Source organism: Pinus tabuliformis, chromosome 7 (genome assembly GCF_031772625.1).
Source record: "Pinus tabuliformis cultivar Carrire ecotype Pingquan chromosome 7, CPIR1, whole genome shotgun sequence".
Lineage (NCBI taxonomy): Eukaryota > Viridiplantae > Streptophyta > Pinopsida > Pinales > Pinaceae > Pinus > Pinus tabuliformis.
In genome coordinates, this window is record NC_142293.1 from 496560312 (window position 1) to 496632400 (window position 72089).

Here is a 72089-nt window from a genome sequence, read left to right on the forward strand (position 1 = left end):
CCAGGCAATGCAAGAATGGCCTCAACCTAAGACCTTGAAAAGCTTGAGAGGATTTTTGGGTCTCACAGGCTATTATCGTAAATTTGTCCGCAACTATGGCCGCATAGCGAAGCCCCTGACGCAACTTCTCAAGAAAAATTCCTTCTTCTGGAACGAAGAAGCACAACAGGCATTTACCGCTCTCAAAACCGCCATGTGTTCCACTCCGGTCTTAGCACTACCGGACTTCACCAAAACATTTGTCATTGAATCTGATGCTTCGGGAACAGGTATTGGAGCAGTCTTAATGCAGGAAGGGCGACCATTGGCCTTCACCAGCCAATAACTAAGTGGGAAGAACTTGGGCCAATCTACCTATGAGAAGGAAATGATGGCCATCTTACATGCAGTTGAGACCTGGCGACCTTACTTGTTGGGGCGACGTTTCCAAATCCGCACAGATCATCACAGTCTTAAATATTTTTTGGAGCAACGCCTATCTTCCCCCCAACAAAATAAATGGTTAGCCAAAATGCTGGGTTATGATTATGAGATCATTTACAAGAAAGGGAAAGACAACAGGGTAGCAGATGCATTGTCACGCCAATTTGAGGAGGAAAGTACTCTGCTCGCAATATCCCTCCCCATTCCAGACTGGATTGAAGAGGCTCGCGGGGAATGGTTTTCACATCCTGAGCTCTCCCAACTCATTTCTCAATTACAGGCAGATCCTAATTCCAGCAAGGGCTACTCGTGGCAGAATGATATTCTTCGCTACAAGGACAGAGTCGTCATATCACCAACATCCACCCTCAAAAGTCGCATTTTGGCAGAATTGCACTCATCTCCCATTGCAGGACATTCGGGCTTTCAGAAGACACACGCTCGCACCAGAAGATCATTTTTTTGGACCGGCATGAAACAGGACATCCTTACTTTTGTAGCAGAATGCGACGTCTGTCAACGCCACAAGGGGGAAACCGTCAACACACTAGGCACATTACAACCATTGCCCATTCCGGCGTCAATTTGGATGGAGGTCTCCATGGATTTCATTATAGGTCTTCCAAAGTCTGGGAACAAATCAGTCATCATGGTGGTTGTGGACCGACTATCGAAGTATGCTCATTTCTGCGCTCTACCCCAACCATTCACACCTACTTTGGTTGCTCAAACTTTCATGGATCAAATCTTCAAATTGCATGGCATGCCCACTTCGATTGTGTCCGACTGCGACCCAATCTTCACCAGTAATTTTTGGCAGGAGCTCTTCAGAATACAAGGCACTCAACTCAAACTCAGTACTTCATATCATCCGCAAACAGATGGTCAAACCGAAGCCGTCAACAAATGTCTAGAAACCTACCTTAGGTGTTTCACTTCAGAAAAACAACACCTTTGGGCACAGTGGTTACCTCTGGCAGAATGGTGGTATAACACCAACTATCATGCCACCACCAAAATGACTCCCTATGAAGCAGTCTATGGACAACTTCCGCCGTCCCCTACTTCTTATCTCACGGGGTGCTCCAAAGTACAAGCAGTGGATCAACTCTTACAACACCGTGCAACCATGTTGGCCCACTTGCGCGAGAATCTTCATCAAGCTCAGAACCGTATGAAGCAACAGGCTGACCAACATCGCTCAGAGCGCCAATTTCAAGAAGGGGATCAGGTCTTTTTGAAGCTGCAACCATATAAGCAAACATCACTCAAAGACAAGGGCTGTCAAAAGCTCTCTCCAAAATTATACAGACCATATCAAGTACTTCAGCGCATTGGAGAAGTGGCTTACAAGCTGGCTTTGCCACCTATAGCAAAAATCCACCCAGTTTTCCATGTATCGTGCCTCAAGAAAGTGATTGGGAACAATTGCCGAGTTCAAACCAGTCTACCTGAATTGGATGAAGAAGGATCAATCTGGCTTCAACCTGAACAGGTTCTAGACACACGAGACAAGCACCTGCGTGGCCGTGTGATTAAGGAGGTCCTAGTCAAATGGAAAGACACCTCGCCGGAAGATGCAACTTGGGAACCAGCCGCTATTCTTCAGCAGTTTCCGCAGCTTCAGCCTTGAGGACAAGGCTAGTCTTAAGGGGGAGGGCATGTTAGGGTCCCACCCTAACCCCCTTATTTATGTCATGGGATCACGTCATAGTCAAGAGTCAATAAAGCCCATATTAATAATTGTAAGTGGTTAACCCGCAATTAATGACAGGACCACAGTTAGTTGCAAATGGGCGGTAGTATTAGTTAGATGGTAAATGGGCGGTAGTATTAGATAGATGGTATTAATAAAATCCACGATATTGGCTCGTGGTATTGCATGTATGAGTCATATATAAAGGATAGAGACTCCCTGCGAGGAGTATTGTGTCTTGTTTTGTAATCGAGCTCTGCTCTATTGGAGGTTGCCCCCTCGAAGAGGCCTGTGAACATTTCTCTCTGGATAATAAAATCATTGCTATTCTGTGCTCTGGGTATATTTTCTTCGCATATTTTGTGTTCTCGGTATCTTTTCTTCGCAAATTCTATGTTTGGGTATCGCTTTGCAGGTTAAGAGCATAACAGGCTGTAAGGAGAAAACAAAACTTCATCTAACTAGGCTCAGGAATATTACTCTTCCTAAAAAGTTGGGGGGTTGGAGAATTTTGGATATTAGAACTTTTCGTAAGGCTCTACTGTGTAAAAATCTATGAGGGGCATCAGGGGGGACAACTTTTGGAGCTCTTCAATAAGAAAGAAATACATGGGGAACAGGGTTCTAACTTTTTGGTACAGAAAAGGAACGATAGGCCTCTCAAAAGGATCTGCTATTTGGCTAAGTTTCAAGAAAATAGAGTCAGTTTTCCTCAAAAATCTCTCTTGGATATTCGAAAATGGAAAAAATGTTTATATTGGTTTTGATCATATAATAGGCACTGAGGAAAATCTTGTCATTCCCCAAGAGATCATATTGGTACTCCATAGAAGAGGTTTTTTTCCTTGGGACCAGATTATAGCAGGTTGGCAAGGGGTTATCCCTATTTGGAAGCAACCATCGGTTTTGGTTCTAAGAGGTGAACAAATTCAACTATGGAACAACATAATGATGCACTTGAATCTTTCTGGAATATGTTGTTGGGAGGGTAAGGACTCACTTACCTGGAGGGGGAAAATGAAGGGGATGGAAGTACAAGTAAAAGATATTTACTCTAAATTAGTTACCGACTCCTCCTCTCCTAATAGTATGATTTTTTCGTTACAAATGTGGAAAACGGGGGCTCCCAACAAAATGATTCACTTTTCCTGGCTGGTGTATCATAACAAAAATCTTACATGGCAGAATCTTCATAAGAGAAACTGGGCTGGCCCAGGTTTTTGTCTACTATGTAGAAAGGAGGAAGAAACAAACTCACATTTATTCCTAAATTGTACCTTCACAAGACAGTTATGGATGGAAATTTCTCATTATTTTGGGCTCAGTTTGATGACACATCCTTCTGTGCAAGAAGCTTTGACATGGTGGAGCTCTCAGGAAAAAAGGTTTAGATCTATCCCACAACTTCTTCTATGGTATGTATGGAAGTGGAGGAATGGTTTAGTTTTTCAAGAAGGGAAGGAAAACAAGTGGACTGTGCTAGACAAGATCATATCTTTTTATTTCACACTCCCTATTAAGAAGGATGTTCAAAATAAAAATAAAAACAAAACCTCAAGAAACAATACAGTTTTACAGTTGGGTTTCCCTCGGGCCTATTTTGATGGGGCTTCTCAGCAGGGTACATGTGCATGTGGTGTTTACATTGAAATGAATGAGGAGCAAAAAATTGCCATTTTTTGGAATGGAGGAAAAGGAACGAACAATAAAGCTAAAGCAATGGCTTTGACTGGTCTCCTTCACTTGAGCACCTTTTTTAATATTCAGAACCTTCATATTTTGGGTGACTCAAAAATCATCATTGATCATGTGAAAAGGAAATCGATCATAAAGCTCCCTATATTATCAGGGTGGATGAACAGGATAGAGACTCTATGGAACAGGAAAAAGGACTACAACATTAATCATGTAGACAAAGTACAGAACCAGAAAGCTGATAGTCTGTCTAAGAAGGGATTAGCGAGCCCTAACCAGGGGCTGAGGGGCTTTCACGCTGTTGGAGCAGAAAAATGCACTATTTCCTTAAGTCACACTTGAGATCTTTACCTATCTTCTTATAACAGTTAGTTAAAACAGATGCCTTGTATTATATTTACTTATTCAACACATTCATATGAGTTCGCGCAGTGAATAAACAATAAACTTGCAATTCATACCCAATAATACATAAAACAGGAAAATATACATAGAATTATGGTAAAACTTCTCTTTTATTAATTCTTCCCATGGTTACAAACTTGACCTACCCTGCGCATTCAGTTGCAGAGCCTTCTCCTACTCTACGACCCAAAGACATGATTTACACTCAACTCAATCCTTCCTTAATTTCTTAGACTCATCATGCTTCCTTAGATTGGTCCCTTTCTTACACTTAGAGCCTCGCTCTATTTATACAATCCCATGGTCTGTGGACCATGGGTAGATTTTTCAAACTGACCTTACATTACAAAAACAAGGGTGGACAACCCTATGACTCTATTATGACTTCGCGCTCCGCGCCCACAATTTGTGGAGTCTTTACAATGGACTTAGTCAAAACTTGGGCTTTAAGCCCCAAAACATGCCTTGTGGGGGTTCCACCCCCAACAGGCCCCTAACACAAACATCGTGACTTGCCCTTGAGTCACTCTATCAGTGCAGAGATATTTGTGTGGAGACCCTCTAACTCTGCTCAAACGGCTGCGAGGTCAGCAGTGCACTGGGCAGCTACCTGTTGGATCTCCTGTACACGTTGTTCGGAGACCATGGTGTTGGAACTGCTTCCCTGGATCGGTTCTTGCGTCCCCTCCATCTATTTTTAGTCCCGTGCCTTCTTCCGGCTACTTGGAGCGCGAAGATTGTGCTTCTGTTAGCTATTCAGATAGCCAAGCCACTCATGTATGGCTTCAATCGACCGCCATTCACTTTGCCTGGGAAAGGTTCTCCATTTAGCTTTACCAGTTGCACCGCGCCTCCATCTGTGACCTCCTTAACAACATATAGTCCCAGCCAATGCATTCTGAACTTTCCCAGGAATTTATCAAACTTACTGTCATACAGTAACACTAAATCGTTTACCTTGAAGGTGCGCAACTTAATATGGCGATCATGCTAGGCCTTTTCGCGATGCTTTTGTACCTATTAATGGAAGCCAAGTAGGAACCATTCCTCTTCAAGTTCTTCCAACTGCGTGAGCCTCTCTTCCAGGGCTCCACGGTCCATCATACCTGTCATCGCTGTTATGCGTAGACTAGGCACAATATACTCTATTAGCATGACAACTTCCACACCATAGACCAACCGGAAAAGTGTCTGTCCCGTCAGTTTCTTGCACGTTGTCCTATAAGCCCATAGTACTATAGGTACATGTAGGTCCCAATCACTCCGCTGTGCATTGCATACTTTGGTCAACGCAGTCAGGGAAAATTTTAAGAACCCCCCCTAAATTTATAAATATAATAAATGGGCGAATCTCCATGGTATATAGGAAAAATGGAAGGCGATTTTATCAATAATATAATATGTATATATAATTTTTTGGCGAATCTCTCACCAGGCATGGCGAATATTTTACTCAATTATAAAATCTTGTAAGATCTTGGCGAGTCTTTCACTAAATAATATAACTTTGTAAAGTCCTAGTGAATCTTAGCATAGGCTACATGCTGGTTTAATTCCCCCATTTAAATAGGCTACATTCCATGTGAATACCATGGGTGAATACCATGTGCCATTTTGGTGAATACCATGGGTGAATATCATGTGCCATTTTGGTGAATACCATGGGTCAATACCATGTGCCATTTTTATTTTTATTAATTCTAATATTAAGGTTAATAATGGTTTTCTGCATGGTATTAATAACAATCTAGTCCATGGTATTTGTCCCAGAGTATTTTGGCCATAGGTTTCACCTAAATATAACCCATTGACTTATGGAGAAAATATAAAAAAATGTTTTATTTGTTTACCATAAAACATTGCTCTCATTTATTTATATTTTTACTAATTTACCATACCTCTTTTACAAATATGGTATTTGGCCCATAGGATTCACTTAAATAAAACCTCTTTCTTGAGCCTTCATAAATAGAACGAGGGTTATGGACTAAATATAAAAAGAGGTTTTATTTATTTACGATACGTCTAGTTTATTTATATTTTTTTTTATTTACCATACCGTTTGAGTAAGTATAAAAAGACGTTTTATTTATTTACCATACCTCCACTTTACTTATATTTTTATTTGTTTACACCGTTACATGTATATAAGGTGACTTATGGAGTAAATATAAAAAATGTTTTATCTATTTACCATACCTCTCATTTATTTATATTTTTATTAATTTACCATACCTCTTTTATAAATATGGTATTTGGCCCATACGATTCACTTAAATAAAACCTATTCTTGAAAATGGGCGAATGGATTCACTTAAATAAAACTTATTCTTGAAAATGGGCGAATAGAAGGTTGTAAGTCCTAATTTCAAGGGCTAAATTTACCTTTTTTACCCTCTCCCTTAAAATAAGGTGGGCTATTTGAGGTGATTTGTAAAAATGTACCATGATACAAAATATTCGCCCACGAAAAATTTAAAACCCCTTAATTTCACCAAAGGGCGAACATTCGCCCCTAAAATTATCCTTGAACGCAGTCTCTAGTATTTTGTTAAATGCTTCTACTGTCCCATTGGCTTGGGGGTGATACAATGTTCTTTTTTGATGATACACCTAAAACTCTTCTGTCAGTGTGCTGATTGTTTCGTTAAGGAAATGTGTACCACAATCGCTCATCAAGATCTTTGGACATCCAAATCATGTCAATACGTGTTCAAACAAAAACTTCGTGGCTGTGGTGGCCGTGCAATCTTTTACCGGTTGCGCTTCTACCCAATGAGTTAGGTACTCTGTCGCAGTGATAATGTATCGCACGCTCATCTTTCCCTGAGGTTTGATAGGGCCTACAAAGTCGATCGCCCACTTTTTGAAGGGCTGCAATGTCATTTGCAGATTCAAAGACATCTCGTCCCTTCATGATGGCTTACCCATTCTTTGACATACATCACAGGCCTTGCAGTGTGCTTTTGAATCTTGATGAAGGGTTGGCCACCACAACCCTGCAGGGAGGATCTTTTGCGCGGTTACTCGCCCTGCATAGTGTTCTCTTGCAGCGCCCCCATGCGCATCCATGAGGATATGACTTCGTTCAAATTTAGGTACATACCTTCACAGTATCTCATCATTGCCCATCTTATATAGGTGCCCTGCAATGACAGAAAAATCTGACGCGCGCACCAACAATTCCTTCTTCTGCTGGACAGAGTAATCTTTCTATCCAGTTCCAGTCATGAGAAAGTGGATTATGTCTTCAAAGTGTCCATCCACTACGTGCACAACAACAAAGTGTGCGTCAAGTAATCCTTCCTCCAATCTTGTAGGTTCCTCTCCCGTCTCAATTTGTGACAAGTGATCTAGTCCCACGTTCAGGTGCCTAGGCTTCACAACGAACTCAAAATCATATTCTTGGAACAATAAGAGCCACCTGCATATTCGCCCCCCCAACACAGGCTTATTGACCAAGTATTTCAATGCAGAGTGATCTATATACATCTTGAAGTGTCCCCTTAGCAAATAGTGCCGATATTTTTGGAGCGCGTGCACCATAACCAATCCCTTGCGTTCAGTTGTGGAATAGTTCTTTTTTGCTTTAGACAATCTGTGAATCGCAAATGTGATAGGGTGATCCAAGACCTCTCCACCCTCCTGTGTTAGTACCGCTCCCAGCGCTATACACGATGCGTCAATGTGGACATGAAACTCCTTGTCCCATTTCGGGAAGACCAGGATCGACACAGAGGCCAATTTTTCTTTTAGTACATCCAAACTTTTCATGCAGTCATCGTTCCAACAGAACATGACATATTTTTTCAACAGCTTCTCCATCGGCGTGGTCATCTGGGCATAGATTTTGATGAACTTCCTGTAATACCCCTTATGTTCGAGGGTAGCGCGCAACTATTTGACACTTCGCAACACTTCCAAATTCAGAATCACTGCAATCTTCACGGGGTCTACCATCAGTCCTTGTTTGCAAACCACATGTCCCAACAGGTTCCCAAAGGGAACGAGGAATGTACACTTCTTGAGGTTCAGTGCGATTTGGTGTCATCGGTAGGTATCCAGCATCAAGTGTAAGCTTGCTACATGGTGCTTAACCAATCCAAATACAGTCCAATCATCCAGATAAACCTCCAGGAACTTGTGGATATATTCCTTGAATGCTGCAACCACTATGCGTGAAAACATGACTGGCGCATTCTTCAACCCAGATGGCATAACAATGTATTGAAAGCAGCCCCACTCAGTCGTGAAGGTGGTCTTTCTCCTATCTTCCAATGCGATTTTGATCTGGTGGTACCTTGAGAACCCATCAGTAAAAGAATATGCTTCTTTCCCGCTGACATTTTCCAATACTTCATCTATGAACAGAGTTGGGAATGGGTCGTGTACACATGCATCATTCAACTTTCTAAGATCCACACATATTATCTCGCCTTTACACTTCTTTTCCTGCACCACCATAGGGATTACCCAATCAGATTCTCCCACCGGCTCAATGATTCCTGCGACGAGTATCTTGTCTAGTTCTATGTGGACCTTCTCATTGTACTTCAGATTCAAGTGGTAAGGCCTCTACTTAACTGGCTTTGCATCGGGCTTTAATGTGATCCGCATCATTCCTAAATCTCCAATAATCCCTTTTAAGTCTGTGATCTTAGTCAGGAATAGGTCCTGGTACTTGCGGAGTAGCTCAGTGACCTTATCCACCGTTGCATCATCTTAGTAGTCACCGAGCATTGCGTACTTGGGTTCAGCTTCCATACCAATGTTCACTAGCTTTGTTTTTATCGCTGCGGTTATGTCAGGGTCTTAAATTAGCAGCCCTTGAACCTTGCAATAGCCTTCAATTTCTAGAATGTTAAATTTTTGCGGATCCTCATCGCCTTCTTTAGTTTTTACATTATAACACTCCAAAGGGCATCTCAGCTGGGTCGTCCATTCCAGCTAAATTAATTCTATTGGTTCCTGTGGTGTTTTAAAGATAGCTGCTTTTACTACTTGCAACGCGTCATCAACAGTATCCCACCAACGATCCTCAAACATGAAGGTTAATAGGAACCCTTCGCACAAGATATCCCATTCACTCATCCCATGGCAGAGCTCCGTCTCTATGTACCAGTTCATGGGTATAACATCTAGGGTATGACAGAATAGGTGCACCCACTCAGGTTGCGGCTCTTCCCCATAGACCTTTGTCCATTTGGCGAGGTGAGTGCATGGATCATCCTGTCCATCATACTTGTCTTTTAATCACGTCTGAGGCTTCCCAAATTGTATGTGCATCATTCTCTTGCATTTGCACTAGTCCTCAAGGCTTCCTTGGTGCATGCCTCACCACCTCACAGGCATAGCGTGCAATACCCATTTCAAAGCCTCGAAACGTTGCTATTCTGGCACCTCCCTTTCGAATCTGTTCAGGAAGTCATCTACCTCGCTCAACCCATCATACGTAGGCAGATCCCTTACCTCCGTTGATATGCAGCACAACGATCTTGTCATCAAGTTGCAGTTCAGCGTGGTTACCTCATGTAACTGGTTCTTCCATCGCTCTATCTCTTCATCCAAATCCGACGTACAAGAGCTTTCACGCTCCCATGCGATTCATCCATCCGCGGTGGGATTTACCCATTATTTCTCTCGTGCAGTTATCTTGTAGATGCAGTCCAAGTTGTCGTTGCTTTCATAGTCATGCGCGTATTGGCTCTGTGTAGCACGATCCTTCTGCAGGGTCCAAAGGTACGACTACACGCAGGGACTTTTTCTGAAAAATCATCTTGCGCTTCTTTAGGTTTATCACCCCATTCATGTCAGTGGCCCAATCTATCCCTAATAGTGCAGGGTAGGTATTGTTATCATCAACAATCTCTATCACTTCAAAATCTTCCAGCACGCTTGCTCCTTCAATATCTACGGTGATTCCCTACATTCTTCCCATAGGTAGGATCTTTTTCTAGTTCGCCATTCGCAGTTGGATAGGATACCATTGCAGCGTAGGCCTTCCCATGTGCTCCCATGTCTGCTTCGGCAGAACGTTCACATCCGATCCTAGGTCCAGACTCACTTGGTCCATCTCATATTCCCCAATCTGTGTGGTCAACCTCATTTCTCTTTCCATCCTTGTCGCGTGCTTTCTAACCTTCCAGACTACGCGCAGTTCTCCTGGCGCGATCCTAAAACATCTATTTATGAGTTCCTACAGTCCCTTCACAACCTTGTTATTGCACAGCAGCTTCATGCATGTTTCTAGGAACGTCATGAGCATTGATGGATCCATTTCCGGCTCCGGTCTGTCTTTACTTCCTAAAGTGGAGGCATCAGCGAAGCTCTTCCTTGCTTCCATGAAGGTTTCCTTACCGCACTCCAAATCAAACTCTGGTTCTTTCGTCGGAGCCTTGCGAACCCAAGTACAATATTCAGGCTGCTCGCCTTTGTCATCCCATGTTGTAATTCCACTTCGGAGCACAATGTTCACATTAGGATCTTCCTCGCATGGCTCAAACCTCATCATTTTCAGGTTTTGAGTCAGGGGAGGTTGGAGTGCTCCCTTGTCGCGTAGCCTCGCTATCAGTGTGGGACAATCGTTCGTCTCATGGTCAAACAATGTACAATACAAGCATGATGGATGAATTGGATTCATACAATCACGGGCATAATGTCTTGGACCTCCGCAATTGTAACATATGAGTTGTCCATGACCTCTTCTAGGTCCTCCTCCACCTCGGCCTCATCCATGCCCCTGAAATCCGGTTCACACCATCCCTACATTCTGGTCAAGGGGCCGTGTTTCAGCCTGAACTCTGTAGGTGGGAGTCCTATCCATCATCAGTTCATAACTTCTACAGGTGCACTCATCATGTCCCATTGATCTATAGAAATTACATAACAATTGTTGGGAATTCTGCGTATACTTCTACAAAAAAAGGCAGTTGTCCGTAGCATGCTTTCCTCTTATTTGACAAATCGTGCACCACAACGCAGGCGCCGCGCTAGGTCATACTTGTACCTTTGGTCTTAACGGCACCGGCCCTCCTCTCGCGAGGTAATTCGCAAACACTTGGTAGTGGTCCTTGTCATGACCTTGACCATTACATTTAACACACCATACCTCGCTGCGCACTTCGAGGCGATCTGTCATGTCTTGTTTCAAACTCTGCATCTCAAGGCACAAGTTCTTCAACTGTGCATGGATCTGCTGAACTCCGAGGTTAGGATCCTGTATCGGGGTTTCATGCAGCCTCATCGTAATCTCCAAGGCCTCGGCCTGAGTTGTTAGCCTCTGTTGTGATAACGCGTTCCTTAAATGTGGCGTTAGCAATGCTACAAACCATTCGCGGTGTTTTCCATTTGTCAAAGTCATATTAGCTTCGCGAATTGTGCACTTTAGTCTTTGATCTAACTCCCAAGGAGTCTTGCCTAGTAGCATCATGATCTCCTTCAACCCAATCATCGACTGTGCCTCTGACTTCAACGTGCTAAATTCTCTATTCAACGCAGTTTGGATATCTGTGATCCCCGCATTCAGATTGTCATTAGAATTCTTAATGTACCAGGTCAGCGCACAATCCTGCAGAGTGCTGACCAACGTTACTTTCTTTATATTGTCATCTGTGACTCCCGACGCTTCCCATACATCTTTTATCATGAACCAAAACTGGTTTTGATCTTCATTTCGTACTCCCTTGAACACCGACAACTTTATCATGCTTGCCATATGGACTCGTGGTGGTGGCGGAGGTGGTATGGGCGAAGATGGGGGTGAAGGCGGTGAAACTGGTGGTGGTGTGGGTGGAGGTGGTATGTGTAGAATCCTCTGCTTTATCAAATTGATCGCACTTCTTGGTGAGACCTTCGCGAGCTCTTCCTCATTCCCTCGTAGAGGTGAAATCAAGGGGCTAGTTTCTGGCTCTGCACTACCTTCATTTATGTAAATTCTCCCACTTGGTGTAGCCCCAAACATCAATGTATTCACATAACCCACTTTTCACACAGTAGCATTTTAATCGAAGTGTTCAAATACTTAACGTACTTACCTCGTGGTCCTTTGAGGAAGCATCGCTCTGCCTCGCTATATCTGACTGAAGTATCTACCGCAAATTCAGTAATGAATCCTCCTATAATTCGATTGATCAAGTGATCAACAACGTGCGCGATCTTATCCTCCGATGCTTCCAATCTGCGCACCAACTCTGGGGTCCACACAATAGGTCTGTCGAGCTTGCACCTTCCTTGGCTATCTGCTAGCTTCGCGATCCACTCATATAGCTCAGTAGGGAAAGATACGAAGAAAATTTTGTGGATCCCTATGTACAGGTAACAGTCTAACCACTCTATCTTTTGATAGCCGCGAGTTCCTGTTCTCCTGCACCGCGAACTCGTGAATCTTCCTATCCAACCAATCTTCAATTTCTTTCTTAGTTGTATTCCAGTGATATGACATTAGACATCTCTATGTAGATCCCGGTCCCAGCAACTGAACCATTTGTTGGCTTGTTAGGTCCTGACCCAGGTTTGAAGTTAATTACCCAAACAAATCCCTGTACTACTGGCCCTTTCGGCAACAATCCGTAGAGCACGGACGGAGGTCTCACCTGAAGTAGTATGGGGGGGTGCTAGAACTAGGTTTCCGCACCCTTGAGATGTCTGAGGGGTTGATTTGGTCCAACTGAGAGTCTCTTCATGCAGGTTACTTCGCGCACTTCCCTGGCCTTCACGCCCTGATATATTCGCCCTCGCGCAACCCTAACTAGGGGCTGAGGGGCTTTCACATTGCTGGAGCAGTAAGCTGCACTATTTCCCTAAGTCACACCCGTGATATTTACCAATATTCTTATAACAGTTAGTTATCTTCGCGTAAACAGATGCCTTGTATTATATTTACTTATTCAACACATTCATATGAGTTCGCGGAGTGAATAAATAGTAAAATTGCAATTCATACCCAATAATACACAAAACAGGAAAAGATACACAAAATTATGGTAAAACTTCTCTTTTATTAATTCTTCCCATGGTTACAGACTCAACCTGCCCTGTGCACTCAGCTACAGGAGTCTACGCACTCAGCTGCAGACTACTAGGTCTCTACGCACTCAGCTGCAGAGCCTTCTCCTACTCTACAACCCAAAGACATGATTTACACTTGACTCAATCATTCCTCAATTTCTTAGACTCATCATGCTTCCTTAGATTGGTCCCTTTCTTACACTTAGAGCCTCGCTCTATTTATACAAACCGACCTTACATTACAAAAACAAGGGTGGACAACCCTATGACTCTATTATGACTTCACGCTCCGCGCCCACAATTCGTGGAGTCTTTACAATGGACTTAGTCAAAGTTTGGGCTTTAAGCCCCAAAACATGCCTTGAGGGGATTCCACGCCCAACATTTATCCATTCCAAGTCAACGTTGGGAGGAGGTTTCAATGGATTTTATCACAGGTATACCCAAGTCCGAAGGAAAGAGTGTCATCATGGTGGTAGTTAACAGACTTACCAAGTATGCACACTTTTGTGCATTATCTCATCCATTTAAAGCCAGTACAGTTTCTACTGCATTTATGGAAACAATTCAAAAGCTACATAGAAACCCAAATATTATTATAACTGGCAGAGATTCCATTTTCACTGGAAGTTTTTGGACAGAATCATTTTCTTGTCTTGGTACTTAGTTAGCTCATACCTCATCTTGTCATCCTCAATATGATGGGAAAACTGAGATAGTAAACAAATGTTTGGAAGTATATCTTCTTTGATTTGTGTTTGATAAACAGACACAATGGTTTAAATGGTTGCCTCTGGTTGAATGGTGGTATAACACTTCCTTCCATACTACACCAAAAATGACCCCATTTATGGCACTTTATGGATACCACCCACCGTCCATCACATCATATTTAAGAGAAAATTCTAAGTTTCAAGCAGTGGAAGATCACATTGATCATTAACAACAAGTTCTCCAACTCTTAAAGGATAACCTAACTTTGACACATAATAGAATGAAACAACAGGTAGATCAACATCGCAGCGAAAGAAGTTTTGATGTAGGTGACTGGGCATTTCTACAACTACAACCATATAAACAAATGTCCCTCAAACAAACTAAGAAGGATAATAAATTATCACCAAAGTATTATGGTCCGTACAAGGTGTTGCAAAAGATTGGTACTATGGCATACAAATTGGAGCTTCCTGCAGCTTGCACCCAGTTTTCCATGTTTCATGCTTAAAGAAGGTTATTGGTGACAAGCTCCTAGTTCAAACAATATTGCCAGAACTTGACGAGGAAAGAAATATCATATTGGAACCTAAAGCAGTCATAGAAACAAGAACTCGATAGCTACAAAATCGATCAATTTCGGAGTATCTCGTCAAGTGGAAGAACTTACCCATTGAATATTCTACATGGGATGATGAGAATTTTATACAAAAGCATCTAGAACTACTCAAGTGTTGAGGACAACACTTTTTGGAAGGAGAGGGGCATGTTAGGTCCCTATAATACTAGTGATTCCCCCATTACTATTGTCATTGCAGCCGTTATTGTTATTGTTGTGCCTCTATTGTCCCCATATTGTTATTATTGTGCCCCATAGAAGCCCACTATTGTTATTGTTGTGCCCTTATATAATTATTGTTATGTCAGCTTTCATTATATTGTGACCCCTTAGACTCCTATATATAGAAAGGAGGTTTTGTCATTTGTGTCATCCAAGAATTGTTCATTTGTGTAATGTAAAGGAGGTTGCCCCCTCAAAGAGGTTGATTCTGAAGTTGTTGATCTATCTTTTAGATCTTTTTGTGAGTTTATTTATTAACATAGTATAGCCATACAACATCCACATTATATTAGTTTAAAAGCTGAATAATTACAATACATATATACAAAATTGTGCAAGGTCTACTGAGGATGATATGAACAGAACATATTAAACTTGGAATACAATCTCAATACATGCACAAAGCTTCAAATCTCATTCAGACAACATGTTGGCCTGACTCCCTCTTCTCTCTCTTATTCGTCTCAATCCATGTGGCTTTTATATATTTGCTTCTCTATCTTGATCCCACTCACTTGATTTAGTCCAATATGATCCCTTTGACAAAATATAGGTGCTTTGGTCTACTTCTGCTTTGATCCCTTCAAATCTGATACTTAGATCCTTCTTTCACAGTGTTGACAAATCCTGAGATAACCACTTCCTTTCTCCGCTTGCCACTTTCTCTTCTTTGTTCTTGGCTTCCGACCTATTTTTCCATTTACTTCTCCTATTCTTGCTAATCATCTTCGCGACTCTTTTCCAACAAAAATCCGGCAAAATTATCCAAAAAACGAAGGACCCAATAGATAGAGTGTTCTGTTTAGACACTGCTTGGTGTAAAAGTCATGGTTCGAAACTTTGTCGGAAAAATATAGCCATGCTAGGGGCTAATGCGGCCCAATCTTGTGCGATCCTTGGGTGCCCTTGATGACTTAAGGGCCCATGGGTCACGACTACTTAAGCCATAAGTTAAGTGTGTTGGACATCTGAGAACTTACAGAACATAGCAAACAAAAATACATAATAATTTATAATAAACAACATATTGTTATTATTCAATACTAAAATAAAAAAATAATTTATTATTCAATATTAAAATTAAAATATAATTTAGAAATGAAATAAATAAATAAATAATTTAATTCATTTTTATTAAGATTGAATTTCTTATATTACATTTATAATAAATTTGAAATAATTTATAATATAATGATGTAGTTGTAGCTTTTAATACTAATATAGCGGTTTAATGTTAAAACTAATATTATGGAACTAATAATTGAGTAATTTTTTTTGGAAAGTAAAATATTGTTGTGATATGCTATTATTTTTTTTTAAATTGGAATTATAATAGTTTTAAAAGGCCTACTCTAACTTATAGATGAAATCGTCTTTCACGAAATTTGCTGTAGTTAATTTTAATCAAAATCAACACATATTTTTAAAAACTTATGTTTAAATTGTTTAATATTTAGAATTTGCCTCATGGGTTTTTAATGTGTATTTTAAGTAATAACAAATCACATTTGTCATAACCCCGATAACCTCGCATGTAAAAGTAGGGAGTTAGAAGTTTTTATACAATTACCACAAGTAATTAATCAATTCACAACTCCACAAATCATCATTAACCGTAGATATACTATTCATTATTACATCAAGTAAATTGCCATCAAAGACAGTAAGTTTCATAACCATTGCATAACCTTTCGCCACCATTGTAATAACATAAACTGTCTCATGAATCCTTGCATCCATTTCTTGATATCCTTAAACATATTAGATAATCATGTACTAAGACATTATAATTGTCACATCAAATAAAGAACCATCATCAACAAGGACTCATCATTATCAATGGACACAAAAGGCAATCACACCATTTGAACACCAATTTACCCTGGAAACCCCGTAGGGTGAAAACCAGCAAACGTTTAATCTTATTATTAAACGCTCGTGAGGGTTTTCACCCCTCACTCAATGGCTCATAAGGGATTCCATCCCTTAACCATTGTTATTAAAATCATTACAATGAATTATCATTAAGCTGTCACATAACTAGCTAAAAGATAATACAGTTTTCATGTAATCTTTTATTTACATACCGCCACATACAATATTCCTTGTGGCATGATTGTTCTAGCAATGTGTGTTCCTGCAACTCGAACTCATCTGCATGGACCCTTGATCCTCTTCCTGCCACAACCTTAAACATCACCTTTCTGTGGCACCATTCGCCATCGTTTTCCTGTCAATGTTGTTGACAACAAGCTTGGGCAAGAAGATTAGATACCATATTAAAGAATCAATAAACAATGTCTGAAAGAGATTCTTTAGCATCCACTCATATGCGTAAGCAAGCATGACTTACTATTTAACTAGCAAATATACCCAAATAATACTGTTTGACCTCCACAATGTTTACTAATGCATAACTCTCTTTAAGAGTTTAAACTCATTAGTTCATGTAAACCAAGAAAAGAATCAAAACCAGATTCCTATTGTCCAAGATAAATCTTCGTAAATAGCAGCAAAAAAGTGAATAAACATGGTCGTTCTTGTATATTAAACTGCATTCTAAAACCAAGGCGGAAATTAATACTCGTACACGAGTATTCCCATGGTCTTGCAAACAAAACTATAACAACATAAATACATGAGTAGCTTCATGCATGTAAGACATATTCAAACATCAAAAGTTAACTAGAATCTTAAAGTGTTTAACACAAGATTCACATGTAATTTTCTAGAAGAAAAAAACTACGTATACTTAGCTTTTATGTCCACAAGTTTATTCCACGTTCTTCAAGAACTGGTCGTCATAGCGCATGCTCAGGTCTTGTTAACTTGCATATTTGAACTCAAGTCTGCAGGTTCCCTGCCTCAGATCTGCAGCATTATAGCTCCAACGAAGAGCTGGCACACATACTCACTCTGCGTGAACAACCGCAACAGCCACGACAGGCTCAAATTCAAGATGTATTTCTGGAAAAGCTGTAATGCCTTTTTCGACGTCTTCCAATGTTTCATTGCAACACACCTTCGGCAGCACTTTACCACCCAATCCTTTCACCAGTTGGGCGCGACTCCTCTCAAAGTGTTCACACAGGCTCGATCCACACTTGGCACTCAATAGATTTCAAAACGACTTTACACAGTCCATAGATCTCAGCGGATCAACAACGCTTCCATGCAAGTCTTCTACGAGAGATGCTGTAGTTTCCAACGACACAGCTAACAACTCTCTGCGTAATGATTCTAAGAAGGCCGAGAGAATCCTTAGCCGCATTCAGGTCTGGATGGGATTCATCGAAGCTCACAACACTCACATAACCCGGAGGCGAAGGTACCACCAATCTCATGCCAACAACATACTCATGAATTGCACTTCCATTATTGAACAGAGAGCTGCCATGTGCCCCGGTGCTGAGCCGCCTTCCGATGGTAATCCCCTCCCAAAAGGGCGAGTGAGGGAGAGCCAAATTATGTTTAGCAGCAGCATCTATAACTTCCCTTAGAGACGCTCCACCTCCTACGGTAATCGTCATTGATCCTTTTTGTCCACCCCAATACCAAGAATCAGTTCTCAATACCAAAAATCAGTTCCGAATCCAAGAATCAGTTCCGATACTAACTGCTAACTATCCCCGCCATTTCTCTCACAAGCCATCCCGTCGTTGGAGGGCGCCCTTAAACCTAGCCTCATCGCAGGAATACCCATCAGACGTGGAGCTTGAGGGGAAGGTGGTTACCTCAACCCTCTCTCCAGAAGCCTAACCGTCAGATCCATACCCCCACGATCGCACGGGGAGAAACTATACAAATGTCAAAGGGACGAGAAGCTTCCCCTTGTTCAGTTCCATGGAAATCAAGAATCGGTTCAATAACTGATTCGTAAGTTTTGTAACTTAGAATTACTTTTACTCAGGGTTAATCACGATAGGGATATTACATACTCCCCCCCTTAACAGGAACACCGTCCTCGGTGTTCATCTTTCATTGGAACTTTAGACTTTAGTCATGGTATTACCATCTAAACCACACAAAATGTGATCCTTTCTCTTTGAAAATCAACGATTCCATTCCAAGAAAAGACGACAAACAAAATAGTAATGATATAGTCATAAGAAATATCATTAGTTATAAGCATCAATAGTTGCAAAAATATGCAACTTCTAATCGCCACCATTTGGCCCTTATTCATTCATAATAAACAATTCTCTATGTCAACTTACCATTACTTACCATCTATTCTTGGAAATCATGAATACTTTCATGTAAGCCTTTTAATAGTGGTTGGACAACTCTTCAACCCTCCATGGTGAGTAATTCCTGTAATATATGACTAACAAACTCAATCACATTAGTCACTATATTTTGAGTCAAATGAAATACGTTTGACTAACAATCAATTGTGCAGTGCTAGATGATTTCTAAATCACGGTACTTTTACAAGTACTTAAAGAGCACTAACACTAATCATCAAATGATAAATCACTGCTCACGTGCACACTGAGCGAATTCTCACTAAAGGCATCCGGAAAGTGCTTCTAGATGTACCAAAAGAGCACCTAGCTCTCTAATCATCAAAACAGTCAATCACTGCATCATTTGGAAATGGTCTTAGCCCCTACTAAGACTTTCACAAAATTAATAAAATGATACAGGAATTAAAATTTCCAATAACTTCTTATTGAACATTAAATTCATTCCTGTTGAATGTGCATAACACATTTCACACAACTATATATAGAATTTATTTTTAACATCACATACAACTGATTGGTTAATTCCTTTAGCCATGAAAATCACAATAGACTAAAGAATTCCCAACCCATGGGAACTGGTTTCCACAACCAAATCGAGTCATTTTCACATCCAGACAGTTTCTTTGATAGAGACCTTACCAGGTCTAACATGGAATTCCACTGGCCAACCAGCTCAAGAATTCCAGGGAGAGGAAATCTGGGCAGACAGGTACCATCAACCCCTCCGGGCAGGTAGCTGCCATCAACCCAACTCCGGGCAGACAAGTACCATCAACCCCTCCGGGCAGGTAATTGCCATCATCCCAACTCCGGGCAGACAAGTACCATCAACCCCTCCGGGCAGGTAATTGCCATCAACCCAAGGCATTCCAGCCTTTCACAATCCGGGCAGACAAGTACCATCAGCCCCTCCGGGCAGGTAACTGCCATCAACCCAAGGCGTTCTAGCCTTTCACATCTATCTGCAACTGTCTGGCATGTTAAATTTCTCTGTTATCAATCTTTCCCAAAGTAATTTACATAATGAACCATATAATCATTATCATTAACAAAATAAACATGCATGTACACCATGCATTTACACTTATCCCTCATCATGGGTCCACAACATCTAGATTGATGGGAAACATATCTATCATACACGTTGTATGCATGCAAATTTCCCAAATAACATAATTCATGCATATCATATAACATCATTCTTTCTCATTTATGATTGCAATTCACATTGCAGCAATTTACGTGATGAATTTTCTTGTTGCCATTAAGCTACCACAACTTAATCCCATCAGCAACGTTAGTTATAAATATGCATCAGTTAACACGTATTCAATTTCCAAGCATTTTCATGCATATAATATTGTCATGTATAAAAGCATATGCAAATATTCATTAATGTATGAATGTCAACAACAACTGAGTTAATAATCTAAACATTTCCAATTTTTCCATAGTCTGTTGTCTTAATTCAAATCGTCATTAATGGAGTATTATCTTACGTTTACTATGGCCAACATTGGCCATGCGTCATTAATATAATATACCACTTGTCACAATGACTAATCTTTGTGCATACCATTGCTTATCATATAAGCCCTTCTTTAATGTATGCAACACATATTCCCTTCACTAGAATACTACCATCATTTCATACAACAAACTACATACCTCTTCCTTAAAGGAAGTCATTTTAACCTCATCCCTTTCAGGGAATTATTAAAGATATTCATCTTTATGCATAAAAATCAAGATACAGAACAAGATTTACTTATCCATCCAAAATCAAGAAATCAACACAACTTATCTAGCAAGACAATCTCTTCAAAGATTATTGTCTTCAAGAAAGTTAACATGATCACTTCCTCTATGTACACACAGAGTCATAATTCCAAAGTCACAATAGCTACCATTATGCAACATGTCTTTTCCTGACACAATTACTTTACTTCATTGCACATTGTTCTTTTCATGAAACAAGTAAGGATTTTGTTTCTTGCATGAACACTATTCTAATGTGTCTTTATTTTCAAGAAAACTCTCACAAAATCCTTCATCTTCATGCATGAAGTATGCACACTCTTAGAATGAAACTATATTTATGTATATATATATAATATACTCTTTCTTCAAAAGTTAGAAGTGAATATCTATGTGCCTAGAAGCACATCGTTAGCTATCTTTATCATGCATGTAATGCATAATCATTTCACTAGAACTTAGAAACTAACTAGTATCATAATGCAATTAGCATATATATATTTTCCAATAATCTTTTATCAAATTAAAAAAATACATATTTTAATTCAAGAAAACTTGGCCACCCTTCATGCTATGTCCTCAGGGCGTTGATATGCCTCATCTTCTTTTCTCAAGAAGATACTTTGGCTATATTTAGCAAGGATTTTATTCCAAGAAAAACAACAAGAGACAAACATTTCTCTCACAAGACTCACATGTAGTCTTACTAGGAGGAACTACCTATTCTCTTTACTAAGAAAACATATAAAATAACCAATTCTTTTACTGCAAGTATTATCATATTTTCTCTACCAAGAAAACATATAAACAATCAATCTTTACTGTAGAAATCAACCCCATGATATTTCCAACTGTTTAGTAAAACGCCACTGATTATTTTCTATAAAGAATAGAGTTACCTATCTTTTCCTTGGTTCAATATGCATAACTAACAAATTAAACCACCCTTACCGGAAGCAATTGCTCTACTTATGCAATTAGAAGCATGATCTCCTAAGTGTCACACATGCACCAGAGTTACCACTTGATGCTAGATGCAACAACTATCATAACACTACTGTGTGACCATTTCAGAATAATGACTTCAAGGAGACATTACGAAAATCATTAACATCAACACATTATAGTTATCATTTTTCCAACTCCTTAAGCATGGTCAAAGGAATACTCACATGCACACCGAGCGCTATCTAGACATCCCTAGACTTAGAGTCTTTTGCAAGATTTTGACACCCAAAGCTTGCGCTATCTGGTCATCACCAGACTTAGCGATTTATTTTCCCATCTCCGTCTGTCCCTACAGCACGGTCTTCTTCCTTCTCCTTGCTTCCTTTTCCTTTGGAAGCATCTATAGTTGGGGAAGGTAGTTAGAGTTTACTGAAAACTGTATTAACACAGGGAGTCTATTTATGAATAATTACTGCATGTAATCATACCATGAATGGGTCTTAGAAATGTTACCCTACTGAACATGCCTCTACAACTAACTTCACCCTGGAATGCAACATGCATAAGAAATCCACCATTCCCATAGTAGAGATAAATTCAACCATTGTTAAATCGAGGCTCCAATGGTTTTTTATCTTCTAACAAGTAATGATTAACATAAACACATACCATGCTAATGGATTTCACTTAATTAGAGGTTAATCATCATTAAATCTATTAAGACATATGCATATACTATTCTTCATGCATTCTCATGGTGAATAAAATTAAGAACTCTTCTCATGAACAACTGGAACTATAGCACAGAGAGAGTAAAAATCTTCATACTCACATTCCATGCATGTGACATCAATCAACCTTCACTTATTTTCGAATTGTAATAATCTTAAGTCCAATTCAATTAATGCATATAAGTTCTATGGGTTAGTCATACAACACTAACCAATCTCAACTACCCATCGTCTTCATGCATCCATGACAAGACTGAATCAAAAGTTAGTTATGACAATCAAGTCTCGCTACTTGACTCATTGCATGTTTTCAATATCTAAGGGGTTCTTCTAATGTCCTTTTTAAACAATTTTTCATCCTACTCAAGGATGTTCCCCATAATTTATATTCATGCATTGACTCATTAAGTTTCGTTCATTGTAACTTCAATTTTGTTTAATAAATGAATCATGGTTATTGCCATATTTGCAAAGCAGAAGTTGGTAGTTGATTGTCACTTTCCTCAATGAGTGTTCAATATTGTTCTTAAGTGTAATGAGTGTTCAGTATTGTTCGTAAGTGCGACAAAAGTTTCATTGTCTTTTATCCTCATCAGGAATCTAACGTTATGAACGTAGTTATGCAACAACTAATTACTTACTACTCAAAGCAGTCTAAACACGAATCACACTTATCATGCCAAAAATAGTGTACTATGTAAATCAATATGTGAATGATTAGACTCATACCTGAGTTAATGCCCACTAACGGCGTACCTCAATTTCTTTTCCGCTTACCAATTCCCAAAGGCGCCAGTACTGCAACCTTTAGCTCTGATACCACTTGTCATAACCCCGATAACCTCGCATGTAAAAGTAGGGAGTTAGAAGTTTTTATATAATTACCACAAGTAATTAATCAATTCACAACTCCACAAATCATCATTAACCGTAGATATACTATTCATTATTACATCAAGGAAATTGCCATCAAAGACAGTAAGTTTCATAACCATTGCATAACCTTTCGCCACCATTGTAATAACATAAACTGTCTCATGAATCCTTGCATCCATTTCTTGATATCCTTAAACATATTAGATAATCATGTACTAAGACATTATAATTTTCACATCAAATAAAGAACCATCATCAACAAGGACTCATCATTATCAATGGACACAAAAGGCAATCACACCATTTGAACACCAATTTACCCTGGAAACCCCGTAGGGTGAAAACCAGCAAACGTTTAATCTTATTATTAAACGCTCGTGAGGGTTTTCATCCCTCACTCAATGGCTCATAAGGGATTTCATCCCTTAACCATTGTTATTAAAATCATTACAATGAATTATCATTAAGCTGTCACATAACTAGCTAAAAGCTAACACAGTTTTCATGTAATCTTTTATTTACATACCGCCACATACAATATTCCTTGTGGCATGATTGTTCTAGCAATGTGTGTTCCTGCTACTCGAACTCATCTGCATGGACCCTTGATCCTCTTCCTGCCACAACCTTAAACATCACTTTTCTGTGGCACCATTCGCCATCGTTTTCCTGTCAATGCTGTTGACAACAAGCTTGGGCAACAAGAATTAGATACCATATTAAAGAACCAATAATCAATGTTTGAAAGAGATCCTTTAGCATCCACTCATATGCATAAGCAAGCATGACTTACTATTTAACTAGCAAATATACCCAAATAATATTGTTTGACCTCCACAATGTTTACTAATGCATAACTCTCTTTAAGAGTTTAAACTCATTAGTTCATGTAAACCAAGAAAAGAATCAAAACCAGATTCCTATTGTCCAAGATAAATCTTCGTAAATAGCAGCAAAAAAGTGAATAAAAGGAAATTAATACTCGTACACGAGTATTCCCATGGTCTTGCAAACAAAACTATAACAACATAAATACATGAGTAGCTTCATGCATGTAAGACATATTCAAACATCAAAAGTTAACTAGAATCTTAAAGTGTTTAACACAAGATTCACATGTAATTTTCTAGAAGAAAAAAACTACATATACTTAGCTTTTATGTCCACAATTTTATTCCACGTTCTTCAAGAACTGGTCGTCATAGCGCATGCTCAGGTCTTGTTAACTTGCATATTTGAACTCAAGTCTGCAGGTTCCCCGCCTCAGATTTGCAGCATTATAGCTCCAATGAAGAGCTGGCACACATACTCACTCTGCGTGAACAACCGCAACAGCCACGACAGGCTCAAATTCAAGTTGTATTTCTGGAAAAGCTGTAATGCCTTTTTCGATGTCCTCCAATGTTTCATTGCATCACACCTTCGGCAGCACTTTACCACCCAATCCTTTCACCAGTTGGGCGCGACTCCTCTCAAAGTGTTCACACAGGCTCGATCCACACTTGCACTCAATAGATTTCAAAACGACTTTACACAGTCCATAGATCTCCGCGGATCAACAACGCTTCCATGCAAGTCTTCTACGAGAGATGTTGTAGTTTTCCAACGGCACAGCTAACAACTCTCTGCGTAATGACTCCAAGAAGACCGAGAGAAACCTTAGCAGCATTCAGGTCTGGATGGGATTCATCGAAGCTCACAACACTCGCATAACCCGGAGGCGAAGGTACCACCAATCTCATGCCAACAACATACTCATGAACTGCACTTCCATTATTGAACAGAGAGCTGCCATGTGCCCCGGTGCTGAGCAGCCCTCCGATGGTAATCCCCTCCCAATAGGGCGAGTGAGGGAGAGCCAAATTATGTTCAGCAGCAGCATCTATAACTTCCCTCAGAGACGCTCCACCTCCTACGGTAATCGTCATTGATCCTTTTTGTCCACCCCAATACCAAGAATCAGTTCTCAATACCAAAAATCAGTTCCGAATCCAAGAATCAGTTCCGATACTAACTGCTAACTATCCCCGCCATTTCTCTCACAAGCCATCCCGTCGTTGGAGGGCGCCCTTAAACCTAGCCTCATCGCAGGAATACCCATCAGACGTGGAGCTTGAGGGGAAGGTGGTTACCTCAACCCTCTCTCCAGAAGCCTAACCGTCAGATCCATACCCCCACGATCGCACGCGGAGAAACTATACAAATGTCAAAGGGACGAGAAGCTTCCCCTCGTTCAGTTCCATGGAAAACAAGAATCGGTTCAATAACTGATTCGTAAGTTTTGTAACTTAGAATTACTTTTACTCAGGGTTAATCACGATAGGGATATTACAACATTCTTGTTTGAAATTATATAGTGGAACTTCCTTGAAAAAGACAAAGTGAGACTAGCCATTTTAAAATGATTAAATATTTAAAGAATAAATTTTATAGTTAAATATTTCAAAGGGGTTAGATTTAATGGTGAAATGTAAGGTGTTATTCACCATTGAACATGGGTCACGGTCTTGTGACGGTTGCTTACAATGAAAACCATGGGAACACCTTGATATAATGGTTGAATGAGTGCAACAAAGGCTCAAAAGCGATTGTATCCAATGATTAAAAGTGAGGAGTTTTTCACCATCAAACAAGATTTCATTTAAATCAAATTGGATGGTAAGAAGAATGGCATAACTCAAATTTTATATTGGGGTAATTAAAGGTTTTTATTTTTATTTTTTTGGTTTGAAATTTAGTTAATTTTTTTTATATGTAATATGTAAATAGGATAAGGAATTCAATTTACTATTTAATAGGGAGGAGTGCTTTAATAAGATATTTGATTAGATATTTTAAATTATATTTTTAAATATTAAACATATTTAGTATTTTAAATAAATTTTTAGAAAGATATTTTAAATTATATTTTTAAATATTAAACATATTTAGTATTTTAAATAAATTTTTAGAAAGATGGTGTAGATTTTATAGCGTAAAATTATGATTTTTTTAATTAAATTTTTAATAAAATAAAAAAAACCTAAGATCTATTTTTTTCTATATTTTTATATTTTTAGCTTTTTGTTAATTATTTTTTTTTTATAATTTTCCCCAAAATTTATTAGATTTTTTTTACATTATCTAATTTTTTTTCATTGATTTCAAAATACAAAATATTGCATAGTTCACATATTTATCTTGGGATTACAATTCACTTCTTTCATATAATTCACTTCTTTCATATACTTAGGTATGACACTAAACTAATAGACATTGAATCGAATGATCATCTCACACCAATGCAGCCTTAATTCAAAAGTAAGTAAAAACATAGGTGTGAGCGATTACGGCATTCGTGTTGGAGGCATATACTTTACCTAACTAACAACTTGATAAGGGGAGCATGGAATAGAATTTTGATACTCTGTGGGGCCAGTCGACACAGAAAATTTCGGTTGCCGTTTGACCTAATTGCGCTTCCATACGTTTACCGTTTCATCGAACGCATTCACACCTCAGACACCACAAAGACGAGTCGAAATGTCACTCTGCTCACCTACTCTTCCCACACTGAATTGCATTTATACTTTCCTCCCTCACGTTATTCCTCGGCAGAGGTTCTCACATCTCTGCGAATCTCTCCCTAACATCTCTGCTAATCTCTCCCCCGCTACTTGTACTCTATTCCCATAAACAAATACACATTGCCCTGAGAGACCAGTAGATTAATTAGATGGCTCTGGCTTTGAAATGTGTGTTTCTTCCAACAAGCTGGGAGGCGCAGCTCTTCGGCGTCAGGGACAACGCCTTTGCCGCCTCCCGCTCCCGTTCCTGCAGACGCCCGACATTTACTGTAACCAATACGTTGCGAGGTACGGGCAAAGCGAGGCCCATATTCGATACGCTTAAGGTTCCTGGGGTACAACGACCTGCCCACTTAGAGACGACGTTGTTAGATCGGCTAGAAGGCATTTACAAGGAGAAGGTCTCTGGCAATAGCGATGCGTTGCTCCCCATGGAGCCCCTCTGGACGGGACCTTCATTTGAGGGGAAGCCGGTGAGAGTGGCGTACCAGGGCGTGCGCGGTTCTTATTGCCATGAGGCGGCAGTTCGAGCCTTCCAGAGGTGCGATGCCCTCCCCTTCGAAGAGGGAATGGAATCCGCCTTCGAGGCGCTGGAGTCGGACGCCGCCGATAGGGCAGTGGTGCCTGTGGAGAACTCGCTAGACGGAGTGATTGAGAGGAACTACGATTTGATGTTACGCCATCCCGATCTCCGTGTGGTGGGTGAGATACTGTTGCCCATAAATCATTGCCTGCTGGCAGTGAGAGGCGCGAGGAAGATGTGTTCTTTGAAGAGAGTGATCAGCCATCCGCAGGTGCTCGCGCATTGCCAGAGCTGTCTCGCGGCTCTTGGCGTGGAGGTGGAGGCAGTGGATAACGCTGCGAGCACGGCTCGTTTAGTAGCGGAAAACCGCATAGACGACACGGCCGTCATCGGCAGCGAGATTGCCGGGCGGGAATATGGTCTTCAAGTGGTGGAAAAGGAAATACAGGACGACTCGTCAAATACCACCAGATTTCTGATTCTGGGGAAGCCCAACAAGAAACACAATAACTCCTGGGTACACCTAGGTTCGAAGACAACGGTGGCTTTCTCGTTGAAAAAAGGAACGGCGGATCTGTTCAGGGCGTTGTCGATATTCGCTGCAAGAGACATGAAAGTGACAAAGATCGAAAGCCGCCCTCACCGCGAGAACCCCCTGCGTATGGTGTCGAACGAGTACAGTTCCAATTGTTATTTTGAGTATGTTTTCTTCGTAGATTTGGAGAGTCCCATAGCAGAGGATCATCCAGGCAGCGTGCAGATAGCTCTGGATCAGCTCGGTCAGATTGTCAGTTTTCTGAGGGTGGTGGGAAGCTACTCCACCATTTCCATGGTTTAGTAGCTTTGTTTATTTTACTTTTGTAAAGGATACAAAGATACCTGTGCAGGCTTGTATAGTTGTGAAGTGCAAGATAAAGTGCGTTTTCTTCATTGTAATCGAAATGATAGGTCGATGGCCTGACCTCCATCAGATTTCTTAACAGAAGCGTTGTCATAAATCTGTACAGTCAAATATGTGAAAAACGTCATCGCTGACATGTGGTATATATCATAATAATTATATATATTAAGCATGTAGTCAAAAGCTGAAAATGGGATTCTTATTACAGGTGCACCTAGTTTTGGTTTTGGTCAAAATGGGGTTGCGGTTACAAGTGCCCAGTTTGCTTGGGCGCGGTCGTTGTAATTTCAGTGCACGTTGCGTAAAGTGGGTGGAGTACCAAATAATATCTAAAACTATTTGTTTCATGGTAAAGTTATACTGGAAAAAATTGGTAGAATCTGAGCATTAATTTGGTCAAAGTTTTCTTGAAAGATATCCGGAGCTTGAGAGTATTTAAAAATATATGAAGTAAATCCAAAATCTTTACAAACGTTGAAATGGTATGAATCTATCTTTTTAATAGACATTTTGCTTTTCAAAGCAAACTTCCACAAGTTTCGGCGGTTAGTCCCATCACACAAATTTTGGCGGTTAACATATTACACAAATTTGCAAACCAATATTACTTAATTAGTAGCATGAAATCAGCGACTACAACAACATTTAATTTAATTTAAAATTTTGCTTGAACTAATAAAATCAAATACTATCATATAAATCAGATCTACAAAACATAAGATAAATATTTATATACAATATAAATAAGTAAATTTGGAAAAATAAATGTTCATAGACAAAACAATCGGTCCAAGAATAACAACCTCCCTTGTCATGTGTATTGGGGAGAAAACACGTTAGTTAGCTTACACAGTTTAAACGACGGAAACAATTTTATTAAAACTTTAAACTAGCAATTGTTCCAAAAGGTGCAAAGAGAGGTCAATAGGATTGTTAATTTAGAATTGTTGAATAGTAAAAATTATATTTTGGTTTGAAATAATAATTATTGTATTAAATTTAGTTGTTTACATTTACATATACTCTTGGTATGGATATCATTTGGAAATCGTTTATCTAGGTCTTATCCTTTCATCGTTATCTAATAATAAACCAAAAAATATAGTCCATGACCCAAAAACAAAAAGACCAAATTAAATATTTTTAATATTCAACTAAAAAATCTAGCCCATAACCCATTTTTTTAATCCAAATTAAATACTTTTGGAAGATCTTTGCCACAAATCAAAGAGTGCTTTTTGGTGGAGTTAGGATAGTTGGGATTGGAAAAACATTTAATTCATTAGAAATATAATTAATATTATAATAATAATTTTTACAATTTAATTAAAATCAAATGTAAAAACATAGTATCTCATTACAAACATGTTTCTTTCCAATTTTTACGTAATATAATAAAATATTAAACCATAGGAAAAAATGATATTTTGTCATAAAAACATGTCAGTAAAGTGTACCCTAATGGCTTGTCCACTCTCACATATTAAACCATAGAAAAAAATGATATTCTGTCATAAAAACATGTCAGTAAAGTGTACCGTGATGGCTTGTCCTTCACGTTCTCTTCCCCACTCTGACATCCTAAGCCATGGCTGACTTGGTCATCTTGTAGAAGCTACTTGATCCCTCTTATGATGCTTGTGCTCATGATACCCGATAACATATTTTTATTTACCTCTTAATCTTGTCTTTGGAGATTTTAATTTTTAATGATTTAAAAATAATAATAATAAAATAGCTACACCTATTTAAAAATCATGCATGAATATAGCAACAATATCTAGCAATAATAACATAAAATATACCAAGCAGTAATTTATATTTAACATTGTTATTACAACATTGTTTTATTAACATTTAATGAAATGAATGATTCTATCAACAATGTTGATGTGTGAGTTTGTTGTGTTGTTGGTACATACAACAACCATTGAACATTTAATGAAATGATTGATTTTATCAAATAATGCGGATGTGTGAGTTTGCTATGTTGTTGGTAGATACAACAACAACCATTGAACTTTTTAAATGTGATACTTATTCATGTGCCTCGTAGCCCTTGAGTAAATCTTATTTATGTGTCTGGTAGCCCTTGAGCAAATCTTAGCATTTTTAGCTTGTGGAAAAAACAAAAAAGAATTGTTGAGGATCCCACCACAAATTGGAAATATTAAAAGAAAAATATTATTTATATTTTCAAATTTTAATTTACAATGTAATCATAGCCATTATCTAAAGTTTTAATATCACTTTGATGACTAGACAAGAAAACCATACAATAATATAATAGATCGAACTGTTACTTTGTAAATCAAATCAAGTAAATTAATTATCGGAAATAAATCATTAAATAAACTCAAAATTAATAATAATAATAATAATAATAATATTGTTTACAAAAGTGCTTTAATTATAAAAAAATATTAAATGGGTCAATTTCACAAGTAGAATTACACTTCTGTAATTTATATTTTAAAATGAGATGTCTTATAAATCACCTCGAGAGATTTGACAAAATGATTTCACTTTATTTTGCTATCTAACTTCAAAGGATGGTAGTAATGGCAAGGGTGCTTTAAAAAAAATATTATTTTGATATGAAAACATATTTATCAATTGCTTTATAGAAAAAAAGCACCACCATCAAACATTCCAAAAATCTCATTTTCAATAATTATTTAATAATAATCTTATTTCCAAAAAATAATTTTAAATATTAAAAAAAGGAGCCACCCTCGAAACATGCCAAAGTCTCATTTTCAATAATAATTTTATAATAAATCTTATTTCCGAAAAATAATTTTAAATAATTTAATAGAATTTCATTTAAAAAAAGAAATTTAAAATAAGATATTATAGAGGAAAGAAATGAAATGAAAAGTAAAGGCACTTATTTGAAATGTCGTTTGTTAAATTTTTTAATGACAATTGACGTAGATACTGTGGGCGGTGAGGTGTTCAATTATGATGACAAGGATGGGAAGAGGAGGTGGTCCGGTGAGATGATGGGGAAGGCAAGACTCAATCTTCTGGTGTAATGACGAAGATTGAGTTACCCAAAAAAAAGTTGTACACCTAATAAATCGCATTATTCAACTAATAAATTATATCGAGACTTCATTTGGTGTCCCATCATCCGACGTGGATGTAGAGTTGTGTGCCATTAGCACATGTGGTTATTATATATATATGAGACCTTGGAATATACAAGCTTTAACACGTGGCACGAATGGCATAGTTTCATGGTAAAATTTTATTCCATGTTGACATACTTGAACTGTTGCCCACAGTAAGCAAAAGAGTAGTCATCCATGGCGAAATGTGGATGTAACAAACACGGAGTAACCTCTTCTACGTGTTAATATTCTCTTACGACCAATAATATGAGAGCTAGTTTCTGGGATTTTTCGTTGTGGGTTTTAGCGATGATGAATGTTACAAATATTACACATGTTAGACTTCGGAGATGGACACCATCGATGAGACATATGTTCATTATGAGCAGAATAAGTAAAGTATTGTGGGTGACTTCAACATACTTGAACTGTTTCCCACAGTAAGCAAAAGAGTAGTCATCCATGGCGAAATGTGGATGTAACAAACACGGAGTAACCTCTTCTACGTGTTAATATTCTCTTACGACCAATAATATGAGAGCTAGTTTCTGGGATTTTTTGTTGTGGGTTTTTAGCGATGATGAATGCTACAAATATTACACATGTTAGACTTCAGAGATGGACACCATCGATAAGACATATGTTCATTATGAGCAGAATAAGTAGACTATTGTGGGTGACTTCAACATACTTGAACTATTTCCCATAGTAAGCAAAAGAGTAGTCATCCATGGCAAAATGTGGATGTAACAAACACGGAGTAACCTCTTCTACGTGTTAATATTCTCTTATGACCAATAATATGAGAGCTAGTTTCTGGGATTTTTTGTTGTGGGTTTTTAGCGATGATGAATGTTACAAATGTTACACATGTTAGACTTCGGAGATGGACACCATCGATGAGACATATGTTCATTATGAGCAGAATAAGTAAAGTATTATGGGTGACTTCAACATACTTGAACTGTTTCCCACAGTAAGAAAAAGAGTAGTCATCCATGGCGAAATGTGGATGTAACAAACATGGAGTAACCTCTTCTACGTGTTAATATTCTCTTACAAGCAATAATATGAGAGCTAGTTTCTGGGATTTTTCGTTGTGGGTTTTTAGCGATGATGAATGTTACAAATATTACACATGTTAGACTTCGGAGATGGACACCATCGATGAGACATATGTTCATTATGAGCAGAATAAGTAAAGTATTGTGGGTGACTTCGGAGATGGACACCATCGATGAGACATATGTTCATTATGAGCAGAATAAGTAAAGTATTATGGGTTGTTTTATTACCTCTCTCATTGCTTTCATATGTTTTATATTGGATCTCTATTGTTTGTTATCATGCATTGATTAGTATAGCTAGTGGATTAATTGTCATAGACACATACATATAGATGGGTGGCCGGGCTCCTTATGAGGAGAATGTAAGGCCATTTGATGAAAAGATGAATGCTGGATCGACTACCAGAGCGATTAGTCTTTAAGTGCATTTTGTTGTAATGCCATGAATTGATTTTATATACCGAAGTGGCGAGGCTGAATTGTGATTCTTTTGATTTGTTTTTGCCTTTGATTTGCCATGGTTTGTTTGGTTTTTTTTAAACATCTCTTAAAAAATAATATGGTGGACGACGCTTTTGAAAGTTTGTTTTTGGGAAGTTAGATGGGTTGTAATTATAAATAAGTGAATGAATAATAGTGTTCTTTTCACTTAAAAGCTTAGATTTTACACTTGTTTTTATTTTGGGTAATGTTTGGATTCAATACGTGTGGATGATGGGTAATGTTTGGATTCAACACGTGTGGCTCATTTCCATTATCTTGGCTCATCTCCATTATCTAGGGAAAATGATGAGATGAGAAATCTAAATTTGTTCAGATTATTCCATCATTTCTCATGTCTTTCGTGTCTCGAGCCATGTTTAATGGTCGCTCAAATAAAACAATGTGATGGATAAACTATTCATATCACAGAACTCAACTCCTTAAGAAATATTAGGTATTTTTTTCCCTTTCATGATCTGGCAATGTTTCCATGTTGTTTTTCTATATTACATCTGTAGAAAGGAAGTAACCCTCTGCTGCTCGATTTTCTGCATTTAGTCTGACCTGGACCTAACATGGATCTGTTTGTAAATGGTAGGCATAGGCCTTATTAACAAGGTTTACTGCAATTTGGTCTACACCTTGTGGCCAATCTGGAACTGTAGATTAGAATCTTCGGTGATGGGTTTCAGACATATCAACAATTTTGTTGCGTTTTGCGAAAGGATATTACATCTGATTTTTTGTCATGGACCTATAATTTCCGTAGTCTGGAATGCATGCAATTTTGCAATGTAAGTGGTAAAGAATTTTTTGGGATGGGCGGCCTGTTGATGTAGGTATTGTGAAGAGGAGTGTCTTGCAATCTGCTTTTATGGTGTGGTTCGGCTGCTGATAGGTATTGCTTTTATTTTATTTATATTAAATTAAGATATTAATCATTCATCGACATTACAACTATTATTTCATGCGCCAAATTTCAAACAAAACATTGTCCTAAGGATATCTATGTTAGAAATATGCACCTAGAGGTGGAAAGAGTGGAAAAACGCCGTGTCGTTTATAGAGACGAGAACATCGTTCACTTACAGATTTTGTCCCTCTGCAAGGAGTATGATTGAAGGCAACATGTTTCCCTTCTTCCATACTTTACCGTGAGGAAGAGGTCTTTGCTTGCATGGCTTTTCAATGATATCTCTGGCAATATTGCAGAGTCCAAAGAGCCGCCAATGGACAATGATATGGTATCAACTGAGGACCGACCGACTTCATGAGAACTACTGCCCGTTTCTGCACCTCCTACGCTTTTCCTGTCATGACTGAGAAGACGCTTGCGGAGATGGTGAATGTAATATATAGTTTCGAGTACAACGCTGATTTTGTCACTCTGGAAATTAGAACGTTTGATATGTTTTATTGGTATAAGAATGTCTGACAATATTAGACACGCCATTTTCACTCCAGCAATGTTCATCATCTCCGATCAGGAACATGTTATGATATGTTGACAGAGTGGTCTTAACAGTACCTGTAATAGAAATATTGAAGCATCAACAGTGCGTGAAATTTGGATGAATATGTTTTCCCTGAGGCAGAAAGAAAGAACACACTTTGTGCATCTCCCGACATTTGCAACTCTCGTGTTTGATTCACAATCCCTGATAAACCAAAAAAATAAGGCGACATCCCCGTCCTTTGCATATTGCAGCCAAAATGCAGGGAAAGAATTTGTCTCTTCGGCAGAAGATAGAGCATCATGCCGAACCCTTAACTTCTTCTGCAACCCTTAACTTCACTTTCGGGAAAGTCCTATTTCTATCGCGTTTCGAAAAAGGAACTGTGATAAGAACTTTACCTTCGTCTTCCTGGGTGTGATCAAACTTAAACTACTTTCAGACCTGTGACCATAACTTAATGATATCCTCACGGTTGAACAAGCAAATGTTGGATTTGGACTTCCATTCTAGTTAAAATAGGTGAGATGGCAGCTCCATATCAATTTCATCTCGCTAGCACCACTAAGAACCAATGCATTCGAGGGAACCAATGCAAACTGCCTACTTCATACTTGGGGTTTAGAGGATGCACATGAAAATAGTCTTAGGACTTGGGTTGCTATTATGAACTTCGTTTTTCGTTGTGTATTGCTCCCATAAATAAGACCATGTAAACAGTTAAAGAACACTTCGCAAGATCTCAAGCAAATAGCGTTTACCTGCAACATAGACGATCAGCATAACATTTACCTGTAACAAGGCACAATGCAGACGAGGATTCTCCAGCTCTCCGCCCATAACAGAAATGCCCACCATTCCGCTCGTAAATGAAGACCATGATGCTCGTAACTGTAACATAGACGATTAGCATAACATTTACCTCTAACAACGCACAACGCAGATGAGGATTCAGCAGCTCTCTGCCCATAACAGAAATGCCCACCAATCCGCTCGTAAATGAAGACCATGATGCCCGTAACTGAAGGATCTTGCCCGTAACTGAAGGATGAAGACCATGACGAATATCTGGAAAATGCGTACAGGAAGAGCAGAAAGCGGTATCCACCTAACCAGATGCCAGTTGGAGTTACAGGACAGATGTCAATCACATGCTAGTTAAAGGTGCACGCCAGATGTCAATCATAGAAACTAAAGGTAGACGAAAACGCTCATTCAAAGGAAGGCCTATCGGCCTAATTATTGTTGCTTGCCATGAGAGGATTCTACCCAGCCAGAGGAAGAGATCCTCCTATTGCCAAATGCACTATCAACATGAGGAATTGGCATCAACTTATTCAAAGGATGTTCAAAGCTCTGCGATCCACCTGATGTAGAGAAGTAACAACCTGCGAAGGCAAATGCAACAACCGATATTACATTAAAGGCTCTATAGCCAACATTCAGCTACACTTTCATGTGCCAGATAGCTAAAAAATAGATAAGCTCTAATTTAGCAGTCCTATATTACCTCGGGGAAATGGAGCAAAAGATTTTCCACATCCTTCTTTCAGGACATTTGGCTCATCAGATAGTACAAGGTAATCATCAGCTGCAGTGCCCCAGAAGAAAGGCACTGAATCATCAGCATCCTAGCAAAACAAATAGTTATTGGTCAAAAGTCAAGAAACCCACAATTTCAAGGAATGCTTAATATTTTATATGGGAACAAAATATGTTCAAATAAATACTCAGGGCACCATTTTGTTATTGGGAAATTGGAAGTGTAGCCTATGATAGATCATATGAGAAGAATTTTCGGGGTAACAGGTGCTAGTAGCCCATCTGATTATAAATAACTAATCTTCCCCCTTCCCTCTCCCAAAACAAATAATTAGAGAAACGCTATGGGAAAATGACTTAAATTTATTTCAACGAAGTAGGAATTTGGGAAAATCTTGGGAAAATGCTTTAGCACATTTGCAAAGGAATACAAACTATCAGACTGGAATCTTAAAAGTTTTCGGCAAAGAGATATATTTACAAGCCAAACTCCTATATCATGTACCCTATTAGAAAAGCAAGTTGAAAATTATTTCCAAGACTCAAGACTAGATCTCAAGAATTTAGAGCAATCCATTAAAACATAAAGTCGGGCTGAAAGATTGGGATCCGATTTAAATCACTGTTATGTTTCAAGTAAGTGATAGTCTTATTTTCTTGCATCAAAGTTGTAAAATAAATCGGATAAGCCCAGTGTCATTACAGTCATTATTGGTCAACCTAATATTCTAATAATGGTTGTAAGGATAGCCACCAAGTAAATATTTCTTTAGATTACAACATTTCTTTAGAAAAGGCTAACTCTGCTACATGAATCAGCAATGATCAGTGAGGGGTAGTTTGTTGTAAAATAAATCAGATAAGCCCAATGTCATTATAGTCATTATTGGTCAACCCAATATTCTAATAATGGCTGTAAGGATAACCACCAAGTAAATATTTCTTTAGATTACAACATTTCTTTAGAAAAGGCCAACTCTGCTACATGAATCAGTAATGATCAGTGAGGGGCAATTTAGTTATGATGACAAATGTAGATGACCTTTTACCATGGATGGAATTTTTCATAGGATCTTACAATGGATATCTTCTATCATCTGGACTCTAGGATCAGATAGAAAGTCATGAATTTGGAAATTTGTCCCGTAAATTGTCCACAAGTGAATATATATCTATATATATATATATATATATATATATATATATATATATATATATATATACTTTCTCTAATTTAAAAACAGAGTACATAACTTCAACTGCCACTTCATTTCAGAAATATCCACATTGTAAAAGTCAACGCCTTCAAAGCACTAGATCCAGAATGCAGGTTAATGGATGCTACAAAATGTTGTTGCCACACCGTTTCTAGTGGATGGAACCTGAAGACCACGAATTCACTGGAAGCCTGGTAAATTCTCCACCTTACCCTTAGGCCACAAGCTAATTGGAGAGTCATAATACAAGCTAATTGGAGAGTCATAATACTTTATCTTGGGGTTGGTAATTTGAATTTCTTAAAAGATTCTTATCAAGGGGGGGTTTCATAAGCTTCCCATGTGCTCTGTGAAATTCTTCTCATCACACGCCATGTACTAATGTTAAGGTATTCCAGAAAATAGAGCAGATGGAAGGGAGTCTGCAGTGTGAGCGTGTCCAGGATAGTAAAATGGTAAATCTATGGACTAAATCAAACAAACAGAGTCTTATATTTTTTCAAAACGAGCCCTATCCTCTGTCAACTGCAGGATCAAGAAATCATCATATGCCATCTACGAATGTGAAGATACTCCAAAAACACAGACCAGATTGGAGGGAGTCTGCAGTGTGAGCGTGTCCAGGCTAGAAAATGGTAAATCTATGGACTAAATAAAACAAGCAGGAGGGTCTTATAATTTTTCAAAACGCCCCTTATCCCCTCTCAACTGCAGGATCAAGAAAATCGATTCCCTAGAAACGACTACGAAAGGAGAAATATTGGAATCCCTCATTTATTATCTGAGCAAGGTATGTAGCATGAAGGATTGAAGGAAATGTGCGATGAAGCAGGGTTGACATGGGAACAATAGAAGTGTTTATGTCAAATATTTCAATGGAAAATACAAAATAAAGCACAGAAAAGGAAGGGATGAGAAAGAAAGCGTACAACTGCTGTAAAGAGAGCCTCGGAAGTGGAGTCGTAAAGAACGAAGGAAAACTTCCCCAATAGATCTCTAACGACCTCATCTGCACGGTAAGGACCCCTATCTCTGAGAGTCCGATAAGCTTCTATGATAATCGCCACTTCATCTGCAGATTTGTTGAGACCATATCGTTGTCTCAACACCGCTACATTATCCAAGATACCCTCGAATATGCAGAATATGTCATCCACAACTTCGAAAGCTCTGCAAAATTCAAGAACCCAAACTAAACAAAACAGATTACAAGAAAAGAGATCCAAGAACCACCGACTATAAAAACAAATCTAATCTGAAAATATTCAAGAACAACAAATTGAGAACAGAAAGCATGCTTGGGTGTGAGTAGAGGCTGGCCCGAGTGACTATAGGCCATGGCACCGACATCGCCCAAGTTAATGCAGACGGTTTTAGAATGAGCGGAAACGAATAATTGAAGGAGACCATGATGAATATCTTGAAAATGCGCACAAATGTCAGTGGAAAGCAGAAGCGTGGCGCTTGTTCTCTGAAATTGCTGAGAATAAACAGAAATTGCACGACACATATGAACAATTTCCCGTTGAATGCCCGCTGAATGTGGATGCCAGGTGTCAACGTTAGAAACAAAAGGATGACGAAAGTCTATTTCAAAGGAAGGCCTATCAGCCTAAATATGTTGCTTGGTGTCATTTATAGTTAATGGCATCCACAAACATTTAAAAATCAATGTGATGTATGAGTTAAAAAGAGGATGACTGTAACCCCCAGTTACTATAAATACTTTTTATTTACTATTATTTATTTTTAGTGTATGAGATTATTTTTAGTGTATGAGATTAGGTTCAGAGAAAAATCTTAGTGAAACTCTAAATGTTTAAAAGGTTTATTTTTATTATTTTGTTTAATAGAAAAATTGTGATAAGTATTGGAATTTAGGGACGAATTTTCAATTTCTAGATAATTAGAAACAATTATCTTTTTTCATTATCTAGAGATTAAAACATTTTAGTGGGAAAACAAGGGGGTTGGGTAAAGTAAGAGAAAAAAAGTTGAAGACACTTTGAGAGAGAAGAAGGAACCTAAACAAGACACTGGGAAGGTGAGGCAGGACGCTGCCTAGAGAGCATTTCTTGAGTTGGACTTGAACCAGTGGAAAACTCTCAGACGGACATAATTTTGTAAGTTTTGGGTTGGAATGAGGGGTCCTAATGCTTGTGAACTAACCTTGATAGTGTTATAGACATTTTTGTGCCTCGCAACATGGAGCATGAAATGTCAATAAATACAGGGATCCTCAGTCCCTAAACATGTTGTTCTTACCCCTAAAAGAACAAGGTCATCAAACCACAGCACTTCCAATCAGTTCTCCACCTGAAAACACTTCAAAACAGGCTATTTTTGGATCATGTCAGCTGCTCCACTGAGCATCTGCGCTGGAATGCAACTGCTCCTCCTTGTACCTGCGCTGGAAGTCAAATCTAATGAAGGCTACCTGCGCTGGGCGAGATTGGCCAAGTGGCACAGTCATTCTGCAAGGTGTCAACTGCCCAGGAAGCTTCCAAACTGACACTTGGTTCATGAGATTCGCCCTGTGATGAGTAAGAGGTACTTGATCACCATGTGTAAGCAAGGATCTCCAAGTGGACTCAAGAACTGAAGATTAACTAAAGAGGGAGAGGACACAAGGCAGCTTCATGTCAGTCTCAAGCTGACTCATCCTCTCTTCTTCTCTCCTATATATAGAGCTCTTCTATGAGGTCTAAGGAGGCTGGAATTTTGTGTAAAGCAAGGAGGTGCTGTTGGTTTACAGTTAGAGCTATTGGGTGATTGTTTTACTAGAGGTGAAGAGGAGAGTTCTTGCTGCTGGGGAGGTGCTGCTGGATTGGAGCCATCAATGGTTGTAACCTTCTCAGAACCCTGTTACTTCTATCAATAAAGTTTTGCATGTTCTCCTATATACTTGTATTGCATTGATGTATTGTATTTACTTGTATATTTGATTCACTCTAATCCATGCATCAGTTATGAGTACATGTATCTTGTAGTTTCCTCTCTTGTTTTGTGCAGGATCTGTGTGTAGCTGGACCGGCAAAGAGAGCAAGGAGCTGGGAACAAGAGACAAAGAGAGAGGATAAGGATCGACTAAGCGAAAGACACCAGGTTGGTTAATCTTTTCTTCCTTCTCTCTGTACTTTCATAAAGGAAAATATCAAAGCTTTACTTTCAGTTGTTGCTAAAGACTGTCACCTTTAGAGTAGGGATAGGGTCATCCGAGTCGGATACTTTTCCCCACAACAAACTGGCGACTCCGCTGGGGAGCCTAGTATCTTGTTGGTGTTTGTAGTATTTTGCTATTCATTTCTTGAAGAAAAGAGTACCAAATCGAAAAGCTTTTGACTATATCAAAAGCGAAGTAGAGGGACTGCTACTCTTGCTCATTTTTGAGCAGATTCATGATTTGAAGAGCTGATCTACAAAAGACTCTTTACTCTTTGTGATAGCTTTTCATCCTCTTGATCATCCCTTAGCCTGTACTTGACCTATAGCTTTTTATTTCAGCAAAAACAGTGCATTTTTTAGCTTTTTATGACCCGGAAAACTTTGTAGACGTAACTCTCGTGTCCCAGAGCAGGCTGTCCACAGGCAGTCTGCATTACAGCGCAGGTACTCCCTTCGGGAACTGCGCTGGAAGTCAATTTGACAGACCAGAGCCTGCGCTGGACCTGTTAGCCAGTGTCTTCCAGAGGTTTTCCACTGTGTCTGAGCCCTGTTTTCACTGTTATTTTGCTGCTGATTGCTTGTCATTGTACTTGCTGTAAGCCAACTTTCCTTGACATTATTCCGCCTCAGTTGTGTGATGAAACTGTGATTGTTCTTTCAGTATTTCTTGTTTCAGTTACAGTTTCCCATTGTGAAAAGCAAACCAGTATAGCTGTGACCTCTTAAATCCTGAACTGTAAAAGTGTCTTTGTGATCTTAAGAGCTAGTTTTATTACTGTTCATGGCTGTTTGAGTTTGTTTGTTTTTCATTTTATGGTTTGAATTCATACGTTTTTAGTGTCAAAACAAGTGCTTGTAAAGCGTCTTTTCATTTTAGACGAAACTTGTTTGTTTACACTTCAAATTGAATTCGAAAATTATACAACAATTTCCTTTTGTCTACATCAACATTAAGGGAAAAGAAAAGAAATACATGCATCTTGCATTTGCATTTTTGATAAGTTTGTGTGTCTGATCTAGGAGAAAGTGCATTAGTTTGTGCTTTGTGCTCTGTGTGGAAAGATATTGTTTTTCTCTCCCCTCAGTAGTTAGGATTTTCAAAGCTAAAAAGATTGTAAAAGCTTGCTTATCATTTTAGCTGCATTTAGGAATTTGTACCAATACATCTCGTGGTGATCCTGAAAGACAAACTGATAAACAAGATCAACTTAAAATATATTGAATGAATCTAAAAACGCATTGTAACATAACGCTCACAATAGAGGTCTAGGTAGAGACGTGTTCCGGCGTCGTTAAACGTAGTGACTGTCGATCTCTACGAAGGTGGGTGATTCCTCCTGAGGGACGATAGCACTAATACGGACTTGAGCTCTCGCGTACCGTCGCGTATATTGGGAGACCCCTATAGGCAATTATCCTTTATCCTTAGGAAGCCGTGTCGACCGCCCTACTGATCGCGATGCAGTGAACACAGCATTCATGAAGATCGACCACCCGTACCGTAAAACGTATTCTGTGGTTTCGCGAAAGGTTTGGCACACCCTCTGCCTAGATCTCTAGAGCAGTTTCTTTTGGCCCTTTTCAAACTCTATAACTGAAAAGGTCCAACCGAGCATTTGTCACTTCGGGCTCGTTAATACATCGAAGGCGACTAGAGTCATCTTTATCTTTTTCTCGACTCTTAAAACATGAAAAAGCAAAGTTGTGTCTAAAAGCGTCTAATAAAATTCATTCAATACGGAAACATAATTCCCCTTTTTGTATTTTAGTTGATCAAGTAATCCGCAACCGTGGAGGAAAGTTAATTAAAACTCCGTCGTTCGGGGAGACTTGCGAGTCAACCGTCTTTGTCTCCGGAACCGAGAGTAGTACGGACGAAGCGAACTCGCTGGACCAGGTCAAAATCTCCTTTTAAAGTTAGAACGAAAGTTCCAACAACATCTGAGATTCTGGTCACTCCCGATATTTCTGGAATCCCTGCCTCTATTGAAGAAGTTCAACAGCAACAGAAGGACAGTTGTACTGATCCTAGTCTGAAAACAAGTACTTGCATAACTGAACCAGTTCCATCTGAAACCGGTCCACAGAGTCTTGTTGGTCAAACAACTGTCGCTGTCGAAGCAACCCCTTCTTCGGCACCAGAAATCTTTTACGGACCTGACGGTCTTCCTCTTCCTCCTGGTCTGATTGCAATAGAGGAAATCGTAGAGGACCAGCAAGCAAATACTCCAATTCATTTTGGAGTAAGTACCCCTCTTTTTCCTTCTGCATCAGAAGTTTGTCTATCGCCACCGGAAGTTCCTGAAGAATCGTTAGGAAGTTTATTGGATAGACTTAAAATGTCTGAACAACCGTCGACATCTAGGACTGTGCCAAATGACACAGCAATAGCAGAAGCTCCTGCTGTCACTCCAACGATGTTTGCCGGCATACCATCTGTCCCAACTAGTTCTCATCAACTAGAAGGAGTCCACCCAGGGACTATTATGACAACTTGGTCTGTTCCAGTTTGTTCTTCCGGTATAATACCCGGTAATTCTTATGTTGAAACTAGACAAATTGATCCCTTTGGGAATCAGTTTAGGCCATCCAGTCCTCAAAGGCAATCTATACCCTTGAGCTCCGGATTGTTACCGTATGGGGGGCAATATGCCCTTTCACTTCCTCTTCCGGGAGGATACCCATACGGCAGTTTTCAACCACATTCAAGTTTAGCTGAAGTAACGACGAGTGGTTGGGTACCTATGTTACCCCAACAACCAAGAGTTGTATATTCCATGCAACAATGTGTACCTATGTCTAGTATCCCGACGACGCCAGCAATTGTAACCGTGTCGCAAGTTCAGTCGATGCCTGTTGTATGTCAACCCCAAGTTGTAATGCAACAGCCAATTGACCCTGCAACACAACCACAATCGCCAACTGCCGGGACGACACAGATACAAACGGGAACCATAACCCCGCATCTTGGTCCGTCGGTTAGTGTCGCACAACAAAACATGGCTTCACAACCATGGATGGTGCAATACCAACAACCTCAGTTTCAACAGGTGTACCAGGGATCTGAGCAACAGATCTTTGCAAACAGTGGGCAACCCTATATTCAGAATGGGTTAAACCAACCACTTTACAGTGGCCAAGCCCACCAACCATATCAGTCATATCAACATCAGTTGCATTATGCTGGTGTGCAAAGGCCTACTGCTCAGGCAATTCCATCGTATCCTGGGTACGCCTCGCTAAACCTGAATCAGCAGTTGCCATTCGTGGCGACCTTAGAATTACCAGACTTACATCGATTGACGAACGATCCAATCGCCTATGCCCATTGGTGGCCAGCGATTCCTCACAAACTTCCTTCGGACATTCCTAAATTCAATGGAAATCCGGGCGAAGACCCGTCGAATCATGTGATGACATTCCATCTGTGGTGTTCGTCGAATACCTTGAATGATGATTCGATAAGGCTTCGCCTTTTCCAGAGGACATTGACTGGTCCGGCGGCTAAATGGTATATTGAATTACCTAGAGCCTCGTTCGACAATTTTAGTTCCCTAGCCACGACTTTCTTAACGCACTTTCAGTTACCTATAAGGTACGAAACTGGAACAGAGATATTGACCAATTTCAAGCAGACAACGGCCACACATATATCAGATCATATACATGAGTGGTGTCGTCGTCGCAGAATGGTAAAAACCTATGTTCCAGATCAGCTATTAGCTGAGTGGTTTATAAAGTCGCTTCTGCCTGCCATAACAGAAGATGTGGCCAAGGGAGGCGTCGTAACAGAGGAGCAAGTTATTGCTCGTGCTCAATATTTGGACTTGGTGTATACTCAGTCGGGCACGCTCTATGATAAGATACCTGATGCCCCCAGACCAGAATTTTCAATCCCTCCTCCTCCCGGATCGAATAGTGACTCTCATGCCGGTGATGGCGTGATTGGAACTGCAAACGCTAAGTCGACAAGGGATTCGAATAAGAAAGCCCGTAAGACTTCGAATCAAAAAGCAAATCAAGAGATTCTTGCTTCGGAGGTAAATGCTGTATCTACGGATAAAGACAAAAACTCCAATCAACCAGGAAGCAAGAAGAAACAAAACAAAGGGAAGAAGAAGAAACAAGGTGGGTCATCCCCTCAAAAAACTTCTTCAAACCCTCCTGGGCAAAGGAAACAATTTTATCCATGTCATATATGCGATGAAAATCATTCGACAAAGGACTGTCCGTTCAAAGCTGAGTTAAAGAGGTTCTTTAAAAGTTCACAAACTTCAGCTGTGTTGACTGATCCATTTCCTACCCCAGGTCAAAATATGGTTGATAGTGGAAATGCTTCCCCGTCTCAAGTGCTTATGTTGTCGGTTTCTAAGCAAAATGATGCTTTGATCTCGACCAGGAATAAAGATTATGGGAATCCGCCGGTGTCAAACGACAAAGGGAAAGATCAAGCCAGTAGTTCGACAACAACTTCGGCAGAAGTTGTACCCCCCCTCACGCATGAATTAACAATAAAGCCACCTAAGGGAGTAGTACACAAGTCGACATTTAATCCTCGTGCCAGAGCGGCACAGCATTATAACATAGTGGAAGATTTGGCCCAATCGCCATCTGCTATGTCGACTCTTGAGGTACTGCAAAATTGTCCATCCCAAAGGCAAGCATTGTTATCAGCAATTGGTGGAGTGGATCCTAAAGATTCCAATCTTGTATCCTTTGATCACAAAGGATATGATCCTCAGTTACCAGCGCAACTAGCTTTCCTTATTCAAGTGAAAGCACTCAACAAAACTGTTCATAGAACGATTATTGATGAGGGAGCATCGACATGTATCATGTCGATGAGTTGCTGGAAAACTCTTGGATCTCCAACCTTGTCGCGATCTTCGACGACATTGAAAGCATTTGACGGTAGGACGTACACTCCGTACGGTATCCTAAATAACTTTAAGATTGAACTAGGAGGAAAAACAGTGGAAATTGATGTTGAAGTCATTGATGGCAATCTTGACTATAACATCTTACTGGGAAGACCATGGATATATGCCATGGCAGCTGTAGTGTCGACATATTTTAGGAAGATCGCATTCCCGTTTGAAGGAGGGATTACGGTCGTCGACCAACAGAATTTCCTCCCTAATGGTTCACAAGTTACTGGAAGCGTTCCCCTGATCCATGGGAGCGACCATTCAATACAAGATATCGGAGTAGGCTTGCTAAAAGATCCCACAATGATGGGAACTTTCGCGTTGCCACCTCCTTTCCATGTAGGGAATATCCCGTTTGTAGCAACATGCAACATGGTATCTTCTTCGAAAGTCGCAAAAGACAAAGTCGTCATGGATCATCAAGTGGTTTTGCCACCTAGCCCTATAGAAATATTGTAGCAATCAATGTTTCAGGCATGGGAGGCGAGCCCAAATCAACGCTCGTCAAGCGTTTGGGTAGATAGGTCTGGAGAATATGGTACCCCATTAGATCCATGGTCAAAAGTCCATGGGACTGACGAAGGAATCTTACAATCAATGATGATTGAGGGGGCACCATGGAACGATCACCACCATCGTTCCCTTCTTCCAGAGTATGAAGAAGAAACTCAACACGACCTATATCACCCTTCAGTGTTTGAATTCCTAACAAATACTGTAAATACGGTGGATTCAGAGCGAAACCTATCCAATATTGAAGAGACCGTAGCCATAAACATCTCGACAAAATCTGATGTTGTAGAGAATATTCATGTCGGCAAAAGTTGTTCCCCTTCAGAACTCGAAATATATGGTGCTCTCTTTCGCGAATTTAGAGATGTCTTTGCATGGTCATATGATGAAATGCCAGGCATTGACTCGAGCATAGTTGAACATGAGATTAAAATGTATCCTGATGTCAAACCAGTAAGACAACGGCTTCGGCAGGTGCACCCCAAGAAAGCCGCTGCCATTAAGGCAGAAGTTGAAAAACTTCTCCATGCTGGATTCATCTACCCGGTTCCTCTAACCGATTGGGTATCGAATATTGTCCCTGTTATGAAAAAACAAGGGACGATAAGAGTGTGCGTCGACTATAGGGATGTAAACCAAGCTTGTCCAAAGGACAACTACCCTACACCCTTCATCGACCAGATAATTGATGAATGCGCCGGATGTGAAATCTTTTCCTTTATGGATGGATTTTCCGGGTATAATCAAATAAATATCCGCCCACAGGACCAGTCTAAGACTGCATTTATTTGTCCGTGGGGCACATTCGCTTATCGAAAATTACCCTTTGGTTTAAAGAACGCAGGGGCGACGTTTCAGAGGGCAATGAATTATGCCTTCCATGACATCAAGAACATCGTTCAACCTTACCTCGACGATCTTCCGGCTCATTCGTGGAAGCGGACTGATCATCCGCGGCATTTGAGAGCAATATTTCTACGTTGCCGACATTACAAGATAAGACTCAATCCGCACAAGTGTGTGTTTTGCGTCGGTTCTGGTCGTTTACTTGGCTTTGTTGTTTCTAAGGATGGGATTCGTCTCGACCCCTGTAAGGTTCAGGCAATCATTAATTTGCCTCCACCTTCAAATTTGCTTCAGATTCAGAAACTCCAAGGGAAAGCAAACTTTCTGAGGAGGTTCATTCCAAATTACGCAGAACTTGCCAAAGGTTATACTCGTCTTTTGAAAAAGGATGTGCCTTTTGTCTGGGACCAGGTGGCGCAAGCTTCCTTTGACGCTCTGAAAGATTCTCTAGTAAGAGCATCATTAATGTACGCCCCAGACTATCAAAGAGATTTTAACCTGTATCTAGCTGCAGCAGATACGACCATTGCGATGGTCTTAGTGCAAGAAGTCGATGGAATTGAACATCCTATTTATTATTTAAGTAAAAACTTAAATGACACAGAAAGTAAATATTCCTATGTTGAAAAACTAGCGCTTGCTGCTGTTCAAGCGATTCAAAGGTTTCGACATTATGTCCTCTTTAGGAAAACTACCATTCTATCAGATTGCAACCCCATGATGTATATACTGTCGCGACAGTTGCTTGGGGGCAAATATTCGAAATGGATAGCGATCCTTCAAGAGTTTGATCTGGATTTTGTAAAATCCAAATCAAAGAAAGCTCTAGTTTTAGTGGAATTATTGTGCGATCTCCCATCGTCGTCCAACGATGAAACATCAGAAGAGTCAATCGTGGATGAAAATTTGTTTCTGATATCAGTAAGCGATGAGTGGTATGGAGACATCATTGTTTATCTCCAAACCCAAAAATTTAGGCCTAATACCTCACACTCGCAACGGAAACGTATACGATACCAATCTAAAGACTACATGATCGTCGGTGATACACTTTACCGTCGTGGTGTCGATACGGTTCTGAGGAGGTGCCTTACCCATGAGGAGGCCGAAAAAGCCCTGAATGATTGTTATTTAGGCGCGTGCGGGGGACATCAATCTGGATATGCAACAGCACAAAGAATCTTACGAGCAGGATATTTCTGGCCAACTATGTTTAAAGATTGCATAATAGCTGTCAGAAGTTGCCATGCATGTCAGATCTTTGATAGCAAAACCAGAAGACCGCCCGCACCCTTACAGCCGATAGTTGCTTTTGGGCCCTTCGCCAAGTGGGGCATCGATTTCATGCAATGTAACCCCACCTCGACCGGGGGGCATGGGTATATTATAGTCGCTGTTGACTATTTTACCAAATGGGCCGAGGCGATGCCTACATTGGATAACACTGGTGAAACAGCTGCCCTTTTCTTTTTTAATCATGTAGTCGCCAGGTTCGGCGTTCCGCAGGCTATAGTGACAGATCATGGATCGCATTTTCGCAATCACATGATGGTTGAGTTAGCTGCCAAACTAGGGCTATCGCACGATAGCTCTACCCCGTATTATCCACAAGCCAACGGACAAGTTGAGGCAATCAACAAGGTCCTGAAGCGTATGTTGCAAAGGATGATCGGGGTTCACAAAAGAAGATGGCACCTACTCCTGTACTCAGCATTGTGGGCTTACCGAACCTCGGTAAAGAACGCCACTGGGTTCACACCATTCCAATTGGTGTATGGCCTGGAGGCAGTCTTACCGATCCAGTGCGAAATTTCGTCTCTTAAACTCGCAATTGACCTCCTCCCTGGAACCTCAGAAGAAGAGGCTCGTTTCTTGGAATTGATCCAATTGGATGAAAACCGTCGTGACGCCGCTTTGGTGAACGAAGCCCATAAGAAACGAGTCAAAGCACAGTTCGACAAGAATGTCAAACCTCGTATCTTCTCTAAGGGTGACTTGGTTTTGCTTTACGACCAAGAATCCGACAAATTAGGAGCAGGAAAATTTAAGTCCTTATGGATGGGTCCTTATATTGTTAAAAGGGTGTTAGCAAAAGGAGCCTACGAGTTAATGGATTATGACGGGATACCACTGGCGCAACCCCGCAACGGGTTGTACCTCAAGCGTTACTATGCCTGAATAGTAACCTGAGTGCTTTTGTTGTATTTTGTTTTCGCTAAAGTGTTTGTTTCGGTTTAGTAATCCACTCTTCTCGTTTGTTGCAGATGTCGAATTTCTCTGAGACATATGTAGGATATGCCGACGGAGCGAGTCGTAGTACGCGGAATTTGTCCTTCGCAGCCTGGGCCATTTTTGATCCAAGCGGCGAGTTAGTGAGTTTCAGAGGTGTGTGTATTGGACAGTCAACGAACAACATCGCTGAGTATAGCGCGTTGATTGAACTCCTCTCTGATACCATCGCTCATGGTATACGCCGACTAATTGTTAGGCTAGACTCACAGCTTGTGATACTACAACTCACTGGTATATATTCAGTCCGCAATCCAGCTATCTATCGAATGTTTCTAAGGGTTAAGATTTTGGAAAGAGAGTTTGATTCAATTCAATACCAACATATTTCCAGAAACTTGAACACATTAACAGATTCGTTAGCAAACTATGTGTTAGATAGAAATTTACGACATATATAAAAAGAGATGCATCAGTGCTATGCAAGTGGATCACAAATAAACCAAAATAAACCCCGAAAATCAAAATATATAAAGCTGTTTATAGTTTGTACATAATGTGCTGTAATCAAAACAAAATTGGTCGTACGACCTAGAACTCAAAAAGATGCTAGGGGGCACCCTAGCCTAGTGGTGCTCATGAAAGTACGTCACGGTCTGTGCAATCATGCGCAAGAGACGATTCCATCGTCTAGGCACGCCAATAGTGTGCCGCTGCAACTGTAAAGGTAACTCGTCAATCTGTACATCCGGAAGACCACGAGTAAGGCTCTCAACCTGCTCCTGCACAGCTGCAAGTATCTCAGTATCACCAAGGTCGCGAATAACAACTCGCCTAGCAGGCTCTGCTGCTGGGGCAGCAACTGGCGATCGTGGACGAGCTACTAGACGAACAGGACCAACATCTGCATGCACCCAAGAGTTTGATCAGTTTTGCACAGTAACATCATGAGTAAAAACAATAAACAGTAACATGGTCAGAGATTTTACCAATAGCGCCCCATTGCTCGCCATCCGGTAGCACCAAGTCCGGATCACCTCGGTAGTCCATACCCACATATGGATACTCAGAAAACGCCATCTCCTGACGCTTGAACCACCTAAAGAAGGCCTCAGTGAAAGTAATCTAAGGTTGACCAGCATGTCGGGACATGTGGTCAACCCACCTCTGCATGCGTGGCTCGGTCGGAGAAGGCAAGTCAAGTATGATGTACTGAGGCTGCATCAATGGGATTTTCTCCAAGGCAAAGGCAGTCAGAATAGAACCAAAACCAAAGTTCTTGGGCCTCCCGTCCTTTACCTTGGTCAATTGACTTTTCATCTGAACAAGTACTGCATCACACCAGTTAAACACTTTCGGTTGGAGACACTCCAAAGCGTGCTGCATGTAAGATCTGTTGGCAACATGTAAAGCTGCGCTGCCGGCCATCCTACCAATAGTAAACAGAATGGACCTAAGAGACCTGTCAGTGATGTCACGGATATTGATCTTGCCGTCTTTGCTCGGCTGTGAACCTTCCCGGCAATACTGACGGATATAGTCTCTGGTGGAAGTAGTCCCTCGAGCCGTACCTGACAAAGAAATGGGGGCACCCCGCCTTGACAACCCAGTCAAGAAGTACATGTCCTCTATGGTCAAGGGGATGGTTTTCCCCCTAATCTGGAATACTTGGTTAACAGGATCCCAAGCATCAAGCATATACTGCAGTAAAGAAATCTGTGCTCTCATGCTAGAGATACGGAAGAACTTCAGTAGGCCACAGTTCCGAAGCGCGCTCACCGTGACCGGGTCATGGAGTGCAACCATGTCCTCTGCTTCATGTTCTCGTTCTCGCCATGTAAGGGACATTTTGTTCAAATTTCCCTGCAAGCAAACAAGAGAAGGAGTAAGTTCCTAATTTTGATGAAAAAACTGGCGAAAAATCATCAAAAAACACATGCAGGATCAGTTTTTCTAGGCCCAGCGCAGGCAGAGAGTCTCCCCCTTGCGCTGAGAGGCAGTCTGCCTTAAGACCACCTGAAATACAGCGCAAGTTTCGAAAGGAGAACCTGCGCTGATGCCAGGGCGCCCTGATGAAACCCCTGGGGCTCAGAAACCCTGAAAAATGTGCATGAAACTGAAAAAGGAAACCATGAAAGTGAAGGGCTAAGGTTTAGCTCCTACCTAGTCCAAACGGCGCCGAAAATCGTCCACAGAATCTCCCGAAATCAGCTGGTGAAAATCAAGGAAGAAGAGGCACCTCCAGAGCTCCAACAAGCAAAATGCAAATGAAATGGTAAATGAGAGGTAAAAACACCTTTTTATGACTTTTTACACAGTTTAAAGTTAAATATTAGGGTTATAATCTCATTTTCATGCAAATGTTGTCCATTTCTAACAAAATTTGTTGCAGCAATTGATGGTGAAGTACTACATTTGAAAAGAGAAAAGCTAGTAAAAGTAAAAAATCAAATTTGACCATGAATCGAGCAGTTTTACCACGGAATTTATGCTCGTTAAAAAATAGAAAAGTGTGAGCAAAAGTTTCCACCAGAGTTCAAGCTCATTAAAAAATGAACCTATCTCGGTAAATAACCATTGCGATCGTAAATTTATCAGCCTTAAAAGCCTTGGTCGTGTTTTCATCCATCACCTCCATTTCATTTGGCCGGTCGTTCACCCCCATATGTGTGTTTACCCATTTTGAGGAACAGCTGCAAAGAGTGATTTCACCTAGCCATCCTTGTGACACTACCGTGATTGGAGAATTCCAATTTGTACCTGGAATCTGCTGCTATCCCTGTTTATCACTCGTTCCTCAAAAAACGAGTCTTCTTTGAGCTCTTTTCACTGACTCGTAAAATATGAAAAGTTTGCCGAGTTTTGGCCTTCCAGCTCGTTAAACGACCGGAACGCTATCCCTCATTTAGACTTTAATCTTTTTGGACCTGAGGGATTATTACACAAAAAGATCGAGCGCTTGTCTTGTTCGGCTCGTTAAAAGTACCGAACACTCATCCCTTCTGTATTGTTTTATACTTTTTCGGACTTAAGGGATTAGATGACGAAAAAGGAATTATGGAGTTAACTTTCTGTACCTTTTCAGACTCTCTAAAAATGAAAAGGACCGAGTTTTCTTTGTCGTTAGACTCGTTAAAATGATTAAATAGCGACAAACTTGTCTTTAGACGAGAACGAGTTTCCCTATCGCTAAGCTCGTTAAATCATAGCGATGGGCTTGCCCGAAGGGCAGGTTATAGAACAAGCATATGTTATCCTCCTCAAGCTTGACAAAAATAAAGAGGTACTGGTCAGAAATGACTGGGGAGAAATTGGGAGAACATCAAAGTTTAATGGTAGCAAGTCACTCTTGAACATGACACTTTTCCTCCGTACCACATCGGGTTGGGTTGTTTCATTCACCAGTCTCATCACCATGGTCCTCGCCAAACCATCCACATTTGGGGTAATGCTACCGATCCATCGCATCAGTGTCGTTATATGTTCAAGAGGGGTCATTCTGAAAGTGTCAACCATGTCCCATCCACTGCCATACATTATCCTTCATCCATTCATGATCGCCACCCTGAATCATATATCACAGTTTGTTTTCACCTCCACTAAAATCATTAGCTCCGTTCCGTGTCATTGATGTGGGATTCATTAAGGCCCTCCTTTGACGGATCGCTTCTTGTCGACTTCAGCTCATTATCCAAGAAGTTGATCTAGGAACAACCCCCATCAGTACTTTGAAGCTTGCATGCCTCAATGGCAAGCTTCTCACTTCCGGCGACAGGTATACATCAATGACCTTCGACCAGAAGATTTTGCGTGGCGTTCGACGCCAAGTCCTCTATTCACGCCACGTGAATTGTACTGCAGTGCCTTGAGGGTCATCGTCATTATTGGTGATTCCTCTCGCGCTTGTTAACGGTTTTCATTATTGACCGGTAATCAAGCGATGTCTTTCCATGTTCGACTTCAGCGAAATTCTCACATGGATCGACTTGTACTTAGAGTGAAGATCGAACGAGTTTGAAGACCCCGGATCTAGTTTCATCCATCCGGGCTGCGATATATATTCAGGAAATATAAAAGCATTTGCCATGTACATCATTGCAGCAGATGATCATCCTATTCAAAGGATGATAATTTCAGCAGAAAATTATCAGTCTACCTTCAGACGATCGTCTGTGATATGTACCAAAATGTATTTATAAAAGCTGAGCATGGGAATGCCCGCCTCAGCTAGATCAGGAAAACAGAATGAAAAATAATGTATTGTATTGTATTGTATTACAGGGCGCCTCCTCAGCACTGGAATGAACCTCGGACCCTCTAGATAAAGCATTTCACCCGATAAACGTCCTCATACTTTAGGGGGCAACTGTTATAGACATTTTTGTGCCTCGCAACATGGAGCATGAAATGTCAATAAATACAGGGATCCTCAGTCCCTAAACATGTTGTTCTTACCCCTAAAAGAACAAGGTCATCAAACCACAGCACTTCCAATCAGTTCTCCACCTGAAAACACTTCAAAACAGGCTATTTTTGGATCATGTCAGCTGCTCCACTGAGCATCTGCGCTGGAATGCAACTGCTCCTCCTTGTACCTGCGCTGGAAGTCAAATCTAATGAAGGCTACCTGCGCTGGGCGAGATTGGCCAAGTGGCACAGTCATTCTGCAAGGTGTCAACTGCCCAGGAAGCTTCCAAACTGACACTTGGTTCATGAGATTCGCCCTGTGATGAGTAAGAGGTACTTGATCACCATGTGTAAGCAAGGATCTCCAAGTGGACTCAAGAACTGAAGATTAACTGAAGAGGGAGAGGACACAAGGCAGCTTCATGTCAGTCTCAAGCTGACTCATCCTCTCTTCTTCTCTCCTATATATAGAGCTCTTCTATGAGGTCTAAGGAGGCTGGAATTTTGTGTAAAGCAAGGAGGTGCTGTTGGTTTACAGTTAGAGCTATTGGGTGATTGTTTTACTAGAGGTGAAGAGGAGAGTTCTTGCTGCTGGGGAGGTGCTGCTGGATTGGAGCCATCAATGGTTGTAACCTTCTCAGAACCCTGTTACTTCTATCAATAAAGTTTTGCATGTTCTCCTATATACTTGTATTGCATTGATGTATTGTATTTACTTGTATATTTGATTCACTCTAATCCATGCATCAGTTATGAGTACATGTATCTTGTAGTTTCCTCTCTTGTTTTGTGCAGGATCTGTGTGTAGCTGGACCGGCAAAGAGAGCAAGGAGCTGGGAACAAGAGACAAAGAGAGAGGATAAGGATCGACTAAGCGAAAGACACCAGGTTGGTTAATCTTTTCTTCCTTCTCTCTGTACTTTCATAAAGGAAAATATCAAAGCTTTACTTTCAGTTGTTGCTAAAGACTGTCACCTTTAGAGTAGGGATAGGGTCATCCGAGTCGGATACTTTTCCCCACAACAGATAGGTCACTGTTGAGTTAACTATTTTGGAAATTGAGAAGCTCGGGGGGAGAACTAGACGTAATCGACATTCTCATTGGAAGGGAGGAGTGGTATTTTCTTGGCTAATTTTTCCTGACAGTCTAGATTATTACAGGTAAGTGCCTCTATTTTCTTTTCAAAACTCATGAGATTTTGCCAATGTTGTGGAATAATGGGATTTCTTAAAGATTATTCTTTTGTTGTGGCTGAAACTAGAGATTTGCTTTCTAATCTTGAGAAAATAGAGACTATCTTTATGACTATGTATAATATGAGTTGTTAAGAAGGGTTTGTATGTCAAGTGCAAAAAAAATCTGCACTCTATTCGTTTGACATATGAATGAGAGGATGCCTTTGAATTTATGAAGAATAAAATAGTCGTAAGATTTCAAGGTTTGGATAGGGATTGTAAAATTGTAATGATCTTTTGACCATGCTGGACCCATCAACATTCAGGGGATCTCCCCGGTATGAAGTCCCAACTAGACCTCACACTGTTTGGTGCAGAAGTCCCATCCGATACGATGGCCCAGTTGCCATTATCTTAAAGATATGCCTTAGCTCTTGCTTGTTATCACATGCGAGTGGTTTGTTTAGTCTCCGAACAATGAGGTTCGCGTGTCTGGTGAGTGCTTAGTGCTGCTTGTGTCAAAGTTCTTTCACTACATAGGGAGAGGGTGGAAGTGAGTCTCAGGTTGAAAGGTAATAGTCCCAACTCTACTAGAGACACACAACACAATCAAGACATGCACAGATTTTGGCAGATTAGTCCACATAGATGTGGTAGTCACAAACACAAGGTGAACAGATAGCATGTACAACACCCAGCGGAATAGTCCACATGAGTGCGACGAACGTTATAACAAGTTTACAAGAATGAATCTATCGAGTGTCTGACAGGATAGCCCACACAGGTGAGACAACGTTAACAACTAATACAACACATTTCCAATAGCATATGTACTAAAACAACTGAAATAGTTCAACTCTCTTAATACAGGTTAAAGCAACATGCATTACAAGCGTCCAAAGAATAGTCTTACAAACGAATACAATACATGTGTGAAAACGTGTTGGCCTATTAACAGGCTTCTGAATTAAGCAAAAGTTCCAAGACACATCCGTACACTATTACATCACTAACCCTAGTAGTGGGGCATTGGAGCCACTGCTCACTCCTCAAAGAAAAGATTACAAACTCTCAAGGCCATGTGGGAGGAGCTAAGGTGAAAATTCTTTTGCATGTACAAATGAGGGGTATTTGTAGCCAAGGGTAAAACTGGCCCTTGTGATTGTCCGACTTCCCTCGTGACTGTTTGACTTACATGACTCTTCAGATTTACATGTGGGTCTCTTGGAGTTCCACATTACATTACATTGATTACAACATTATGGCCCACAGTAGTGATGTGGCCGAGATGACTCATGACATGACTCGACACAACAAAGATCGTATGTTCATGCTGCTACTGGTGTGCATGTCGAGCTACAGTGCTGCTGAGTGATGGATGTGTTCTTGGTGTGACTTCCTGCGGGATCTGGCTCGGCTGGAGGGAAGATCTGCGCAATTTTTCCAGGTTGACACTGGTAGTGAAAACTAGCCAGATTCTCCGGAGAGGCTGGCAGCAAGAGGCTGTTGGTCAAAACTACGCAGACCTGGGAGGCTGGCCTACATCACATCCCTACACAGTGTCTGGGTTGAGCGAGATGCTGGGCAGTTGGGAGATAGCCCATGAGAACTGTGCAGTTTTCAGGAGGAGTAGCAGGGCGACATACAGAGTGACTGGCTAAAAAAACTGTGCAAATTTTGAGGGCAATGAAGTGACAAGTAGCGGGTGCCTGTCTGACATGTTTGCGCAATTTCTTCAGCCACTAGAGGCAGGCATGCTTGGCAGATTCTGCGCAATTTTTTGGAGGAGTGAGGCTTGGTGTCACTGCTCGGTCAAACTCTCCGGTTGACCAGCTGGAGGCTTGATGGCTTTGCTTGTGGACAGTGCAGATTGAGATGGATTGCTGAGAAACTTCTACGCTATTCTAGGCGACAGTCAGTCTAGTCAACTCTAGGATTGCATAGTGCAGATTGCCTATGAGGGAGCCTCAAGTTCTACGCAATTCTAGGAAGCAGTACATAATCACTGAGGGATGAGACTGCGTAATGCAGCTCAGCGGAGGTTCGATTGCTGGGAGGTGGTCCGGTCGACAGAGTTTTAGAAAAATGACTAAGTGTGTGAGCGAGTGACTTCGTACATGCATGACCTTGCAAACACACACTCAACATGACTTGATGACAAGACACCTCGAACCATCAAGACAACATACACTCAGTGTGACTGACCGACGGGTGCGAGCGACAAGCGCGACACTTGTGATAGATCGTTGAACAATCGTGACGACACTTGCACGAAAATGCTTACAACATCGTGTGTGAGTGCGATAGATGTTTACATAGTGAGCACAACTCAAACAAAACCTTCAACATCACCAGAACGAGGTCGCAAGCATGACATAGAAATCAACATGTCGAAGATGACAGTTGGTCAAACAAGTGAAAAGGAAGCAAGACATGTAGAAGAAACACATAAAATGACTTTTCATGTTTGCACACATGCATGTTACTAAGGACAGGATGATATGATAATGAAAAGCAGTCCTGCAAACTCAACTAAGAGGTCTACTTTGAAAGGTGTTCTTTACTTACCATACTTACTCTCAAGATGATCATGCATCCGACAGAGTTTGCATGCGGTCTTGATCTTTTCCATTACTTGGTTCCTTGGTCCTTCTCCTCAACTCCTTGGAAGCGATTTCAGCATGTCACCTTTTCTTGTAGTCACTGAGAGGTAGATCTACGCAATTTTAGCGCATAATGAGTGCTGCCAGAATGAGGCCTTGGGAGGCCCGTCTACATAGTTTCTGCATGCAAGACAACATGGCAGCTTGGACAACATTGTGCAGTTTTGAGGCACAGGAAACTACTGTGGGATGGGGGTCCTGAGAGGACACCTTTGTGCAATTTTTGAGTGCACTGCAGTCAGACAGCTCTACACATTTTTGGAGTGCAGTGCTGGCTGCTTGACTGCTCTGTGCATTTTTTGAGAACAATGTTGGTTGGTGTCTCTGTGGGCTGCGAGGTTTAAACAGGCAAGGGAGGTTAGTGTCTCTGGACACTGCGAGGTTTCAACAGGTAAGGGAGGAAGCTTGATGGTTGCAGAAGCAAAGCACATAGTTCAGGGAAGCTGGATGAGGCTAGGTTGCTCAGGAAAATGACTAAGTGTGAGATCAATTAAACATATGTAAACAATGATAGGACTTAATTGTGATCACACACAGACACTTAGTGACACAACATAGACCATCCAGAATGCATAAGATATACTTTTCTTGATGCAACAACCTTCATGATAAGAGTGCGTCAGGGAAAATTTTAAGGATGACATTTTATATTAAAGTTTAGAAACCTTGGTGAATATTCCTAGAGAATAAAATGTAAATTATAAAATGTTTGGTAATATTTTTTGTAAAAATATTTAGATCTCTAATGATTTTATATTAATCTATATAAAATTTTGGCGATTTTTGAGGTAAAATAATTTTGTATTATAAAATTTGGGCGAATATTTTTTTGGAAACGTCATGCAAAATTATCCCACTTACGAATATTAGCCTCTAAAATTTTCCATGGAGTGTGTGAGTGAAAAATGTTTATGTGATGATGACCACTCATACGCACACAATTCCCTTGAAGCAAAACAATATTCCCTTTGCATGACAAACAACAACCCCTATGCCCGAAAATGACACATGCTACATAAAGATGAGAATGCAAAAAACTCTTAAGATCAAGGAGGGGAGCTTGAAATCATCATCTTACCAAGTGACCAAGGATGATCATCGCAGGATCCAAAGGTAGGCTCTGAAATTTTCATGTGAGCCAAAATTTTGGAGGGTGGTTGTAGCTGCTACAATACTTGGTGATACACTAGTAGAACTTTAGCTCTCTGAATGGACCTTGTTTCGTGAACCTTTCCGGAAGTTTTGTTCGATTCTTTGATCATCATGGTTTCCACATTAGCTTGGTTGAAAGATGTAGTCCCTACCATTCTCTTGATCGGTCAGCACACATTCCAAGCCAATTCAACTTAGTTATTTCGGTTGGGGATGAGGGGTATATTGGTGCACACGTAATATAACTGTCAAAGTTTAAGTTTCATCTATGGTGTTGCTCCATTACCAGCAGGCCTGGACAGTACCTCGACAGAGTCACGCAGGAACAGAAGCATCGCTCCGCTACCAGCAAGCCTGGTCAGTACCTCGATGGAGTTACTTGCATCACCTCTCTGCATAGGAAGCTTGTCTCTTCTTTCACCTCATTCATTTTTCATTATTTGTTTTCAAAAACTGTGCGTAGGCACTTATTTATTTCAGAGGCAGAAGAGGGATCCCGACTTATTGAGAGTAGAAGAGGTTATTCCTTTAGAGAAGTATGTTATGTATACCTCTGACATACTTGTTAAGGTTTCCCCCCTCACCTTACTCTACTTGACTGAGCAGACAAGGGTTAACCCAAAAGAACTGATTAGAGTAGGCAGTACTAGTTAATAGTGCAAGCGTTGTGTTTTCACCAAGACTCACTCTGAACATAACGTATTTTCCATCAAGGCATCATCAACTGAAGACAACAAGCTATTCATAAAGAGAGAGGACAACAGATAACCAAGTGTTGATAGTTGTACAAGTCCTCTTAGATTTTCCCAGATTGTCTCGAGAGCCAAACACAGTTTCACGAGAGGATAACCTATAAAGAAAAAAGAAAAAATCATAAGTAAAGTGAAAGAAAAACAAGTAATCAAAGCAAGCAAGCAAGCAAATAGAAGGAAGAAGAAAAGACTACTCCTACTCCTAGTTACACAGTATTTTGTCATGCCTCCTGCACTTCCCAGTGTCATACCCCGAAGTGCCAGAAACTTGGCAACCATGCAGTGTACCCATCCTGATATGCAGTTCAGATCCTCCCTGAAACACTGATGGGAACATGCCTTGACCATCCCCTGAAGAAGTAAGATATAAAACCCTAATTTCAGGACCAACGCGGCCCTGACACTAGCAACTAGTGTTGATGGCGAGTTGCACTATACTGGCCTCGCACTGCCAACGTGCTTTTTACTTGGATACTCATGTTGATCCCTAAAATGCAAGTTTTCTGAAATAGGACAAGAAGCTTCGTGATCTAGAGGCTTCTAGAATGATAAGATGGAGGTTGTTCGGTGTAGATGTGGTTGAATTTTCCCAATATTTCCCTTTGATCTTATCCCTATGAGCTTCCTCCTTGAGATGAGGGCCTTCCCCTATCTTTGGAGAGATCTTAACTCCCTCTCCTTGCCTATATATTCATCCTCTACCATTCCAAAATGGTTGGTCTCTGATTATTTTCACCCTTATGCTGGATAATGCCTACATGCTACTCATTTGGCTTGGAGAAGGAGTGCTTGGAGAGCTTGAGCTTGGACTTGGACATTCAATCAAGGTGAGCTTACTGACATTAAGGCTTGGTTGTATGCTTCCTCCTTTATTTCATTAATATATACAACTCCTGGTTCACTTTCCATAAATGTTTTTGTTAATGCATCATTTATCTTAATGCTCCTTGATTTGTTAAGTGGATTAATTTTGATTATGCTTGTTGTACTTGTATGATTTACTGTGCCTTTGATCTCTTGTGTAGGTATTCAAACACTGTGAGCAGTAGAGCTGAGCCTAAGGCACAAGCGATTCGAGGTCTTCAATAGAGGAGTGCATTATAGCATGAGAGTGAGGTAGGCCATATCCCTCTTCTCTCATTTTAATTATAATTTAGGAAAGTGTTCTATAGATTGTCACATAGGTTGCTACTCCCATTGATTGGGCTAAAGGGATCTTCTTTGTCTGCAGAGAGGATTTTCCTAGACAACAAAATGGCAACTCTACTGGGGAAGCTATAATATTTCCATCCATTTCTTCAATCTAATCCTTTGATTAGTTTGACCAATCATCTAGTTCTCAGTTAGATTGAGTCTGTATAGGTCTGCATAATCACTGATTAGAGTGCTAAGTCTTGATTGTTTTTTGGAATATTATTTGTTTCTTCCCATATTCCTTGCTCAATGCGAGTATTATCAGTGACAGTCACACTAGTAGCGCTAGTTTTTACCTGTACAGTCGTGCTGAAAACCTTGTTTTCCACTATTTTCTCGCATTTAAAATCAACATGGTTTTTGCTATATAAAGTAGTGTTGATGACCCCGATCAGCGTGGGTTTTTCTCTATAAAGTAGTGCTAATATTTGAATGTGAAAATTTTTAGGGTTCCTTCCTTAAAATCCAGTGCGTCTTGGCCCCTAAGTTCTTTTCCCATCCTGTATGCTTGGATTTGTCAATTTTTTGATTGATTTTCTTGATTAATTTGCAAACTTTTTGTAATTGGCGTTGAAGTGAAATCTGATTGATTTCTAGGGTTTCTAGTCAGTTGGTCATCGCTTGATGATTGTTGGTGTCTTTGAGATGTTGGTTTTATTGAATGATTGAGTGGTGTTTTATGTGGAAATCATTCAAAACATCATTTTGCATTTGTTTTAGCTTGTCTTTCAAAATTTACTTTTCGTGGAAAATGCATTAGATTAGTTGCATTGAAAAGTTATTTTTTGAGATTCATTGTTGAAAATAGATCACATTTTTCAGTGATTGAAAGTTGAAAACTATATTAAGTGCATCAAATTATTCAAAATGAAAAGAAAAGAATAATTCAAATAAGTGCATCTTAGTAAAGTAAAATCATTTTTCTTTCGATAAAGTTGCATTTAGGATAGTGAAAAGTGAAAATCATTTTTACTTTTGGCATTGCATTTGCTAGTGAAAGTGAAAGAGTAGATTTCATTTTTACATTTGTGCATTGGAAATATAAAGAGCTATGTTTTGATGCATTTTTCTTGATTGATGCATTATTTGGTTGTCTCTCTTCCTTCATTAGTTTAGCCTTCATCGAATGAAAATATTTCATTTTTTATCATTTAGTTGCATTATAGGAATTCAAGTGACATTGTTGAGCCATAAAACTGAAACCTAATTCAAGATAAACTTAAAATTTACCTTAATCAACACAAGGAGCATTTGTAACCTAACACAAATATCTAGAGGTCTAGGCTAGAGATGTGTTTCGACGTCTATAAACCAAGAAGCTATCGTTAACTGCCTACATTATATCCCAGGGATGAAATCTTGTTCCAGTAGGGAAGTATATCGAAGGTTCTCCAGTACCTTTGGGTATATCAGAGGCACTTCAATATGGTAAGTATATGGGAATGCTCTCACTAAATGGTTATGAATTAGACAAAGCTAACAAGGACTTGTGCTCCCCGTACCGTCATGTATATATTGGGAGACCCCATTAGGTTTCTATCCTTTAGCCATAGGTAACCAAGTCAGCTGCCTTGTAGATGTGATACACTGAACATAGCATTTGGGGAGATTGGCCACTGTACGTTAAGTCCTTGGTTTCGGCTAAGGTGTATATTTTAGTTCATGGATACTTGGTAAACCCTCTTGCCTAGCTTACCCCTCTTTTATTTTGTTTTGTTAGTTTATAAAATCAATTGACCACGGGAAAAACATCCTTCCTGTGGAAATTATCCTTAGCATATCTTAGGTTGATACCAATGGCAACATTTCCCGAGTCTACCAACCAAGGAAACCCCTCTGACAAGAATCCTAGTCCTCTTCCTTCTTTTGGAAATGTTGGTGCTCCCTATATGGCAACGTTGTCCCTTCTTGGTTTTACCATTGGTTTGCCAGTTTGGTTATTTTTGACCTCAGTGATTATGAGTGTCCAAACTACTTTCCAACCAAGTTCTCCTCCACCTTAACAACATCAACCTCAATTTGATCCCAAAGTTGACCCCTCACCTTCTTCATCTATTTCTTCACCTCGTTCTTCCTCTTTGCCTGGTGAAAGTCTAGATTCTAGTAACGAGGAAGCTAAGAAGAAGAAGAATAGGATGATGAAGAAGAAGAAAAATAAGTTAGGGGGCAACCAAGAATCCATTGTTACTGATGCAACTAATGTAGAAAAATATTCCAACCAGCCCCGAAAAGTAAACTTCCCTTACATATTATGTAAGGGTGACCACCTTCTTCGAAATTGTCCTGGTATTCCCAAGGTCTTAGAAGTGTGGTCCATAGATTCACATCGACCTTTGTCATTAGCCTCTCGCAATCATGCTAGTGATAAAACTTCAACTAGTAATAATAAAGCCCATGGAAAAAAGGGAAAAGTAAAATTTCCCTGTAAGTTGTGTGAAGGTAATCATCCCATTCACCTTTGTCCTCTTATGGATGAAGCTTCCAAAGAGTTGGAAAACCTTACTGCTTCCCAACCTCGTCTTTCGGCTGGTTATCGAAAGCTTTCCCTTGATCCTCCACTAGTTGATCAAGTGATTGATCAAAAGCCATCTTTGATCAACCCTAGTCTCTCTGAAAGTGGATCTCATGAGTCTATTCACGATCAACCATTGGTTGAGAAAACGGTAGACTTGGCTCCACCTTTAGTTAGCCATACCTTTCCAATACAAAGTGAACCTCGTATTATTCAGGTTCTTTTGGTTTCTCTAGTTTTGAATGAACTGGAGGGAAATCCTCTTGTTCCTGAGGTGCATGAGAGTAGTTCTCCTATTCCCATAAAGGAAGAGGGCAACTCTCACGTTCTTATGAAACCCCCTCCATGTAGTTTAGTCACTTCATTTCGTTGGATTTGAGTGGATATTGTCTTTCATCTTATGTGCCTTTCTATATTACAATACAAGCTTAACATATGGCCTCACCCAGCATAGTCATAGATGAGGGTTTATCTATTAGTATTCTGTCCTCAACTACTTGGAAAGCTTTAGCTTCTCTGCAGCATGTCCCCATCACCCAGATTATGTTATCTTTTAATAGAGGGACCAATCAACCATTAGGGATCCTTCGTAAGTTTCCTATCACTTTGGGAGGAAACACTATCTATATAGAAAAGATGGTTATCAAAGTCCCTTTAGATTTTAATCTAATCCTTGGTTATGACTATGTTTATGTCATGGGAGCACTTGTTTCTTTCCTCTTCTGAGTGATGTGTTTCCCGCACGAAGGAAGCATTGTGATCATTGATCAGCTTACATTCATTGGTCTTGAATCAACTCCCTATCAACCATCATCCCTAAATGGTTCTTATATGAAAGAGGTATCACCCCTACCATGGGTTAATTACGTGGCCACCTATTCCATTCCCACATCTACTGATGATCTAGTAGGTGATGTAGTACATCATGTACTGGGGGCATTGGAGCCTGATTTTTCATTTGGATCACTGGACATGTATCCCTTCCAAAGTGTTGTTCTCCCATCTAATGAGAACCTCATGAAAGCCATGGCTTCTTTGGGTTTGTGATCAAAGGTGTTCGAGCAGAGTTCCTTTTCTTGTGTCAAGCTCGTTAAAAAATGAAAAAAGGGCCATGAGGATGGTTCTTTTACTATGTCAACCTCGTTAAAAAATGAAATAGGTCCTCACGAGGATAGTTATTTTACTATGTCAACCTCGTTAAAAAATGAAATAGGTCCCTATGAGCAACATTATTTTACTTGTGTCAACCTCGTTAAAAGATGAAAAAGGTGCCATGAGGATAGTTCTTTTACCATGTCAACCTTGGTAAAAAATGAAATAGGTTCCCATGAGCATCATTATTTTCCTGTTTCAAGCTCGTTAAAAAATGAAACAAATCCTCTTCCAATTCGAGTGCTTGATTAGATCTCGTAAAATCTCAGTCGAGTCTTTCACTTGATCTCATAAGTGAATATTCATTCCATCCACTTAGGTGAATGAAATGAATCTTGGGGGTCATGTTCCTCGAATTAATTCATTATGTTGGGGGCATGCAAACTTATCTCAAGCATAATTTATCTTTGTTTCAAGCTTGTGTAAAATTGAAACCAAATCCAAGCATAGGTTTTTCTCATGTTTCAAGCTTGTGTAAAAATAAAACCATTCCCACTTTACATCTCATGATTGTCATTTTTATCAGCCAATTTTTTCCATATGAGCCTTGGTTTTTCCATTCCATCGTCACCATCTCTTTGGCTGATCATTCACTTTCACTTGGTGGTTTTACCCTTCCCTGGGGAACATTTACGATGAGCAGTCTTATTAGCCAACCTCTTGACCTTAACATGTTTTAAGCAGTTTCATCATCACTAGAACAAGTTTCTATCCTTTTATACCACTCGTTCCTCTAGGAGGAGTCACCTTTAAGCTCTTTTCTGACTCTCAAAACATGAAAAGATTTTTGAGTACTTGTCTTTTCGAACCCGTTAAGTTAAATGAATTGATGTCATCTCAGTATATGTTTACCCCTTTTTTGGGTTGAGATTGACTATTTACAAAAAAGGTACACCTTGGTCGACATGGTCAAGAGGTTCTCTTGAATATTGTTTCCTACCTTTTCAGGTTCGAGAGACAAATTATGTAAAGGGACATGATGGTGTTATCTTTTTTCATCTCTTTTTCAAACTCTCTAAATATGAAAAAAGACACCGAGTTACTCTTATGTTTGACTCATAAAAATTAAATGACGAAAGACTTGTCACCATGACAAGATTGAGTTTCTCCTTCCTAGGGCACATAAAACTTACTAGGATGGATTCATTTGAAGAATGAACTTATATGGTAAGAATATGCTATCCCCTTAAAACTTGTGATTAAAAATAATTGGGGTACTCACTAGAAATAGTGGGGAAAAAGTGAAAGTGAAACATCTCTTGTATAGGCAGCATGTCGCTCTTGAACATGACACTCATCTATTTCTTGTGTCGGGTTTGGGATATCCTCACTCAGTCACTTGTCCTTTCAGGTTTGGGTGATCCATTTTGCCTCTCATCTGACTATTCCACTTCGTCATCATGACCCTTGGTCCTATGTTGAGTCAAATTCTGCCACGCTCTCATTTTGTGTCGTTGATATGTTCAAGACAAGTCCTATCTACAGTTTACTACCTGTACATTGTTTGAATTTTTGCAACAGCTGTGGATCATACTTGTTTGTTCCACTTTATTCCTTGTTTCATGTCGATGATGGGGGAATCATAATGGCCATCCTTCGACAGGTCACTTCCTGTCGACTTTAGCTCATTATCTAGGAAGGTGACTTAGAGACTCCCTTTCATTACCTTAGAGCTTGCATGCCTTAATGGCAAGTTCTTCGCATCCGACGATAGGTTTTCATCCTTGGCCTTTGAATGGGTGATTCCACGAGTGTTCGACTTCAGCTTCATTTTCACATCCACTGATTGTATTGTCATACCTTGAGAGGAATTTTCATTAATGGTGGTTCCTCTCATGGTTGTTAACTAGCCACATCATTGGTCGGTAATCAGGTGGTTTTCTAGCATGTTTGACTTCAACAAATTCATTCACATGTTAGAATTCATACTTTGATTAGGTTAGGGATGGAGTGCAAGACCCTGCGTTTTGTATGATATAACTCAGGCTGCATGGAGTTATGTATTGTTCATGATTGTACACATGTTTCTTCTATACAGATGGCTATGACCATACCGTGGGACTTCATATTTATGATGATGATGATCCTTCTATATCAGGTGGCTGTGTCCATACCTTGGATCTTAGAATTACGGATGATCCTTTTCACTCGGATGGTTGTGCGCATGCCGTGGATCTTTTCATATAGTCCTTTCTATCTGAATGGTTGTGTCCATACCATGGATTCATGTTTTGATATCGGATATGTATATGTATATGCGTCCTTGATTTACAGGTCTCCTGATAGTGTTTGTTCTTGTCCTTGCAAAAGCTCATAAACAATCTCAACCATCAGTCCCTATTTTGCCTTCATGCTTTAGGGGGCATTTGTTACACAATATTTTGTCATGCCTCCTGCACTTCCCTGTGTCATACCCCGAAGTGATAGAAACTTGGGAATCATGCAGTGTAACCATAGTGATATGCAATTAAGATCCTCCTTGAAACACTAATGGGAACATGCCTTGAGCCTTCCCTGAAGATGTAATCTCTAAAACCCTAATTTCAGGACTAGCGTGACCCTCACACTGGAAACTAGTGCTAATGACGAGTTGCACTATATTGGCCTCACACTGCCATCATGCTTTTTACTTGGATACTCACGTTGATCCCTGAAAGGAAAGTTTTCCCAAAGAAGAAAAGAATCTTCGTGATCTAGAGGCTTCCAGAACGACGAGTAGGAGGTTGTTCGACATGGATGTGGTTGAATTCTCCCAATATTTCCATTTGATCTTATCCCTCTGAGATTCCTCCTTGAAATGAGTACCTTCCCCTATCTTTGGAGAGAACCTAACTCCCTCTCCCTGCCTATATATTCATCCTTTCCCATTCCCAAATGGTTCGTCTTTGATTATTCACACCCTTATGCTGAGGTAGTGCCTACATGCTACTCATTTCGCTTGGACAAGGAGTGCTTGGAGAGCTTGAGTTTGGACTTGGACATTCACTCAAGGAGAGATTACTGACATCAAGGCTTGGATGTATGCTTCCTTCTATTTCATTAATATATACAACTGTTGGTTCACTTTCCAAAAATGTTTGTGTTAATGCATCATTTATCTTAATGCTCCTTGATCCGTTAAGTGGAATACTTTCGATTATGCTTTTTGTACTTGTATGCTTTATTATGTCTTCGATCTCTTGTGCAGGTATTCAAACACTATGAGCAGTAGAGCTGAGCCTGAGGCGCAAGTGATTTGAGGTCTTCAACAAAGGGGTGCGTTACAGCATCAGAACAAGGTAGGCCATCTCCCTCTTCTCTCATTTCGATTGTAATTTTGGAAAGTTTCTTATAGATTGTCACATAGGTTGCTATTCCCACTCATTGGGCTAGAGGGATCATCTTTATCTACAGAGAGGATATGCCTAGTCAACACTCCTACGCTAAACAGTGGATGGGCCCACTCATGTGAAGTGATATTTCCCATGCAGCCACTCACGCATTGGCTGGCCCATGTTGGTGAAGGCATGGTTAACAAGAAATATGTGCATGTAAGCCAACGAATAAGAAATATAGATCAACGAAGACCAACATGCTCCGATTTATAAAACATCGACAAAATAGAAAAGATCGAATGCATAAAACAAACATTTTGTAGATGTACCATGGTGTTGTGATGCACTACGTGTAGACGGTAAACATACACACTCTTTGGACTATGACATACGAGCGAACATGAGAAAGACCAACAGCTTATGCTTTGCAAGCACGCTCGTTGTGTAAGATTCCTCCAAAGCTTGAGCGATGGGATCATGTGATTCGAGTGGAGGAAGTGAAATATGGGTGTTTGGTTGATCTTCAATGCAAAGCAGAGAGTGATGAGGAGCCTTGGGTGTTTCAAAAATTTTCTGATCAGAAGTGGAACTAACCTCAGGACAACGAGGGCCTGACATAACCATCAGCCTAGGCTGAAGTGCCTCGACAACCTGTAGGGTTTCCACTCCATCAATAGGTAGATCATCGGAGACCAATGGCCTAGACATATTAACAATGAGTGAATCAACATCATGATCAAATGAAGAAGTACAGAGATCATGATAGCCACGATCAGAAAATTCGAAATGCTCGTCGACATCCTCATGATTTGATGAATCATGCAGAGGGGTAGATGAGAAGAAAGGATGTTCACCCTCTATTTTTAAAAATGATAGATGACAGATGGGATAAATTTTCAGAGGAAGATGTGTCCTCTCCGCAATGTAATGACGGACTGACATCCGATGTGTCTTGTGAACGATTGGAAGTAGAAACATCTGGAAATGAGTTTTCATAGGGGAAATCGATAGTGGAATAATCACAACGGATGTCAAAATAGAGAGGATGAGGCGTAGATGGAAGGGATTCATCCTTCATTATTGGTTCTTCTTTAGATTCCCACACACAATCATCATGAATGATAGTCCAAGTTGGCTGTATAAAACCAACTCCATCAATAACTTTATCCTCGTTCACAATAAGTGTAGAGTCTAGAATGGAAGAACATAAGACAATACATTCTGGAGGATCAGCAAAACGTGGGGATAGAGGTTGAGCTAACAAGTCCACATGACAACCAGCAGGCTTGCAAGCCAAATCTGCACAGATGTCAAGAGCAGGTTGGGTAAGACGATGTCACAGTTCAACAGATGTGTGTGCATCTTGTCCCACATCACTCTACGGGGGCAGAGCTATTTGATGAGGGGAACATGGACAATTACTTGTGACAGCAACTGTGTCCGCTTGTGATTGCGAAGCTCCCTGAAGTATGCTGGGAGGGGTTTGGATGATTCTAAGAGTTGCATATTTTTAAATATGTAAATAAGATACCCAAATCTTCCATCGTGGAATTCCCAATCAATTTCATCTTCAAGAAATCGATATGCAAGATTATGAAAGTGCATGTAAAATTGTTCAAAAGATTCATCAGGTGCTTTCTATAATTTCAAAATTTCTTATTGAGCGCTTTACAGTCAAAATGATTCAAAGCATGGTCTATCTCTACAATCAGATGATGGAAAGAGTGAATATATTTCTCAGGTAGCGTGGCATACCAATGTAGTGGGTGCCCTCGAAGCGTGTATGTGAAAAATGCACAGGTCATGTAATCTTCAAAGATTTTATGCCTTTCACAGGAGCCTACAATGCCAATCACGTGTCTAACCAAGGCTACTTAGCCTCCACCATCGTATGTTTTATGTGACAAGTTATTCTAGAGCTCTTCTGAGATTTAAAAGTCATTTCCATAAGACATACACTCCAGAAGAGAAATTTTGTATTTAGTCATGATAATTATGCAAAGATTCAAAACAGATTGTGAGGACTTAGCTTGTCATCTGACCCTCCTTATAATGCCAAAAATGTTGATTGTGCTGGACCCGCCAACATTCAGGGGATCTTCTCGGTATGAAGTCCCAACTAGACCTCACATCATTTTGTGTAGGAGTCTTATTCAGTACGATGGCCCAGTTGCCATTATCTTAAAGATATGCCTTAGCTCTTTCTTGTTAGCACATGAGTGGTTTTCTTGGTCTTCGAACAACTAGGTTCACGTGCCTAGTGAGTGCTTAGTGTCACTTGTGTCAAATTTATTTCATTGTAGAGCGAGAGGATGGAAGTGAGTCTCAGGTTGAAAGGGAATAGTCCCAACTTTGCTAGAGACACACAACACAGTCAGGACATGCACAACTTCCGGTGGAGTAGTCCATATGGATGCAGCAGTCACAAGCACAAGGTGAATAGATAGCACGTACAACACCAAGCAGAATAATCCACATGAGTAAGACGTGTGTTATAACAAGTTTACGAGAATGAATATGTCGAGTGTTCGGTAGGATAGCCCACATGGGAAAGACAATGTTAATGAATGATACAACACATTTCCAATAGCATATGTACTAAAACAACCGAAATAGTTCAACTTCCTTAATACAAGTTAAAGCAACATGCATTACAAGCGTCCAAAGAATAGTTTTACAAACGAATACAATACATGTGTGAAAATGTGTTGTCCTGTTAACAAGCTTATGAATTAAGCGAAAGTTCCAAGACACATCTGTACACCATTCCATCACTAACCCTGATAGCGAGGCATTGGAGCCACTGCTCTCTCTTCAAAGAAAAGATTATAGACTCTCAAGGCTATGTGGGAGGAGCCAAGGTGAAAATTCTTTTGCATGTACAAATGAGGGGTATTTATAGTGAAGGGTAAAACTGGCCCTTGTGACTGTTTGACTTCCCTCATGACTATTTGACTTACATAACTCTTCAGCTTTACATGACTCTTTAGATTTACATGTGGGGCTCTTGGAATTCCACATTACATTACATTTATTACAACAGTATGGCCCACAATAGTAAAGTGGTCGAGATGACTCATGACATGACTCGACATGACAAAGCTAGTATGTTAATGTTTCCGGTGGTGTGCATGTTGAGTTGTAGTGCTGCTGAGTGATGGATATGCTCTTGGTGTATCATAGATTCACCTCCACATGGTAAGGTGTGAAAAGTCTTCGATGGTCTTGATGTTCACTTTATGTTGCATGCATGTACATGTGTCTCTGTTCGCGAACAAGTCTCCTAGCATGCTCTCCTTGTTCATCTCATTCGTTGTCACGCCATGTCTCATCCATGTACATGTATCTGCAATCACTCATGATGAGACGACATCAAATCCAAAAATATCCTAGTCTACCAAGATGAATTATCTTTCGCTTTCAGGTACAGGTGACTGAGAGAGAGGACAAGGCTCTAAAACTGCGCATAGCATATTTCAGGCTGGGATGTGGGCTCCGGGCACTGCCAATGAAAATTTCCTAGAGGTCACTGGGAGGTTGGGATGGGAAATCTGGATTAGTTGTGACTATTTGTGGGATCTGTCTCAGCTGGAGGGCATATCTGCGCAATTTTTCCAAGGAGATAGTTTAGGCAACAAGGGGACACTAGCAGTGAAAACTGTATAGATTCTCTTGGGAGGCTCGGGCGGGCTACGGGAGGCTGTTGGCCAAAACTACGCAGAGCTGGGAGGCTGGCCTGTAGGACATCCATACGTAGTTTTTGGGTTGAGCGGGATGCTGGGAAGATGGGAGACAACCCATGAAAACTACGCAGTTTTCAAGAGGAGCAACAGGTCGACTCACAGGGTGACTGGTTGAAAAAACTAAGCAATTTTTTAGGGTAGTGTAGTGACAGGCAACATGTGTCTGTCCGGCATGTCTGTGCAATTTCTTTAGTCAATAGAGGCGGGCATGCTTGGCAACTTCTCTGCAATTTTTTTAAGGAGTGAGGCCCGGGGTCACTGCCTGGTCAAACTCTCCGGTTGACCAGCTGGAGGCTTGATCTAACCCTAATTGCGTAGGGTCGTTGATTTGGAAGCATCAAATCCCAAGATAAGTGATGACCAACTATATGGTTCGAGAAGGTTCTTTAAACAACCACATAAGGGTTTAAAATACTACATCCAATATTCATCAAATGTGTAAGTTTCCAAGTTATGATTTGAAGCCATAGTACCACCACCGAAAATATACATTGATGTTCATAATAAACATTGAAATAGCAAACGAAACCAGATGCTTGTAAAGCATTTCTAAAGTTGAGTAATCATTTCACTAAGTTATTACAATGATTAACTTAGGTATGGGCTTTATAGATTGACATTCATTGTGGATAACTTTAACCGTAATAATCAACTTAATCCCTAATTCCTCAACTTGGAAGTCAGATATTTATGTTTGCAATAAGCATAGGACCATGATTATACTTCGATAAGACATCAATTCTGTGGTAATATAAAACCATGGAACATACCAACTTGGTCAATAATTTCTAATACATGGTAAAAAAAAAAAAATGGGGTGTGTGAGTGTATGTGACAAGTGGTATCATAGCCATGGTTGCAACATCATGGAATGTTTGAGAAATTGTGAAATAAAAAAAGTGTTAATGATACACAAGGTAGAAGCAGCATGAGGAGAGGGACTGGTGATCTAGGTGGCAACATAAATGTCCAGAAATAGAAGAGGCCTTGAAAAATCTCAAAAATAAAAGTCATCGGATTGAAGTGAAACTAGAACCATATCGTAGTGCTCGTCATCTTGATTCCAACAAAGTGAACGACACTCAAATTTGAGTTTGTATGCTCAAGATATTTGCGGTCAAAGTTCTGGTC

The 72089-nt window shown here is 40.1% G+C and overlaps 4 non-coding genes and 3 pseudogenes across 4 annotated transcripts; 5 read left to right on the forward strand and 2 right to left on the reverse strand.

Moving 5' to 3' along the window:
• Positions 1-17938: 17938 nt before the first annotated feature.
• Positions 17939-18310, reverse strand: LOC149248208 (putative L-gulonolactone oxidase 4 pseudogene; annotated as a pseudogene).
• A 6613-nt stretch (positions 18311-24923) lies between these two features.
• Positions 24924-25271, reverse strand: LOC149248209 (putative L-gulonolactone oxidase 1 pseudogene; annotated as a pseudogene).
• Positions 25272-26949: 1678 nt separating this feature from the next.
• LOC149248210 (arogenate dehydratase/prephenate dehydratase 2, chloroplastic pseudogene) lies at positions 26950-28638 on the forward strand (annotated as a pseudogene).
• A 3112-nt stretch (positions 28639-31750) lies between these two features.
• On the forward strand, positions 31751-31841 carry LOC149248211 (small nucleolar RNA R64/Z200 family). Its single transcript, XR_016267800.1, has one exon. It is a non-coding gene; the product is annotated as a small nucleolar RNA R64/Z200 family (small nucleolar RNA).
• A 177-nt stretch (positions 31842-32018) lies between these two features.
• On the forward strand, positions 32019-32109 carry LOC149248212 (small nucleolar RNA R64/Z200 family). Its single transcript, XR_016267802.1, has one exon. It is a non-coding gene; the product is annotated as a small nucleolar RNA R64/Z200 family (small nucleolar RNA).
• A 177-nt stretch (positions 32110-32286) lies between these two features.
• LOC149248213 (small nucleolar RNA R64/Z200 family) lies at positions 32287-32377 on the forward strand. The gene has a single exon (XR_016267803.1). It is a non-coding gene; the product is annotated as a small nucleolar RNA R64/Z200 family (small nucleolar RNA).
• A 177-nt stretch (positions 32378-32554) lies between these two features.
• LOC149248214 (small nucleolar RNA R64/Z200 family) lies at positions 32555-32645 on the forward strand. The gene has a single exon (XR_016267801.1). It is a non-coding gene; the product is annotated as a small nucleolar RNA R64/Z200 family (small nucleolar RNA).
• The last annotated feature ends 39444 nt before the right edge of the window (positions 32646-72089 follow it).